This window comes from Microplitis mediator, chromosome 6, assembly GCF_029852145.1.
Source record: "Microplitis mediator isolate UGA2020A chromosome 6, iyMicMedi2.1, whole genome shotgun sequence".
NCBI lineage: Eukaryota > Metazoa > Arthropoda > Insecta > Hymenoptera > Braconidae > Microplitis > Microplitis mediator.
This window is the reverse complement of record NC_079974.1, coordinates 7,318,923-7,391,011: the sequence shown is the minus strand read 5'-3', so window position 1 is coordinate 7,391,011 and position 72,089 is coordinate 7,318,923. Positions and strand designations below refer to the sequence as shown.

Here is a 72,089-nt window from a genome sequence, read left to right as displayed (position 1 = left end):
GAAGAGGAAGTCGAACCTGGTTTGGAACCAGAGGATATTGAGACAGAATCGGATGAGCTGCGTTCTCTGGAGCTCAGCAGCATGGAAAGCCAGCTTCCAGAGTCACCGGTAGGTGATCCCAGTACTATATCACCATCAAGAGAAGTCTTCCTTCCGGGAATACTCCGAAAATATCCTCTGTCTGCAGCAATCAAATCTAGATTAGCAGGAAGAAAAATCTTCGTTCCTGGTCCAGGTCCTCGACCACCAACAGTGACAGCTAGAATACCAGTTTCCTTGTGGATCTTTGGAATTAAATTAAACGGAATCCTAGATACCGGAAGTGAAAGATCATACATCAACGCAAAAGTGTATGAGGATATTCAAGAATATGCGTCGGGTGATCTTTAATCAGATGAAACTAAGAAACGGGGTATTCTACTGGCCAACCACACTATATGTAAAAGTCTAGGTGGCGCTCCGTTCATCATACAAATTGGTTCTGTGGCCGGCGAACAATATTTAAGTGTCTTAGAAGATCTTGGGTACTCAGTGGTCCTCGGCATGGATTTTGTACTACAGTTTGGAGTAATTATCGATAGTAAAAATCGAATATGGAAGTTCAATGACAGCACGGAAGTACATCCTTTCCAAATTATCTCCTGCAAGGAAAATATCACTAACTGTACGACCATTACCGCTGAAGAAGAAACAGATTTCCAGAAATTCTTAGAACTTGAATTATAAAGTTTTGAAAATCTGCCAAACCAAGGACAGATGAATATTATAGAACATGAGATTGTCCTAAAACCAGCAGCAACTCCAGTAAGAATTAAACCGTACAGAAGAAGCCCAGTAATTAATGAAGAACTTAATAGTCAAATTGATGAACTCCTAGAGAAAAAATTCATACGACCGAGTTACAGTGTCTGGTCTTATTCTCCAGTGATGGTTTCAGAGCCAAACAATAAGTGGAGATTTTGTGTGGATTACCGACCGATAAATAAGTGGACTATTCCACCAGTTCATCCGTTACCCAACATGCTCAGAATTTTAAGTGCCTTACACGGGGCAATATGGATCAGTACAATGGATTTAAAAGAAGCATTTCACTAGATTTGTATGTCGGCTGCGTCTGTTCCTCTCACCGCTTTTTCTGTGGAAGGAAGAGGGCATTACGAATGGCTACGAATGCCCTATGGTTTAGTGGGAGCTCCAAGTACGTTCCAGAAAGCAATGGATAAGTTAAAAGACAGACTACACAAGAAACTAGTTGATAAAAATTTGTCTATGAGTTGGTTGGAAAAAGTGTTTGCGTATTTAGACGACTGGATCGTCATCAGCGAGACTCTAGAAGAACACAAACAAATTCTAAAACTGGTATTTGAAATTTTTCGAGGAGCAGGTCTATTAATAAATCCGGCGAAGTGTAAATTCTGTCGCCCGGAAGTGAAATTTTTGGGATTCATTGTTAATGAGACGGGTCTGCATCCTGACCCAGAAAAAAATAACACCAATTGTAAATTACCCACGCCCAACGAACCGGAAACAACTTCGAAGTTTTCTTGGCTTAGTAAATTGGTATTATCGCTATCTGCAAGACGTAGCTAAAGCTCAGGGCCCGTTAAATAAATTAACCTGGGTGAACTTTGAGTAGAAGTGGGAACAGCAAGAAGAAGAATCATTCCAAAAATTAAAACAAGCTCTGATTGATGCGCAGCCACTTGCTATACCTAAAGTGGGGATCCCATATTATTTATACACCGATGCTTGTGACACTGGAGTGGGTGCAGTTCTGGTTCAGAGGGATGTAGAAACTGGCAAGGAATTTCTCATTATCTGTCTTAGTCGTCAACTTCGAGGCGCTGAAACTCGTTACACAACAACAGAAAAAGAGTGCTTGGCAGTGGTCTGGGCTGTTAGAAAATTACGATGTTACGTAGAAGGTGCTCCGTTCACAGTAGTTACTGACCACGCATCCTTAAAATGGCTTCATTCACTTCGAGATCCAAATGGTAGACTGGCGCGCTGGTCAATTGAATTGTTATCTCATCAAATCACCATAGAACACCGCCGGGGTACGGAAAATGAAGGCCCAGACGCTATATCTAGAATGTACAAGGATCAAGGATCTGAAGACTGGTTGGAGGTGAAAGATCAGCTAGACGGGGTGTGCCATCTTCATCTCCAGGTGGCTAGTTGGTATGAAATAAAATACAACAACGTGCGGAAAAATCCAAATAATTTTCCTGAGTGAAGAATAGTCGATGATCATTTGGAAAACTATCGCCGTGACAACTTAAAGGCGATAGTGGGTGACGAGAACGCTTGGAAACTAGTCTTGAGAGATCCAGAAATTCAAGAGGTGTTGAAGAAAAATCACGAAGCTCCAGATGCTGAGCATCTCGGAAGAGAAAGGATGTATGAACGAATAAAGACTAAATTTTATTGGCCAGGAATGTATCAAGACGTTGACAGTTATGTGGGACAATGTGAGATCTGCAAAAAGGCCAAATACAATCATCATCAAAAGGCCCGCTTCAAACAAGACAACCTATCAAGCCTCGGGCAATAGTGGCTGCAGATGTCACAGGACCATTTACGAAATCTCGCAAAGGAAATCAATATATCTTGGTTGTCCAGGACTTGTATACGAGATTCATAGAACTCTACCCACTTCGACGTCATACGGGATCTTCAGTGGTTGAGTCACTCCGTCGTTCTTTCTCATTAAGGTCGTACCCGCTGTTTCTTGTAACAGATAATGGCCGGGAGTTTGTGAATGAGACCTTAAGAGAATATTTGAACACTGTGGGAGTCAAACATACACCGATCGCAGTTGCGCATCCTCAAGCAAATCCGGTGGAGAGAATAAATCGCACAATAAAGCCAATGTTTCGGTCATACATCGAAAAGGATCAGTCAAATTGGGATGAACATCTCGGAGAATTCCAGCTGGCGTATAACAGTTCATACCATGCCTCATTGAAATTGTCACCATACTTTCTGGTACACGGCCAAGAACCACGATTATCTGATAAAATATCTGATCTGGAGTTTGATGACATGATAACTGAAAATGAAGAGTGGAAGTTACGAGTACAACGACTTGACGAACTAAGACATAAAATCGAATCAATTATGCGTAAAGAAAATGAGAGTCAAGAAAAATACCAAGGTGACAATAAATCTATCCCGGAAGTAAGAGTGGAAGATAAAGTCTTTTATCCGAATAGAAAACTGAGTAATAAAAGCCAAAAATACAGCGCGAGTTTGGGTATGAAATATCTGGGTCCAGCTACTATAAGTAAAATTATCAGTCCGCTTGTAGTAGAACTCCGTAATAGCTCGGGTAAATTGTTAGGGAATCATTACACCTCTGATTTAAAATTACCCCGTAGAATTAAACGAAATAAAAGTAAGCCAACTGATTAAAATGAAATATATTAATAAAAATTTTATTTCAGATGTTTCAAAGAGGACGCACATTCCATCGAGGCCGGGGGGGTCCCGCCTCAAGAGGCCGGCAGGAGGCCGCCTCAGCGAACCGAGGAGTGCGTATCTGCAGATACCCAGGAGGCCGCTTGAGTTTTTACCGAGCCGGCAGTTATGAGGAGAGACCAGCAAGTCCACGGCAGTCAATTTTTAATCGACTGGGACCAATAGTGGGAGAGGGCACACCACCAGGCCCTAGCCGCCCGGTCGAAACTCGAGTCAGCAGATTCCAGACTCTGACGACTACCACCGTCGCAAGGGCGACACCAGTCAACACTGTCACTATCATCATCGCACCACCGCACCGTACAGTAGCTGCTCCAGTTATTAGTCCAACCCACCCGCAAGTAACAGCTACGTCAATCTCTCCGGCGCGCCCTACGGTAATAACATCTACAGCAAGTGGCACAAGTAAAGCTGAACGTAGGGCGAAGGCAAACCAGAAGCGAAGAGAACTGCGACAAGCAAAACTGGAGAGATTGTGTTCGGGACAGGAGTAAGTCCAGAACCCGGAGGCGGAACAAAAATTATGGCGTCATATCACCCCACACACGGAATATCAACGTTGGTGCAGCCAGGGACGGCCAACACTACAATTCGATGAGTACGAGCCAATGGAGGTGGCAGCTCCATCCACTACTGACATTACACCCACAACATCTGGGGTAGTTGAAGCTGTCCCTGGCCCATCGTCAGCTTACCAAGTACAACCGAGGGAGTTGATGGAAGAGGCTAGAGCATTAGAGCCAGCAGCTGAGGTACCAGCCAGGCGGTCAGGTAAGCCATTACCTGTCGCCTCGGCAGTCGGTACTCAGGCTTCAGCGTCTGGAGAAAAGAGAAAGAAGAAAAAGAAGAAGAAGGGAAGCAAGAACGGTCCCGACATGAAGGACATGGACTGGGTCGACGATCACGTGGTAGCCGGTGAATGAGAGTGGAAGTCCATTGACTTAGGCATGGAGGACGAAATTCCCGCTTTCGACGATAGGAACGACGGTGGAGAGGTCCTGGTGATTGACTACGACTCCGAAGAAGAGAGACAGTTAGGCCGGGAGGATCCCGCCTAACTACTGTAAAACTACTTACTAATAAAACTTCTTTTCATTTTCATACTACATCATCGGTTAATTTGTTCACATCCAGATAACATCCTCTATCCTTGAGAACGAGGCTCTAAAATCGGAGGGCCCGGGTGACAGTCTGGCAGGGAGGAGTGTAACGGGGTAGAATTTAAATTGGTGGTGAGAATAAAATTTAAATTTGAATAAATTTCCCGCGGTTGGTCAATGACCCAATAACCATGAGCCCCGTGATCTACTTGATCGACTTGTCACCGGGAGCGCCAATTTTGGAGGCTCGTCCTCCAGACCCAATTAGAATGTAATGGGGAGGGGTCAACATACGATTAGAGCCGAAGGGTCACGAGACGGAAAGTGAAAAGTGAGTGCAGGAGGTGAAAAGAGACACAGTCGGACGGACCGACATCGAGACCAGGGTGACCGCTTACATCAATTCAGGTAATTATCAAAGCTCTAGAGAGGTTATCAGTGGAACCTTCTAGAAGCCGTTTAAAATTATAAATTACTTTAATTGTGTATCCGGCAGGTAGCCGATGCACTAAATTACATATATTTACTCGTATTGAATTTGTTCACAGATAATTTGGAGGAAATAAAATATTTGGAAAGAGAACTGGGAGAATATTTTGGAAAGAACGGGAATCGGCAGAGACGACCGAAACAAAGGAAAGCCACGACTTTGAGAACGGCGGAGAAAGAAATAAGGTAAATAAATTGTTAGCAACAGCTACAATTTATTAATTAATTAATTAAGATTCATTAATAAATAAATTCGTGGGCAGTCGCCATTTCCGATTCAATTGTAATAGAAATTCTCGGCAAGAAGGCCAGAATTCTTTATAAATTAACACGCGGTCCGTCTGGAAAATTCTCGGCAGAAAGCCAGAATTTCATCCATTATAATTATCTATTATAAATTAAGAAATAAAATTTCTCGGCAGAAAGCCAGAAATTATAAAATATAAGATTAATTTTAAGAAGTTGTTAACTGATAAATTAGATTAAAAATTAATATACAAAATTTAAGAAACTAAACCCAAAAGGCTGTGAAAGAGCGATAAGACGTTAATGCTATAACAGTGAAATTTGTTAGTAAAATTGAAGTCAGTTTTTGTGGTATAAATTGTTTAGTAACGGGGATACAAAATATAAAAGCATTTAAGAAAGAGAGCGTCAGTCGGCGGCGTCAGTTTTCGAGTATCAATAACTTCTTTATCAATAACTTGAAATTCGAAAAACTGAAAGTATAAAATTATGAAAGAAAATAAATTTTGTCGTGTTGAAAATTTATCGTGTTAAAAATTATAGTTAGAAAATTACGAAATAAATGTACGGATGAATTTAGTCCAGTGGACAAATTAAATAAAATTGAGAATAATTAAAAGAGTGTGTGAAGTAACCGGTAAAATTATAATTTGTAAACGTGCGTATGTGAGTATGAATAAAGTCCTGGACTCGAGAATAAAACGTGTGTGTGTGTGAGAAAATTTAGAATTTCCTGTGGAAATATTTTAATATTAGATCCAGGGGATCTGGCAAGTTGCCGATTAGATTTTGTTTTAATTTTATGATCCTGGGGATCAGGCCGGTGGCCATTATTATAAAGTCCAGGGGACAAAATTTTCGTTTTAATTTTATGATCCAGGGAATCAGGCCAGGGGCCATTCTAATAAAAGTCCAGGGGACTCGTGGTCATAAATAATAAATTGATCCAGGGGATCAGGCCGGTGGCCAGTATTGATAAAGTCCAGGAGACTAAAGTTTCATTAATTAAAAGATCCAGGGGATCAGGCCATGTGCCAAGTAAATCGTATAAAAGTCCAGGGGACTCCGTAGTTATAAGATAGTAAGTCCAGTGGACGGTTTTGTAAAATAGTTATAAGTAAAATAAAAGCCCGGTGGGCAGAATTGTCTTTTGTTGAATAAAAGATAACATTTTATATTGAATAAATCTGTGTTCTAAATAATTTTAATCCCTCAATTTCCTCGCTCTTATATATTTCGACGACCCTGATTTCATATTTTAACATCTCCGGTTCTGGAAGGCCGAGTTTTATCTTCCACTGGCGCCCTTATTAAGATCAATTGAAAAAAGGGCCAAACTTGGCAAGGTTCAGATATACCCTGTTATAAAAGCATCCTCCTCCACCTTAACCTTCCCCCAAATTTTCTTTCACCTACACTCCACACCATCTCCATTGCAAGTTTTGCTTTCCTAACTCTTTTCTTCACGTGTTCCTTAACCTGATTATTCCCTGTAAACCTAAAACCTAAATAACAAAAGCTCTTAACTTCCTCTAACTCATATCCCTCCCACATCCACTTTCTAACCCCTTGCTTTCCTCTTCCCCCTCCTTTGCTAAATTTCATTATTTCCGTCTTCCCTATATTTACCTCCAGTTCGTTACCTGTAAAATATCTTTCACAGCGTTTCATCATCTCCTTCATCTCCTCCACACTACCCGCCATCACCGCGGTGTCATCCGCATACGCCAACGACCATATTTTCCTTCCCCCTACCACCAACCTCCCTGCCTGTCTCCTTCTCAGGAAGTCCTCTAAGTCCGCCACATATATATTAAATAGAGTCGGACTCAGAGGACAGCCCTGACGCACTCCGTTCTCAGTCCAGAAGTTCCCCGATACCTCACCTCCCACTTTTACCCTACACATCGTCTCCGTATATATTCTTCTCACCTGTTCTATCAATCCTCCTTCCACCCTCATTTTCTCCATTGCCGTCAACAAAATTCTTCTATCCAGGTTATCAAACGTCCCCTTTAAGTGACAGCCTCTACCCTTCCTGAACCCCGCCTGATTCTCCTCCCACTTCTTCCTACCTTCCACCGATCTTATTATCCTATCATTCAGGATAGAGGCGTATATCCTGTAAGCAGTGCTAGTGAGCGTTACCTCCCTGTAGTTCTCCATCTTATCTTTGTCTCCCTTCTTGTAGATAGACGTAATAATCCCTTCCCTCCAGTCTTCCGGAAAATATTCCCCTCTTTAGACCTCTCTTAACCTTACTCTTATATTCCCCCTGCCGAATGCCCATGCTTGATTTTTCACTCCATCACCCCCTTCAGCCTTTCCTTTCTTCAGCTTCCCTATTTGTGTATCAATTTCCTCGTCCATCGGCTCCCCTTCCAGCTCCCTTCCCTCTCCCTCGCCTCTACTTCTTCCGGGCTTTCCCTCTGTTCCTCCCAACTCCGTTATAAAGTGTTTCTTCTACTCCTCGCTCCCATATGCTTCCGTCACTCTGGTCCTCTTTCTTAAATCTTTTCCCAAAAACTCCCATGCCTCTCTATCACTTCTTATACGCTTAACCTCCTTTTCTACTACCTTTTCCCACTTCCTTCTCTTTTTCTCCTTCAGTCTCCTGTATTCCTACCTCAGCTTTCTGAGCGTTTCCTTCCCTCTTCTTCTTCATCTTTCTTTGTCTAACCTTTTCTTTCGTTTCCTACATTTCTCATACCACCACTCCTCGTTTCCCCTCCTTTTGTCCTTCACCTCTCTTACCACAACACACTCTTTAACTTTTTCTTTCAGCTCCGTCCACCTTCCTTCCTCACTCTGTACTAACCACTCAATAAGGCTCTCCTTCTCTTCAAACCTGGCCCTCTCCTTCACCCCCCAGCACTGCCGCCATCTCTGTATTTCCTCTCTTCCAATTTTATCATGATCGGTTGATGATCAGACTCTAGCCTGAACCCTACTTCACACCTCTTTACTTTGCTCTACGTCGCTGAGCTTACTACTCCGTTATCAATAACGGAACTCGTTTCCCCTCTGTTGAACGTCCAACTTCCTCCTTCCTTGCCTCTTCTGTTCCCATTCAGTATAATCCAACTTCTCCGTGCTAGTACGTCCAACATGTCTCGTCCTTCTTTGCTAACCTCCAAATCCTCTGACCATCTAGGCTCACCCTCATTTATATCCTCCACACTTCCCTCTCTCCCCGTCCTTGCATTCCGGTCTCCCCCAATTAGCAGTTCCTCCTCTTTCTCTTCCTTGACCCATTCTTCCAAGTCACTCACAAATTTCTTACTGCCTCCCCTATTATATACTGTTAAAATGTTCCATTTCTTCCCTGCCAGCTTCACCTTCCTCCTCAATATCCCCTCTTTCTTCTCCGTACCTTTCCCGTCTTCGAATTCTTTCCTCACTCCAGTAATAATCCTTCCTTTTGCCCTCCCTTTTTTCTGTTTCCTCGTGGCTGGGATAAGTTCCCACCTCCAATCGTTGGGCAGTTTCTCTCTAAATGACATCCTCCCGCTCTTCAACCCACGTCTCTGTCAGACTTATCACATCAAATTCCGTAAGAAACTCTCAAAAATTTTCATTTTTGTTCTTCAATCCTGTCACATTCCAGAAGACTATCCTTAACCCTTCCCTCACTGTTCTCCCTCCATCTTTTGCTGCTCTCACATCTCCCGTCTCGCCTCCACCTCCACCAGTACTTTCCTCTTGCGTCCCACACCCAGCCCGTTCCTCCAATCCATATTTTCCCAAAACCCACCTTTACATTTTTCTCCCCTTGCAATCTTAATATCCTCCTCCCCACTCTCTACACCCAATTCTTTTTCAGAAAATTGGACTTTTTACTTTTTTTTCTGCTTTTTCCTGCCCTTTCCATCCAAATATCACTATGTTTTTTTTCCTCTCCTTCTTCTCCTTCCCTTCCTTCCATTTCTCGATCTCCTCCAAACTCTCTTCCCCCACTCCTGTCCCTGTACGTACCTACTTGTTCCTTTCAACCTTCTCTTCTAACCTTCTCACCTCCTCTCTCGTTTCCCTCCTATCTCGTTTTCCTCAGCACTCTTTCCCTCTCTACCTCGTTCATTTTCTCCTTGGTTTTTCCAACTTCTGCACTTTTCCTACCCGACTCCCATCCCGTCTGTACCTCTATTCTCAGTTTATCCAGCTTAGATTCAAGTTTGCGGCTCTTTTTCTCGAATCTTTCTTCTAACCGTTTACTTTCCCTCCTCATTTCCTCTATTTGTCTATTTCTTTCGATTTTTTCCACATCCAACTTATCCAGTACTTGTTTGAATCCCTATTGGATCATTTTTTCTATATCCCCCAACCCCTTATCTTTTACTGCTCTTAACTTTATCTCTCAATCTTTTTTCCCATCTATAGCCTTCCTTTTCTTCCCTCCCGGCCCAACCCATCCTCTAAGATCCCAAGATCTCCTGAGCTGCTTGCCCTCAAATTCTTCCATGAGTTGGCTTTAGATAGTCTACCTCTACCTCTCTTATCCCCACAATCACTCTTCGAGGTACTGTCGCTTTCGTCATCCCCCACTGACTCTGTCTCCCCGTCCCTCCCGTCTCCCGGCTCACTAAGTGTCGCTTTCAGTACATTCCCATCTCCCTTATCACCCAGCGCTATCTCGTCTTTCGTCTGATCACCCATCCCCCTTCTAACCCCGCCTCACTGGAAACGACCTAATTCCTTTTTCACACTACCCTCACTTTTTGCGAAAATTCAACTTACCCCCTTCTTCACTCTTCGATTCTTATATTTGCCCTTTATTTCCTTCTACTCCCCTATCTTTCTCTCACACTTACTACTCAACCCTCAAACTTAATACCCTGGACTGCACACTTCAGATTCACTGACACATCCGCACGCCAACGTATATCCCAATGGAGTCCCGATTTTGCAAATTGTTGTATGGTGAAGGAGCAGGTGGCTGATAATGGTATGATGTACTGGGCAAATTAGTGTATGGTGGAGGAGCAGGCGGCTGAATACTGTATGATGTAATAGGTAAGTTATTGTATGATGGAGGTGGAGGTGGATAATTGATGTATGATGATATCGGGAAATTATGGTATCATGGAGGAAGAGGCGGATGATTCAGGTATGGTGTTATCGGTATATTATTGTATGGTGAAGGAGGAGGCGGATGATTGCAGTAGGATATTATCGGTAAATTATTGTATGCTGAAGGAGGAGGCGGCTGATTATTGCAGGATGTACTAGATAAATTATTATATGGTGGAGGTGGATGCGGCTGATTATTGCAGGATGTACTAGAGAAATTATTGCACGGTGGAGGTGGCTGCGGCTGATTATTAAAAGATCGACAGTTTGGTCGATTGGATCTCCATGGTCTTTTGTTAAATCTCTTTTTATCATGAGTGCCTTCATTTTTATATTTTTGATGATTATTTTTAATCTTACTGTCAGAATCATTTCCAATTCTCTTTTCATAATTATTTTTTATTTCTTTCTCAGTTTTGTTGCGGTTTTCCGGATTTCCAATTGGATTCCCTTGTGGAAATTTTTCTCTGTTGAAACTAAAAAAAATTTTTAAAAAGTCAGAATAATGATTTTAAAAATTATTATTCTCTCTGAAAAAAGTCTGAACGAGTTATATTAAGTCGGAAAAACTCTTCATCTGACATAAAAAGTCAGAGTATTTGCAAGATTTCAGACTCTTTCAGACGAGTTTTTCATAGTGTAACGAGGTTTATAATACCTCATTATCATACCATGATAATAGACGGTTACCGAGGGTATTTACCACATGTTATCTGGTTTACCCGCTCTAGTATTATTTAATTATTATTATTATTACATAATCCCTCTCCATTCGCATTTTAAATGGAAGGGATGCGCACCACGTCAACGCGTAAGCATCGACGTGAATCTATAAAAAGGCCTGCGCGCCGTTAATTATTCAGCTAGTTTCTCATCTTTACTTCATTATGACTTTATAATAAATACAGTTTATCTTTTAACTCTCTTTTTTAACTTTTAACTTTTAACCACCTGTTTACGACTAAGTATCCAGTATTATTTAAGTATTCTCTTAAATAATAACATAATATCATAATAACATAATCATAGCCTGATATTAAATAATAACATAATAAATAATAACATAATCATAGCCTGATATGATTATTCCTGTGTAAACCTGCCTACACTTCCTAGCCTACAGTACCTGCCTGTAGAAGACGGCAACCCCGTAGAGGTGCATACCTGCTGTATCCTCATCTTAGCCTCTAGTACCTGCCTATAGAAGACGGTAACCCCGTAGGATGTATACCTGCTACATCCTTATCCTACAATACCTGCTTGTGGAAGCGTGTACCTGCCACGATATCATCTCACAATACCTGCTTGTGGAAGCGTGTACCTGCCACGATCCTTTCCTACAATACCTGCTTGTGGAAGCGTGTACCTGCCACGATATCATCTCACAATACCTGCTTGTGGAAGCGTGTACCTGCCACGATCCTTTCCTACAATATCTGCTTGTAGAAGCGCGTACCTGCCGCAATGTCCACCTACAATACCTGCTTGTAGCTGTACCAGACAATTGTGATACAGAGCTCACAATTGTCTTAATTACTTATTGCTCTCATTTATCGATACCAGTGAACCAACAACTCACAGGTAAGTATAATAATACTATTATTATACCTTTTGTAATTTCTTGTCCTTCTCACTAGTTTGGCTTGCTTTGCAAATACCTGTAGTCTACTTTCTTTTTCTCATATATTACTGATATATAACAAAACTTGTTCGTACGATCACGTATGTTGAACACTCCTAAGGAATAGATATTCCATTTTCTCTTGAGAGAAACAAGGACAGGTTCAATTGAGTGATACAGAACGTCATACCAGATTTCTTTCTTCTGTCTTTCATTCCCTTATCCTTTTTGAGTTCCCCACTTACTTCTTACAACAATTATTCCAATGCGTGATAACACCCTCAACTAACATTGATTTAAATTGATTTGCGTCAACGGGACATCCCGTACGGTGCAACTCACTAAAAAAACCCCTCCCCAAACTCGGACCCCACGGTTACAGCATGAAAAATTTTGAAGAGCAAATTACTCTACCGAGCACCGGCTTGCTTCTCGGTTAGCAGTTGAATTAAAGTTCAGCGAAGAGTCTTATATCAGGTACAACGCTATCCTCAATTTCTCATATTTAATAAAACCGATAAAAATCGCTTCTATAATTCAATAAAAAAATATATATACATCTATATATATTGTAACGGGTTTTTTTACCACCGGGGATCTACCGGAGTGAAGTCCGAATACACTTTCGATTTTTGACAAACTTGTTCAAAATTATTAAGTTGGGCGCCAGGTGATTTTATAATCACCAAATTAACAACTATCGAAATGTCGGCTCAGCGTGGCAGATCGGAGAAAGGTCAGGCACTTAAGATTACGATAAATAATTAATCAGAATTACAAAAACAATTAGTCGTATATTAAACACAAAAATAATTGATCAGTATCACAAAAATAATCGGTTACAAACAAAACAATAAATTGCCGTTGTCTGCTTGACTCGATATAAACAAACAAAATTGCTCGTAGTTGATCGGAAAACGAAATCAGTTCATTGCTCAAAAAAATACTGTCGGTTGACGAAATTAAAATAAAATAATTTTATTGTCCGGAGACACTCATACAGCGTTCGTATTAACGAAATACTTGACGAGTGACATCAGAGTATTCTTACACGGCAAGACTCGGCTGGCGCAACGAATGAGAGAGAGATAATCCGCAATTCTCAGAAATACTGGAATATAAAAAAATAAAATATAAAATAATATTGAATTTCGGTAACGCGTTAAATTACACTGGCATACAATTATTACCCTTAATTAATTAATTAATTCTATTATTATTACACTAGACGCAATTCACTTATTTAATACAAAAAAAAAACACATTCGTACATTTGTCAGTTCCCGCCGATGCTTCGGCTTGTTCACAAAAACTCGGAGATTTGTTTACAAAATTATCGTATTATTATTCACGTATTAATTATTACTCGCGATTTAATTGTTCTTTCCGTAATCGAAATCGCTCTTTTTAGTCGCGAATCGAATTGAACAAAAACGTGGCCGTTCAGTTCGAAGTATCCAACGGATCTCTTGTTTCAATCCATCCGTTGGATCGATTGGTCAGTAGTAGTCGAAACTTTTCATCATAGGTGTCACCAGAAATGGCTCGCCGGATAACGATTTATTATATTCAGATAATTTTCAAATAATACTGAACCACGGGTCCATGTCGAATTTCCTCATGTTACAGTATATATAAATCATATAAAAGGAAAAATAACCAAATCAGTAATAAAAATAAATAACAAAAAGAAAACAAAAAAATAAATTATCAGTGCTATAAAATATAGTTAAAACACAGCGTAATATCTCAGTTAAAGCAAATAAAATTTTGTATCTCAAAAGAAATAAAAACGAAAACAAAATAAAAGAAAACCTACATAAATAAAAAGTGTAATTAATTTATTCAAAACCGTAAGATGGACGGAGGAGTTTGAAAGATTCATCTATCAATTCGACAATCCAGGGGTCAACAGCGAAGTAGTATTCCAACAGAGTAATAAAGAAGATTTAGAAGTATCAGCGTAAAAGTAGGAAATTTATAATTGACTTCTTTCTTTCTTGATTCAATAACAAATTTTAAATCAGCCTCAAATTTTTAAGTGGCAATAAGGATGCGATAAATCTGGGAATCGGTTGAATTGATGACCAGTTTCTTTACCTATCGACTAACGGAGACAACTCTGTTTTAAGAAAATAAGATTTATAAGAAAGTCTTTGAATGAAACATTTAAGCTGACAAATGCATTGGTTAGTCCGAACGCCATAATCCACGCAACTAAATATTAATCAAATAATAGTCGGTGTTCGAATCTCCCGCGCTTGCGTTTCTCGTCGCCACTCTGAGGCCGGTTAATTAGAGTTGCGTCGGCGCGTTATCATGCGCAGGCGGCTCCACCGGTCCCATTCTCATCTCAAGCTTCGCCTTCCCATCCAAGTGGGGATGAAGAAGAAAACGAAGCCTCATAATTGAAAACTTACCGACGTTAAGTGCCACGTGTTTTTTTGCTTTATGGTAATCTTTTGTAATCGCGTTGATTATTCTTGCTATTCACCTCAAATTAATTTTCACATCAAAGTGTATATTATTAATATTTAATTTTCGTAATTATTTTTCTAGTATCACTAAATTAATTCATCAAAATAATTACATTCATCTCACCGCGTAGTTTCGTTTTACCGGCGACCGCCATCTTTTCTCACCTCACCGCGTGTTACCACGTATAAACTTATTCATCCCAATTAATACAAAAGTTAACGTGCAGTGTAAATAGTATATATACTAAAAGAAATAATTAATTTATTAATATAATAAAAATAAAATAAAGTGTAAAAAAATATTTATTTTAAATATAAAATCATCTCAACCTCATTCCCGCCAATGAAGCGTCCCAGCATCTCACTTTCCAACTTAAATTTAAGTTTTAATATTTTAAATATTTAAGAGGGATAGCCACTGTGAGGATCGAAAAAATAGGTGATTTTCGGGAATTTTTTTGACTGGAATAATAAAGGAATTTGGGGGTCGGGTTTTTTTTGTTTTCTAAAGTATGCATTGAAGATAATTCTTCTAAATTTTCATTGAAAAATATCATGTTGCTACAAAGTTATAAGCATTTTTGTGGAGCAACAAAAAAATTTCCCCCACCACGGTGTCATCTCTAACTCAAAAACGGATTATCAGAAACAAAAAAAAACAAACGGCGTTGTAATCTGTATGCATGTGGTGATCGTTGCACATAGGGGATTTTGAAAATTTGGATTTGAAAAAAAATGGCGACATATTAAAAATTATTTCGTTATTTTTTTCTCATTTTTTTGGATTCAAACAGCCTTAAAAAATCTTAAAAAATCAAAATTTTCAAAATTCCCTACGTGCAACGTTAGCTACTGAATAGACGAATACGGCAAAAAAAAAGTTACGAATCGGTTCATATTTATGCAAATTACAGATGCCACCAGTTCAAAAAAAGTAGTTTCGAGAAAATAGTATATTACATACCTAGGCCAGTAAAATAAGAAAAGTCTCAGAGCACATGTAATGTGTTGGCCGAGGCGAAGCCGAGGCTGACAAACATGTGCTCTGAGGCTTTCTTTTTTACTGGCCAAGGTGCGTATACTATTTTTCTGCTCGACGAAGCCGGAAAGTTGCAACTTCGTTTAGGGCAGCGGCCCGAAAGTTGCCACTTTCCGGCCGGAGGGCAGAAAACATATTTTTAATTTAAGCAATAACATAGGAAAAAAAATATTAAAAAATTATATAATGAATACATGAATTTTTTTTCACCTACGTTGGTGATTAATTTAAAAATAAATTTTTTCGTATTTTAATGATAACATTTTTGATATATCTAAAATATAAAATTTACTTCTTTTTTTCATCATAACGATATTTTTTTTACATTTTCGCACATGTATGTATTATATATTTTGAGATATATTCTATGATGGGTAGAGGTAAGGAGCACTCTCTCATATGGGGCTTCACTTTCAAAAGTGTCCACGATAAGCTGTTGAATTATAGTTCCAAAACCAACTACAAAGGCGCTGATGAGCACGAATGGTTAGATGTGAACGTGGCGATTATTGATGAAGTGAAGTATGCCAAAGGGAAATAGTAGAGTACAGAAGTAGTTGTACTGAATAGAGTAGTTGATAAAAGTAATGTAAATGAATATTCAATTGATAACATGAGCAAGTGAAAATTTTAGATATTTTTAAGAACAATTTAAATTATTTTTTTATTTAATTTTTTTTGCCTTTGAGGTAGTGCATTACTCTCAACATGTCAATTTAAGTCATAAATTATATATAAACAATAGACTGATTCAAAATAATCAACTATTTTTTTTTATCAAGGACACAGACTCAGAAGTTTCAGTAGGGTAAAAGAAGATGCCAGTTAAAATTTGAGCCCTTGACATTAATATTAAGTACTCGCTGATTGTGATTTTTTATTTCCCATTTAAATAACATGGGAAAAAAATTTTTTAAGTTCGGAATTGTATACCTCGATAATGGCTTATTGCACAAATAAGCCCAGGATATATTTAACTAGAAAATTTAATGTTCTATAAAAAAGGACTCTTATGATTTTTTGATAAATCCATCTGTTTAAAACTTATTTGAGATAGAAGTCAAATTTATAGTAAATATCAAGATCTTTTTACTTTTCCATCGAAACTATCAGACTTATCACAAAAAAGTTAGAAAATCTTTTTTGTAGACAATTTTATTTCCTACAAATTATCTCAGGGAAAATTTTTTAAAATTCCGAATTGTTTTCTAGTTATTATCATTTTAATATCAAGATCTTCCAATTGATCCGAATACTATATTTTTTTTAAGATCTTGATATTATAATGGTAATAACTATAAAACAATGCGGAATTTAAAAAAATTTTGTCAGAGATAATTTGTAGGAAATAAAATTGTCTACAAAAAAGATCTTTTAACATTTTGTGATAAGTCTGATAGTTTCACTGCTCTGTTGAAATGAATCAGTGAAAAGTGCTGCAAATCAGTGCATATTCACTAGGGTGTTTAAAAAAAAACAATTTTTTTTTATGGTATCCAAAAATTGAAAGTATAGCAAAAAATCAAAATTTTGGTACCATTCCGAGCTCTTAATAATGATATTAAGGTTTACCTCAATCTATTTTTCTATTTTCCATTTAAATAAAACGGGAAATAAAATTTTTTTTTTTAGAATTCCAGCTCATAAACCAATCAACGGATTTTAATGCACAACAAATGTTTTTGTAGTAAGTTGACCGCTCTACAAAAGAAATCTTATCATTTTTTGATAAATCCCACTGTTCAAAAGTTATTTAAGCTTCAAGTCAAATTTATAGTAAATTTTTAGATCATTTCAGTATCTGGCGAAACTATCAGTCTTATTACAAAATGTCATAGAAACTTTTTTGTAGATAATTTTATTCATTACAAATTATAAAGAATAAAATTTTTCGAAATTCTGTGTTGTTTTCAAGTTATTTTCATTTTAATGTCAAGCTCTTAAAATTAATCAGAAATCTATTTTTATAAGAGCTTGACATTGAAATGAGAATAACTTGAAAACAACGCAAAATTTCGAAAAACTTTATTCTTAACAATTTGTAATGAATAAAATAATCTACAAAAAAGTTTCTATGACATTTTGTAATAAGTCTGATAGTTTCGCCAGAAAGTGAAAAGATCTCAAAATTTACTATAAATTTAACTTGAAACTTAAATAACGTTTAAACAGTGGGATTTATCAAAAAATGTGAAGAGAATTTTTTTGTAGAGCGTTCAATTTCCTTCACAAAGTTTTACTGCGCATAAAAATCCGTTGAGTGGTCTGTAAGCTAGAAAATTCTGAAAGAAAAAAAATTTTTTTTTCCTATGTTATTTAAAAGAAAAACAGAAAAAATGAATTGAGGCAAACCTTAATATTATTATTAAGAGCTCGGATTGGCACCAAAATTTTTATTTTCAGGTATACTTTCAATTTTTGAATACCAAAAAAAAATTTGTTTTTTCTGAAACTCCCTAATATTCACTGCATAAACAGTCCCAAGTATACCACTTATTCAATTAGTGGTATAATTGGGACTTTTTATGCAGTGAATATTCACTGATTTACAGCACTTTTCACTGATTCATTCTAAGAGAGTGGGAAAGTAAAAAGATCTTGATGTTTACTATAAATTTGACTTCAATCTCAAATAACTTTTAAACAGATGGATTTATCAAAAAATCATAAGAGTCCTTTTTTATAGAACATTAAATTTTCTAGTAAAATATATCCTGGGCTTATTTGTGCAAAAAGCCATTATCGAGGTATACAATTCCGAACTTAAAAAATTTTTTTCCCATGTTATTTAAATGGGAAATAAAAAATCACAATCAGCGAGTACTTAATATTAATGTTAAGGGCTCAAATTTTAACTGGCATCTTCTATTACCCTACTGAAACTTCTGACTCTGTGTCCTTGATAAAAAAAAATAGTCGATTTTTTGTAATCAATCGAATAAACAATGTGGTGAAAGCTTGTGCTGTGAAAGCTTTATCAAGTTCTCGAGCTGAATAGATTTTGGAACCGATCGATTCGAAAGTTTTTGAAATATCCAAAAAAAAAACTTTTTTTTTTCATATTTCTTAAATAGCTCAGTTTTATGGTGGCATTCGAAGCGGTTGATTAATTCCAACAACTTTTGAGAAATTGAGCATAATCGGTTGGGTGCGTCAAGAGATATTCAGAAAATAAATTTTTGCACATAGTTATTTAGATAATACAAAAATAAATTTTTCCCTGCGTATTTTAAATGGAAGGCGGAACCCCCCCATCCTCCTCAGCTTGATTTTTGAGATATTAAGCTGGAATTTTAGGAGGATTTTCATTGTTTGTCAAAGTATCTTCTGAGGTATATTTAATCCAAGAAAACAAAAGATTTTTTTTTTCTAACACAGCCTATAAGTATATAATCTAATTTAAATTAAATATATTTGTTTAGGATTTCATATATCTTTATTAGGGTGTGTCGAAAAACAACATTAATTTTTTTTTTCAACTTCCCTAAGAAAAGACTTACACGATCTACTTCAAAATCTAATCAGCTCTAGAACTTATGAAACGCGTCGATTGCCGCTTTAGCCATCTCAATCGGATAATTCGTTCGAGAGTTATCGCGGGAGAAAGAAATGGTTAAAAACGGTTTTGTGCAAATATCTTTGAAACAACTGAACTAAACAATTCCAAAATCTGATCGGCTTCAGAATTTATTAAAAAACGTTGATTGCCACCTCAACCATCAAAATCGCGTCATTCGTCTATGCATCGTGGAAAAAATAAATGGTGAAAAACGGTTTTTTGCAAATATTTTCGAAACGACTGAATCAATCGATTTCGAATTTCAATCAGCTCTACAATTCAACACAACGCGTCTACAAGATATGCCTCTTATTATTTTTTGATAAATCCATCTGTTCAAAAGTTATTGGAGCTCGAAGTCGAATTATAGTAAATTACGAGATCTTTTTGCTTTTTCGGCGAAACTATAAGACTTACCATAAAATGTCATGAAGTTTTTTTTTAAGACAATTTTATTTCCTACAAATTATTTCTGATAAAGTTTTTTCGAATTCTGCATGATTTTCTAGTTATTTCCATTTTAATATCAAGATCTTAAAAAAAATAGTGTTCTGATCGATTTTAAGATCTTGATACTAAAATAGAAATAACTAGAAAATCATACGGAATCCGAAAAAACGTTATTAGAGATAATTTGTAGGAAATAAAATTTGTCTATAAAAAAGACTTTATGACATTTTATGGTAAGTCTTATAGTTTCGCTGAAAAAGCAAAAAGATTTCGAAGTTCACTATAATTCGACTTCGAGCTCCAATAACTTTTGAACAGATAAATTTATCAAAAAATGATAAGAGACATTTTTTGTAGAACGTTTAATTCCCTACAAATATGTATTCTAGGCTTATCTGTACAATGAGCCATTGCCGCGGTGAAAAATTCCAAACTAAAAAACTTTTTTTCCCATGATATGTAAATGGGAACTCAAAAATCACGATAAGCTACCTCCAAAATTTTAATTCAAGAACTGATCTTCTGGTAAAATTTTTATTTTGTCAAATACCATCGATTTTTGGTGGTACCAAAAAAAAAAGAAATGAATGTTGTTTTTCGACATACCTTAATATTTATACTGATTTTCTATGCACTTCAAAGAACAGAATCATTTAATCAAAAGTAAGCTGTCGTTACGATTCTGTTACTCCTATATTTTAGAAATGTACAAATATTCAGTTACGCAACATTTCTGTGCATTATAAAATAGTCATTTTTCAATAGAGTGTTATTTTTTTATAGATACTTAGATTAACAAATAACTTTTAAGTTAATAGGTTAAAAGCTAGTCATTATTCTTTTAATTAGTACTTTTTATTTAAGTTCATTTAAGCTATATTATTTGTTTCGTTTCATATGCTTCTTATACGTTATATCATTGTTCAAATTTTATAACGATGTTTCGAAATAAATTTATGTACTCGATTGTAATATTAATTATTCCTAACAATCAAACTCTCCGCAAAAAAAATTTTTTTTTCTGATTTATTAGTTCTTATACATTGTATTTGAGTTCTTATGACTGAAAAGAGTATTAAAATTTTAAATATCGTTGTTATATATTGAATCAACGACAGAAATAACATTATTTTCTTGATATTATAATATTTGATATTATAATTTTTTGAAAGTCGCGCGCTTACGAACCGGATTTACATCTTTCTTCGTTTAATTCTGTCCTACTCTAACAGTTTTAGGCGCTTTCTTTCAAATTAAGTCATTCTCTTAAAGCAGCGCCGGACAGGGATAGACAGATGGGACAACGTTGTACCTATCCCTCCCTTTCTCTTTGTCATCTTTTCTCAGTCTAACTATGATGCTTAGAAGTATAATCTTGCATCCACACCTACCTGCGTACTTCTTGCGGCAATACATTTACAATACAATGTGTGTGTGTGTATGTGTAAGCATAGCATCAGATAGATGATCGAAATTATGATGAAATCATCGTCCACTTTACTTGGGACGCTTGCACGTGTGCACTGGGCCTTTGATAAATCCGTGGTAAACAACTTTACGAGCTAAATGATTGACGTTACTTATAACTTAAATTCAATATTTCGAGTCATATTTTGATTTCCAAACCTCAGAAACTATTGCCCAATAGGCTTACTCAGTTGTTTTTGTCACATAAGATGACCTCCAAATCCGGAATATTCACTCATCATATTTTTGTTTATTTTTGAGATATATCTAGACACCCTTTTACCAATATCGGACTTATAACATAGATTGCTCAACATGCTTACGCATTTGTTTTTCACATACAAACCCGGAACACTTACGCATCATGTTTTTGACGCATCTCAATTCCCTAAACCCGGAAATTATAGCTAACACTACGCCTACTGCGTGAATTACTCATTTGTTTCTCACAAAGTAAACTATATATTATTATAAACCTATTAGCTTACATGTATTTCTGAAGTTTTATTATTAATAATGGCATTTTTTTATTATTTAAATTATTCAAAATGATTATGGAGATATTTCTTTAAAAACTCAAACTTTATGTTAAGATTAGTATCTAAATTCAGGTTTTTGTTCAAGAATGTATTTTGTTAGTGACTTGATCATTTTTGTGAAATGATATGATAAGTTTAATTTTGAAACCATTGACTCGCAATGTGAGTCATTAATCTTATACGATAAGATATTTTTTAATAGGATAAGAATGACCCGATTAGACAATAAGTATTTCGAACGACTTACTATAAGTTCAGGTCGATGGTTCGAAAAAAAACTTCACTGCATTATTATTTATTACATTAAAATTAATATATTTATGTTACTAGTATCATTAATATTGTTATAGTATTTAATGTCATTAATATGCCTAATTACTGTGATAAATATTATGTTACATAGAATTAATGGCTGTTATTTAGTACATAATGAAGTTAAACACATAACATAAGTTTATCTTTAAAAAAATATGGTATTTTTGTTTAGTAATGTATTTAAAATGTACACAAGAGATTATTAACAATGACGTAAATATGATTCTAAATAATTAATATTTGTTTTTATTGTCTACATTAAGAAAAAACGTCAAGAGTCATATTATGATTATTAATCTGTCTAAGATAATGTAATTTCTTGAACAAATTGTACTTTTGTATCACCTGATTAGATAATAATTATAACACTTTTGTTGTAACAACAGCATGGATTAATGTTCTAGAAATCAGTAACTTATTTTGTCATTCAATTTCATTATTTATTATGTTCACTAAAATTCTATTTTTCCATTAATAAAGAAATTATTATGTTCTTAATATAATTTTTATTATTGTTGTACATAGAATTACTTTATAAATGTTGACTTTCCTTTACCTTTAAAATAATATTACTGGAAAAATTCTGAAAATTTATTTTTTAAAAATCATAATCATTATCATGGCTGATTATTATGGATTATTTACTATGATTTGATGAAATTTAATTTTATTTTATTTTATCCTTCCTTTTTTAGCAATTTCATTCAAACACTGTAAAAACTATTTCCAATAAAAATATTTCATATAAACTGCCAAAAATACAGTAACGCCACCTATGTTTCATTTTATGAATTGCCATTTTAATGAAACTAAAACATCAAGTTTAAAATTCACAATTGTCGCTGTAAAAACAAAGGAGTTTGAGGTTAATCATAAATTTATCTTCCAATTTATGATAGTACTGCAATCTCAAAGCTAATGAGAAATATATTAATTAATAAAAATATATTCATTATTTTCATTATAAATAATACTGCTATATCATCATAATCATTATTGTGTATTATTAATAATAAATAATACAGTTTTGGTCAATTAAAAAGGTGTTGAAACAAATATAGCGCGTGCAAGTGTGAATGCCGAATTCCCACATTTATCAATATAAAATCGTTTCGAGACCTCCGTAAGTATATGTTAATTTAATGATTCTATTGATTAACTAATATTGAATGGGTCACCTTTAAAATTTCATTCCTCTTTGGCAATTGTTTACGTTTATTGTTAGTTACAATTTTTATCCTTCATAAAAAAAAATGTATATACTTTTTTTTCATTTAAGCTGTTCGTTATCATAATGCACTTGAAATAATTGAATGACCAGAATAAAATCAAAACAGTTTGAAAAATATACATGAATCCTATAATCAAAAAAAAAAAAAAAATGATTCAATTTTACATAAAATTAAAAGTTTGTATAGTATTCGATTTTATAGGTCTATTTTTAAAGAATTTCCATTTCTTTCACATTGTTAGCTTTTCGCTAGATATAATGAAAATGAATAAAACAATGAACGACAGGTATTTCCAAAAATATTTTAACAGGGAATCTGTAAAAATCTGCTTATATATTTTTGTAACTATACCATTAAAAAATTTCGATTTAAACCGCATTTTATTTATAATTTTTGATTTATTTACAATCGATTAAGGTCATTCTTACGCAGTGTCCCCCGCTTTTCAAAAATTTTCAATAACTTTTAACTGTGATAAGCGTATCAAAATTTTATCAATGAACTAAAAAATAATTATAGCATTAATTGAAAAAAAGTCCATTCGGCAGCCGAAATGGAAGGTAGATTTTCCAATTAATCTATATAAAAAGTTTCATACATACATGTCTTGAGATACATGTTAGTGTATAGTCATGATATGAAATTAGGCTCGTTTTCTAAGAGTGAGAGTAAAAAAAGACAACGACTATTTTCGATAGAGAACTTCAGATAGTTGATTTGACAAAAAATTATATAGGTAATGTACTAAACTAACCTTCACGTAAACAAAGTATAGAAATTTTAATTAGTATGAAATCATAATTGTAATTACTATTACGATGGCATATCAGTTATAATTATAGGACGTACAGGTACGATTGAAACAGCATAAATAATAAAAAAAATACTTTTGAAATATAAAATAGCAGTGAAATTTACAGGTTATTATGTTCACACTATAATACAACTGACAATATTGTATTATAATGGGAAATGCATAAGTTATGTGAAATGAAAACCATATTTTCAACATTTTTTGATTCTATTGAAATTTTTAAGGCTATCAAATTATTGGAAGAAATGGTCAAAACATTAAAATTAAGGTCATAAATTAAAGCTTATTCGACAAGCTTTCAAATACTTTTTACGGAAATTATCTATGAGTTTTAGTTTTAAAGATATGTGAACTTGAAAGTGGATAAAATTTTTTTTTTTTGAAAAATCGTGGGAATTTGAAACAGCCATATCTTCTAAACTAATCGAACGATTTAGCCCATCTTCGAGCTTAACCGTGGTAATCGCCCATAGAATAAGTGTAAAAAATTTCATTAGGATCCGATAAGGATTCTAGGCGCAATCGTGTTCTCAAAACTTGGTTCTATTATATATACATATATATATATATATATATATATATATATATATATATATATATATATATATATATATATATATATATATATATATATGTATATAATTACAACACAATTACATAAAATATTTAGTTATCAATAAATTATACATTTTATTTTTATACAACAGTATACTATATTGTAATTTTCTATAACTAAACACTTCCTTATAAGCTACATTTACACAAAAGAAGCTATGACGTATGTATCATTGACCATTGTATCTTTAGACAAAGGGAATAGATTATGATTATGCCAAAGTGGCATACGATAACATTTGGTTTTTATTTCATCATAGTGTACAATAGTCATCATTTCACTTTCCGAACTACATAAATAAACGCCAAAATCAGTAGAAGGGGAATCCAAGACATGATGCAGTGGTTGTATATTATTAAACGTTGTAGTGACAAAAAAATACGTTTTATTATATAGCAAGATATTTTTAATTATGCAAATTTGTCCATCTTTAAGAATACATGTATTATCACTATTGCTTATAGAGCAAAAGAAGTTTGGAGTTGCTAAAGCTGTGTACTGCTCACAACTTGAAAAAAAATCATTAGTTGGACCATTGTTATGTTTTTTAAAGACTTTGAAAAATTTACAGGAATGATCATTATGGCTCTTCAAAAATTTCGACTCTTCTTCACGCCGATTATATAATTGTTGCAGTGATTGATTTGGTTTGCGATTCTGTTAAGTGAACCATGAACTACGTAGTTTTTATTCGATTTGACAGTGTGGAGTAGTCGAAATATCCTGAGACCAGGTCTAGGGCTAACAAACCCAAACATTTCAAGTGTTTCCGGTGAGTCTATTAGACTGTTGATAACTTTGTATACAAATGTCAAATCCACGACTTCCCTTCTGCTTTGCAGGCTGCTTATTTTAAATTTGGAACTAATATCATTGACACTAACTGGTGGTCCATTAGTTTTTGTCCAGTGAGACAGAAATTTAATGAACTTATGTTGTGTCCTTTCGATCGTGTTGATGTGAATATTTGAGTAAGGGGACTAAATAACCGAGCAATACTCCAGAATAGGCTTGACTAAAGCACAGTAAAGCCAAACAAGTGTTTTGGCATCCCTAAAGTCCTTACCAGATCTGATGATAAATCCGAGTGTCCTATAGGCTTGCAAAGATATTTTGCTTAGGTGTTGAGCAAAGGTTAGTTTGCTGTCAACAATGACTCCAAGATCTTTGGTAGATGCGGTTCCCTGCAATTGCTGACCGTTCAAGTAGTGTCCAGTGGTAGGGCGATTAAAGGCGCGTGCGAAGGACATGAAGACACATTTTTTCACATTTAAGCTTAGTTTATTAACTGTACACCAGTCACTTAGCGTATCGATGTCGTGCTGCAGAGAGTGAGAGTCGTCGATTCTGTTTATCCCCCTGAAGATCTTCAAATCGTCGGCGTATAAGAGTAATTCTGAGCTGAAATTATCACCAATGTCGTTTATGAAGATATTGAAGAGAATAGGGCCCAAATGGGACCCTTGTGGGACACCAGGGGACACCTCATACCCATTGGAAATATTACCATTAACACGAACATGCAGCGATCTTCCCTGCAGGTAAGAACGGAGCCAAACAAGTGCCTTGCCATCGACTCCATATTGTTCCAGCTTGCCGATGAGTATTTCGTGGTCAACAGTGTCGAAAGCCTTACTGAAGTCAGTATATATGGCGTGTACATCTACTCCATCATTCAGATATTTTAATATACAATTCGTGTATATGAATAGATTAGTCGTGGTGGATCTTCCTCAAAAAAATCCGTGGTGCTTGGTGGAAATGATATTCTTGAAAGAGTGGGTTAACTGCGGCATAATTATCTTCTCAAACAGTTTGGACATAGATGATTGGGTGCAAACTGGACGGTAGTTGGATACCTCAGACCTGGAGCCAGATTTATGGATGGGACATATGTATGATAACTTCCATGCTGTGGGGAATTGCCCATGAGCAAGAGACTTGTCGAGGACATGGGTTATTGGCTCACACAAGCCCACAGCACAATTTTTAAGAAATAAGTTCGGTATACCGTCCGGACCCGCGCCCTTTCTGGCATCCAGTTTTAGAAGTTCTCTGAAGACATTGTCGAAAGATACAATAAACTTTGATAAATTAGCATCATTATAAGAAGCCTGGGCAGATACCGCGATACTGACATTCGGAGCAGTGACATATACACGCTCAAAAAAAAAATGCGAATAAGTCACTTATATCATCACCGCTGCTTGCTGTAATCCCGTCCCAAGACATTGATAATGGTATGTCGATGTCATTGCGACGCTTGTTTTTAATAAATTTCCAGAACTGGTTGGCATCAGACTTAATCATGTTTTCAACTTTACCTGTATAGTCCTTGTAGCACCTTGAGCTTAACTTTTTACACTCATACCTGAGTAGTCGGAACCTATTATAAGCAGATTTAGAGCGATTTTTCTTATGTGCGGCGTGTGCTCTCTTTTTCAGAGTGATTTTTTTAATTAGCTCACTGGAGAACCAGCAAGGGTAGTCATTAATCTTCTTGGTATAGATAGGAACGAACTGAAAGAGCGCAGCATAAATTTTTTCGTATAGGTAGGAAACCTTCTCATCCACGGAGTTTAGTTTATATAGATTCACCCAATTGGTATTGCAACCATGGAGAGAAAACTCGCCACATAAGAGACTTTCACAATCATCACGAGGATAGCTGCAAGGAAGATTATAGTCTCCAGTCACTAACAACTTACAGTTGGGATACTTATCTTTTAGGAAGGTTATGGTAGCGATATGATCTGCATAGGCATCAAGTGATGAGCGTGGAGGTAAATAGACACATCCTATTATAATGTCGCTATGAGCACCTTTAACTTTAACAAATACTTGTTCAATACCGCTATTAATGACATTTATGGGTTCAACTGGAATGTTTGTCTTAACTGCGACGAAGACTCCCCCTCCTCGTAAAAATTAGCTTGTTTCTGCATCTCTATCTTTCCTGAAAATTACGTATGAATTATCAATGACTTCACCATCCGTTATAGTCGGAATTAGCCAGGATTCACTTATAAAAATAATATCACAGAGGTAACTTGTAGATGAGGTTAAGAAGCAATTTAGCTTAGTTCTCAAACCTCTAGCATTTTGGTAGTAAATATGTAGATTATGTATTTTTAGTATACCCTTCTTTTGACTTGCGAAAGAAAGGGTTATTGCTTACTATTTTTGGGAAACCATTAACATATTTTATAGTCTTGTTAGTATCACCGTTGTTACGAAGTGTTTCGAGTGCAGCACGTAGAGCTTTGAGATGATTCTGTTGTGCAGGTGTAAGATCAGGTTTCATCAGAATGTTAGAACCGTCCTCAGGTTTAGCCTTCAGTAACATTCTGGCCTCAGAGACTGACGAAGTATTAATTAACAGTGGTCGAGTTTTGCCAACAGCAGGTCGACCAAGCCTACGAATTTTAAAATTAGGTAGTGAACCAGACAGCTCCTGTGGTATTATAGTTTCAATCTTAGCACGGTCATCAGCTAGACGTTCAGCGCCAACAGGTTTCGTGGACTCCGATACGTTTAGAACTATGACGTTAGTTTCACGTTTTTTCCTGTCGTTGAACTCCGAGATTATCCCCTCAGGACTTGTAGGAAGATCACTACCAAATAAATTTAGGTTCTCCTCGATGTTGGTAACCCTTTTTTCGAGTTGTTTCACTTGATTACCGACAGATTTATTCTGCTCGGCAATTTTATTAAGATCAGATTTTATTCCAGAAAGGCTTTTCTCTACCCTGTCCTTGAATGGAATGAAATATCGTTTGAATAGATCCTCCATCTTTTCGATCATGCGGTCATCATCATCTGATCCTAGTATGTCATCAGAAACAATGACACTAACCTCACTTATGCATTTGTCACACTTCCATTTGAGCCCATTCTTTTTCACATCAATAGCAGTTTTGTTGAAGTCCCGTGAGGATAAATTAGTGCATTTTGCATAAATCCAGTTATTACATTCGATGCACGAAATACTAGAGGTATTTTCTTTTATAAGCTCCAAGCAAACACCACATTTATGCTTAGGCGCCATTATTTATTTTATTTTATTTTTCTCACTTTAAGCACCTTTTATCAATAATTAATAAAAAAATTTGTATCTCCGTATATAATTTACCCAAATTAATTAACTAAAGGAATTAATAATCACTTTAATAGCAAATAAATTAATTATATTAGCAGGAGAAATTAACGTGACGCACGACTTATAGGCCGACCGCCAATATTCCCGTACAGAATTCAAGCGACTTGATAAAAATTTAGTCAAATGCGTTTTCAGTTTTGTCGGTTTGTAGTCACCAGATATTATTGCCTTCAGTAACTTTTTCATATTTCCTAGGCAAACCAGGTGCATATACTCGAATGGGACTTGTTTAACTAAGTCTATGGGTAAATCATGCAAAGCAGATTTTCCTTTTTTGTGGTGCTCACCATCAGAATATGTTCTGTATTCTAAATTAGTTCTTGGTGGTTGATCTACCCCACTCAAAGATGTAGATTTTTCCACTGATAAGCCTATAAGTTTACATTTCGAACAGCAAAATTTTCCAGCGTGATACATATGATTAAGAGTAAATGCTCGAGCTGGAGCATCAGCAACGAAACATCGAAGTTCAAGAGGTACTAATTTTTTATTAAAATGAATACCACCTTTTTTAATTATTACATTTACTTCTTTGACAAAAAGTTCAAAAAATTGTTCAGCACTATTGGGCTTACTAGGACCTTTATGAATACCAGCAATTTCAGGCTTACTGTCAGCAATATTTACAACATGAATTTGAATTGGCCATATACAACTTACTTTGTTTAATTCCGCACCATCTGTACTAAAATCTACTACCAACGAATTAGGGATTGTATTTTGAGGTGTTTTTAGCAAAATTGCGATGATTCCAGCTTCGAAGCCTGTATGAAGATATTCTCCTGGAGGCATTACAATGACATTAGCTTTGTAACGAGGAGTTTCCAGTATTGTTCGAGCATCCTTTGGTAAAAATTTTAGATTTGGGTGTGTGCGTAAAACTGTAAGAAGAGCATTCGTTTGCCTATGATTCACATTATTTTCGACAAGACATTTAGCTAAATTATTTTTAAAACTATACTTGTTGTAAGGAATTTGTTTTGGTTGAGAAATTTTTAGCAATTGCTTTGAAGTATTAGCATCCCTGCAGTTAGTATCAGTATCACTACTAAAATTGGTATTAATACTTGTGATGGTTGTGTTAATAGTAGGAGCAACAGTCGTAGTAGTAATAGTAATAGTAGTAGGAGCAGTAGTCTCAAGAACAGTAGCACTGCGAATAGTAGTAATAGTAGTAGTAATATTAGCAGTGAATGAGGTAGCAGTTAATACATTATTTATTTCACTGTTATTACTACAAAAAAAATTGTTTGGAGAATTATTGACCGTTAGAACTTCATGGAAATTCGTATTAGTGTCATCACTATCTAGGCATACGTTAGAATCTATTGGTAAGTCCTTCTTTACATTATTATTTTTTAAGCTGTTGATTTCTTTCTCTCTGTGCATTGAAATTGATGTCAAACAAGCTGGGCCTGATAGTACATTGTTCAATCTTTTGTCAAAATTATTAAATCAAAAGGTTTCTTGGCTATTTGCCATATTTTTATTTAAAATCTTTCTTCTAAAATTATTCAATACTTTTTTTTTGAAGTTTTTTGATAAATCATTCCACGGCTTCTGAACAAACGATTGGCGACGAACTTTCTTTACGACATCCATGACGTAATGCCTTCTTTATTTTTATATATATTTGAATATATTTGTATTTTTTCATACGAGTATTCCAAATAACTCTGTAATGAAAGAATGAAAAGTATAAATTTTACTTCCAATAAATGAAAATTTTTAACTATGAGAAAGATAATAGATATTTATCAAAACAAGGGGAAGTTAATTTTTTTTACTGGAAAAAGTAACTTCGTCGATTTCAATTCATTGAGATTTTTGTGATTAAAAGTATTACTTTCTTAGCGAGACATAAATTTTTCGATAAAATCATTTCATATGTTTACTAGGGTGTGTCATTTTAAGGCTATATTTTTTTTTACTGCTATACCAGAAAATCTAGTAGTATATAGAAAACAAAAAAATTAGGCCGCTGGGCTAAAGGATTTAAGTCCAATAGCGGCTTAGCTCATCAAAAAATTCGATTTCCCATTTAAATAACACGGGAATTTTTTTTTGTTAACTTTGAGTATTTTTAACTCGTGAACAAATTAATAGATCGAATTGACTAAAACATATTTTCGTAGGAAATTGAACGCTCTACAAAAAAGGTCTCTTATCATTTTTTGATAAATCCATCTGTTCTAAAGTTATTAGAGCTCGAAGTCAAGTGATAGTAAATTTCGAGATCTTAAGATCTCGAAATTTTTAGGTGCACCCACTTGGGAACCAATTGGGTTGCCCAATCGGGACCCTATTTTGGGATGTAACGCAGAAACGTATTTGGGCCCCGATCGGGCAATCCCAATAGGTTCCCAATTGGGTAAGACCTACGTAATCCCAAACGTGCGATCCCTATTAAAAAAAAATATTAAATTGCAAAAAAAAAAAATTAATTAATTTTAATTAGATCCGAAATGTAATTTATTGTATTAGAAGCGCTACTCAAAGGAATTATATATGATTTTGATTGATGAAAAAATCCCGATGACTGCTGGGCTCGAACCTGCATCCTTCCAATCCAAAGTCTTTGATGCTATCCACTGCGCTGACCCACGTATGCGATTGCGTGAGTGTAAATAATATATTCATCATAATACCAAAGAATAACTTGAAGAAATTAAAAATTATAACAGGGCTATTGCTGTTACTCTGGTCGTCCTTACTAAGGGCGCCACTGGAAGTAATAACGGCCTCCCAGAGCCGGATCTTGGATCGTCAGGGTCGGTGTAATTTTTTGTTTAATTGTAAGAGAAGGATGAGGAAAGAATAATTTATAAATAAATGAGAATGGTTTTAATTTTTGACACTATAAACCTTTTTATTTAATTCAATTTATAATTTAGACCTTATAAACCTTTTTCAATTATAAACCTTTTATAACTTTATAACTTCAATTATAAACCTTGTACCCTTTTATTTATTTTATAACCTTATGACCTTATTATAAACCTTTTAACCTTTTATTTATTTATTAACCTTATGACCTTTTATTTACCTTATAACTAAATCCATTTATTGAACCCGCAGTATTTTATTTAAAACTTATTTTATTTATTTACCCGCAATGTTTTTATTAAACTTATTTCATTTATTTAACCCGCGATAATTTTATTTAAAACTACAGCCACTACCTTGACATAATTTCACACACACTCCTTAAATTTTTTCTTAATTAAATTTATAAAATTATTTCACCCGTAATTATTGACTTTCTTGGTTATCACACACTCATTTACTCAGTTCCCTGGACTATTCCACACTCACACTGACTTTAAAATAAACAGCGTCGTTCCACGACAAAATTTCCTGCCATAATATTTTATTAAAACTAAATAAATTAATCAGTTAAAGTTTAGTTTGAGAAATCGTTTCTCATTAATTAGTATTTATTTCTTATCACCTTAACAATCCTGAGTAATTCTATTTCACTTTTCTCCTACTCACAGTCTTCCTGATCAAGTATCTCACTTATCAATTTTACCCAATTTACAAAATTTAATTTTTACTCCATTATTTTAATTGTTAATTTTCAATTTTCTGATTCTTACTTTAATTATTTAGTATATCTTAATTAATTTTCGGTCTTGGTCTATTATTTTACTAGTGACCTTGACTACGGAATTTTCTCAATTTTCCCGAGACACTCTTTTATTTTATATAATTTAATTTTCTTAATTTTGTTTTATATTTGTATAATTTAATTTAATAATTAATTAATTAATTTCTCGACTAGACTCGATAACTTCCGGTGCGTGGGTTACACGATCCACCTGGAAGCTTCTAGAATGTTCCGGCAACCTGCCTGGGAATATTTTATGACGTGATCGCTCCGGCAACCTGCCTGGAGTTAATTAATTAATTATTTTATCTTATTTTATTCGGAGTTTAATTTGTTAAATTAATTTACGATTAATTTATTTTTTTTGGACAATTAATTTTAGCGCGACGAGACCCGACGTACGACTAAATATTTAATAAATTTTCCGGCTTCCTGCCTGGAATAAATTTGTATAAATATTTTTTCAATTAATTAACTTTCTTCAACCTGTCCTCGTCTCGGTGTTCGTCCTGGTAAAAATTTAATTGGTTCTGTCCTTTGTCTCGTCCTCTCTCAGTAATTTTCCGTCTCGTTCTTTCTCTCGTACTTTCTCCTTCTAACTCTCCGATCTCGTAACCTCCTTCACCTGTTATTCAAACGCAATAAGTAATCTCCCAAAATAATTACCGGCTAGCTGCCTGGTAATTGTTAATACACTTGAAAAATTATCGCTTGGTTCCACACAATGTAACCAAGTCCCCATAATTAATTACCTTTTATAATTAAATTGCGTCTGATAATGGCGTCCGTTGATCGTCGAAAACTTTAACTCTGCGTCTGGATAGTCCGGTCGTTCCGGTACAAGTGTCGTCTCGCTTCCGTCTTCCCGATTATAACATTCTACCCCCCACATGGCTTCGGGAGTCTTCGGACTTCCGACACTCCTACTTAATTCTAATTGGGGACTGACTGACGAGCCTCCAATTTCCACTCCCCGGTCGACTAGTCGCATCCTACCCAGATAACCCTGGGTGGTATTGCAACTATACCGACAGTGCGAACAATAGATTTTATTTAAATTTAAGGCCGTGGGACGATAAGTATACCGAATCGGCCCCAGATAGGGATCGGGCTCATTTTTTCAGGGAATGTTTATACCCATGAGATACTTCGATGCTGCGAGTTTCAGATCTTTATCTATAACCACTTCGGAGTAAATCGAAAAATACTAAAAATTAGAAAAAATTGATGTTCTCAGAGCGTACTTATTCGATTGATCTGAAAATTGGATATGTTTTGGGGGTTAATGGTAGCTATCTGGAAAAAAATAAGAGCTATTTCGGCTCACAAAAACCTAAAAAAAAACGAGTTTATATTTTTAATTTCAATTTTTAAGCATCTTACCATTACGACACAGGTATGAAAATATTTTTTTTGAATTCCTCATCCAATCTCCTATGAATCTATGGCCTTTCGAAATTTTTAAAAATGGTACTACATATTGAAAAAAAATAAAAACCATTTTTTGCTTAAAAATCGGGTTTTTCTAATAATTTTACTCTTGAACTGATAAAATACAAAACTTACTCGTTTACTAAGGTAGAGAAAACCATAAAAAAAATAAAATATCCTTACATTATTAAAATAATTTCATTCAATGTACTTAACTATTTTTAAAAAACCCTATCAGTAACTGTAATGAGTAAATCAGTATTCATTACTATTGTTTATGTAAATCAACGTTGTTTCAGAGAACTTAAGCGTTCCCGCCCAATATTCAATGAATTTAACAACCACAGGATGGCACTGTAATTCGAAATTGGTAACACTGTTTTTTTTTTGTGAAAAGTCACTAGATCGGTAGATAACCTAAAAATTACTGAGTGTTGACATTCCAAAGAATTGGCTGTATTATTATCTATATTTAGTAATTATTTTTAATTGTTTAAATAACTATTTAAGTAAAAATATGTCGACCCCTGAAGCTAATAATCCAAAGTGTTGTATTTTTTCGAAGTACCTGAAAAAAATGCCAGGTACTCCAAAACATATAAAATCTGACGAAGAAGCTGAAGAGTTTTCAACTGTTTTTGCGTATCCGATTGTAGTTGGTGATATTCTTTGTTCGAATTGTCGCGTAAAAAAATATAAAAAAACCAAACTTGAAGATGAGAATCAGGAATTATCGTTGGACGATGAACTACCTTCAGATAGGAGTGATCTTTTAGAAAGAACAGAATCGAGTTTATCAACGATGAGTTTATCTCAATCAAGTACTGATGATCCATCTATTCATTTAGATGTTGCCTGTGATGATGAAATAGAAGAATGTATAGAAGTTCAAATGAAGAGAACTGTTGCGACTCATAGATATTGTTGTGTATGTTCTGTCTCAAATCAAAATCTAGTCGTTGTTCCTCAAGATGTCCGTATGCAATGCTTTATAAAGAAAAGAATTTTTATTCCGAATGGGAATCGATGCTGCAGCGATCATCTCATAAAAAAACGCTTTTATACGGAGAATTTGAACCACTTGAAAGTTTATTCTAATTGGAGTAACTTAAGATCTTCAGAATTGTTTAAAATGATGGAAAGTTTGGCTGTAGAATGTGATTCGACACTTCTCGATAAAATGGATGATTTTCGAATAACTGATGAGCAACTTTTTATATTTACTGGATAACAACGTGAAAACATACTCGAATCGCGAGACTTATTGACAACTATGAGGAGTACAGATTCCCGTTCAGTTCTTCAAGCTCTCATTGTATTCTTATTTAAGTTACGTACCGGTAACTCTAACAGGTTGATATCAGCGACCTTACAATTGGAAAATGAGATGCTGGTTTCAAAATATTGTGACCAAGTGATCCAATCATTTGAGAAAGATATATTACCTCAGTACTTTGGTTTTCAATCTATGTCTCGAAAAAACCTCATTGAAAATCATTTATCACCATTTTTGAAAAGTTTGTTTGCTGATCGTAGTGATAAGCTTTTCTTGATTTGCGATGGAACGTATGCTCGGCATCAAAAAAGCCCTAATAACGCTCATCAGAGAAAGTCTTTTTCTGGACAGAAGAAAGTACCGTTATGTAAGTCATTTACTATTTGTACTACCAATGGATATATAGTAGATATGTTAGGGCCCTACCATGCCAATGTAAATGACGCTAGTATAATGAAAGAAATTATCGATACTGCTGATGGTATTAGCAATTTGTTGGAACCTGGTGATGTTTTTGTTGTTGATAGAGGGTTTCGAGATGTTCAGGCGCACTTAGAAGAAAAAGGTTATGAAGTGTTAATGCCAGCATTGAAAGGCAAAAGAAATCGGTTAACAACTTCTGAATCTAATTCATCAAGATACGTCACAAAGATTCCTTGGGTAGTTGAAGCAGTACACGAAATGCTGAAACAAAAATATCGTCTACTAGACCTAAAATTCGATACTAAAATGTTACCCAGAGTCAGTAATTTTTATAGAATCGCATCATTTCTTCACAATCAGTACAACAAACGTCTTATTTCTGATGAAGAGTACTCAGACGAAATTGTTGAAATGATTAAATCTCGAAATTACACTAATAATACACTTGCTGATGAAGTCGATAAAAATGGTTGGCAGCGAAAAAAACTTCCTTTCGAAACGATTTTGTCCTCTGATTTGATCGACTTTCCAGAAATGACAGAGAAAGACCTGAAACTTTTTTTTACCGGTTTTTATCAATATAAACAAGCAGTATCATATCTATCAGAGACGATTGACGAATCTGATAATATGACTATCCAGTTTGTCAGAGATAAAACCAATATTTTAAAGGCTGAAGTGCAATCTCGTCATATTAATAGAAAAGTGTACAGATGTTTCATTGAATATAAAACTGATACTATTGGATGGAGTGAAATATCAAGATAATGCTATGAATGCGCTAATGGATTGAGGACAATCGGTTGTTATTCGCATGTTGCTGCAATTATTTTCTATTTAGCATACGGGCGATATTTGGCTAAAATCCCCAGACCAGCAGCAATACTCAACACTTTATGTAATAAAGATAATATTACTCCTGTGATTGATGAAAATAGCGACAAAGACTAGTCACAAATTAGGAGAACAATTTTATTTATCATTTGTAGTAGATTAATATATTTAATTGCAGTTTTAATTAGTTATGGATGAAATATCAGCGTTGAAATTGATAAATAAAAAAAATTATTTTAATAATGTAAGGATATTTTATTTTTTTTATGGTTTTCTCTACCTTAGTAAACGAGTAAGTTTTGTATTTTATCAGTTCAAGAGTAAAATTATTAGAAAAACCCGATTTTTGAGCAAAAAATGGTTTTTATTTTTTTTCAATATGTAGTACCATTTTTAAAAATTTCGAAAGGCCATAGATTCATAGGAGATTGGATGAGGAATTCAAAAAAAATATTTTCATACCTGTGTCGTAATGGTAAGATGCTTAAAAATTGAAATTAAAAATATAAACTCGTTTTTTTTTAGGTTTTTGTGAGCCGAAATAGCTCTTATTTTTTTCCAGATAGCTACCATTAACCCCCAAAACATATCCGATTTTCAGATCAATCGAATAAGTACGCTCTGAGAACATCAATTTTTTCTAATTTTTAGTATTTTTCGATTTACTCCGAAGTGGTTATAGATAAAGACCTGAAACTCGCAGCATCGAAGTATCTCATGGGTACAAACATTCCTTGAAAAAATGAGTCCGATCCCTATCTGGGGCCGATTCGGTATACTTATCGTCCCACGGCCTTTCTCCATTCACTGGCTTTCCAACGGTTAAAATCATCAATAATTGATTGTGGAGTTCGTGACACAGACATTATAGGTTTAATTTTTTTTAATCGATCATCAACCACTATTTTTTGATCGTATATTGAAAATTTTTCATGGCGTAGAGACACATCAAACCATAAGAATGCTAATTTTTTAGCAACACCGAGAAATACACGGTGCATAATGTCAATAGCCATTCCGTTAATTGCATCTGGCATTATTTTAAATAATATCGATGGACCCTTTACACCATATACTTTATTTCCTGATCTATCAGCGTCTTCAACATGTTGGTTATGCTCTTCAAGTGTACGCAGCTGCAATTCTCCTTCATGAGGATAAATTTGAGTATTCTCAACATGGTAGCTTGATGAATAACAAAGTGGACATCCATAAAAACCATTATGATGACTGTGATTCAAAAAGTCTGCCTTCGCTGGTGTATCAGATGTACCGATAATCATTATAGCTTTCACTTTTCGTGGTACATTAGATCCGGGAATTTCGAAATTTATTCCTCGTCGCAACTTACACATTTCTGAATGTAACGGTTGCAGAAATAAACTAGGTATTGGGCCTACTGGACCAAACCAAATTCCAGTAACAATGATGTTTTCTTTTAATATTCTCTTATAGTATGGTAACTCATTGATAACTAAATATATAGGCCAGATCTTACACTTTGATGATTTAGATGATGATGCACCATCTACATAAAACATAAAAGACAAATTCTTTCTATCTGCTAATAAACCGTTAGTGCCAGTGTAACTTTTATATATTCTTCTGTCATAAATATCAGATATGTCATTAGGTTCTGTTCTTCTGGTAAATTTAAAATTTAAATTTTCTAAAAATCCAGGCTTTAAAAATAAATTTTGTAATTGGTCAATTATTGGTATTTCAATAAAATATAATATGTTAGCTTGCTCAACACAATCGCATCGATCATTACTATTTTTTAGTTGAGAGTAACATAATGAGCAGTAATGGTGCCTCACCATAGGAGACTTCATGTTTTCAAAAAATTTATGGAATTTGTATGAAGTTTTTTTAAATCTTTCAATTTGCGGAATTAATAAAGCTATTAATTTTAGAAGTTCTGATAAACAAGTTCCACTTAAATTAAATTTTAAGACAAATGTCAGAATAGCTAACATAACCTCTCCAATAGTGATGTCAGCTTCAGCATATAGTGGTTCATCCACATCTTCTTCCCTCTGTTCTCTATCATCTTCAACTGATACATTCCCATCAATACCATTGTCTTTGCTGCAGTCACTATCTTGAGTTGATTCATCGTTACTACTGATATCATTTAAATAACCATAGTCATTTCTTTCTTCATCGTCATCATCATTATCATAAAAAAAAATGCGATTGTCATTATTATCAGTATTATTATTATTATTATTATAAAAGTCATGATGATCAAATGATTCAGTGCTGCTATTTGTACTGTCGAAATAATCATAAATACTTCCGCCATTATCATCATCTGCATCAACATTATTTTCTAAGTAGTTGTAATTATTTTCGTCTAAAATAAAGTAGTTTCATTATTATCTTTATAAATTGAAGCAAAGTTATTCTGATTATTTTTTATCTTTGATCATCAATGATGTACGTACCTCTGTAGTCTCCTTGATTATTAAATAAATTATTGTTTGTATTGATGTTACCATTATTTTCCGCGTGACCAATCCTATAATTAAATAGCGGTTTAATCATATGTATATATATTATATATATGCATTTATAGATAATGTGATAATGTGTCAATTTATATTTTAATGATGTTACATTTTATACATCAGGATACTATAAAAAAAATATGAGCACATACACACCTGTCATTCAAAATTGATGCGTATTGTTTTCTTCATTGCCATTGTCTAGTTCGACCGTAGTCATTTAATTTTTTCGAATTATTAACTCGTGGCATTATTTATTAATACTACATAAAATATTTATTTTGAAATAATGAAAGAATTAATATTTTAATAAATTTTTAATATATTTTTGAGTTCGTGCGTGTCGTTGTCAACGTCAAGTTGCGTCAAGTGGAACGTAGAGATGTACCATCTGACATTCAAGATCGATTCTTTGCTGTAAAATCAATTCGATTATGAAAGATCGATTTTTTTTCGATATCGTACATCCAGTGCTGCCAGATCGTGTGACATTAATACTCCTTCACGTGGTGAAATAGCATGGAGTGTGACAGGAGGGGGTAAAAATATCGCACGTTCTGGCAGCACTGCATACATCCCTAATGTTGATCGAATAACCGAAACAATTTGGATGGTAAAGTAATCGAGTGTTTCATTTCCATGTGTTTAGTTTCTTACTACGTTTCTGTGATGTGTAGACGCCGTAAAATAAAAACGAAGTGGGTACTCGTATTTTGGACTGAAAGCGCAGAAATATCAGTTATTAAATTCTCGGACATCTGTCAAGCTGTCAAACCATCGTTAATAAAACGTAATTGGGTTGGTGATTTGCCATGGATCGAAAATGAAAGTACAGTTTTATATGAAGTAAAAATATTAAAAGTTTTAAGTAAGTGATGAGCAAATTATGAATATATAACATAACCTATAATACATGATACTGAATTTGGCCGACGTCTGTTAATTTTAAAATTCTTAAAAAACGATAAATTATAAAAAAAATAAAATATTTCAAATAATTGCACTTATAAATGTTTTAATTTTCTACATGTGCATATTTTTAGGTTTTTTTTTTGTAATTGATTAGTAGAAAAAAAAATTCAAAAATTTTTAATTGTCTGCCAACTTCAGGATCATTAAAATACAGTGATTCTAAACCGTAATTTTAAAATAACGACTTTTCTATTCATGCATTCCCTTCTTTACCTTTTTATTACAGACAATAAAAAGTATGTAGATTCCATACTAGTTGATGCAAGTGGAAAAATAAAAAAGAAATTATATTGACCGCCCATTTGTACTGCGTTAAAATTATTAAAATCCGAAAAACAAAGGATGAAAATAGCTAAAGCGAATACCAAAAATAAATTTGTTCAAACTACATTTAAAATGTCTAATATTGATGAAATTACAGACAGTGATAATGATTGTGATTTAGATAATAAGCTTATTAATAATGTCAATCCAAAAGTAATAGAACCAATATTACCAAGTACTTCAAAAAGTAATACCGGAAAACAAATTACTGCTTGTGATAATTGTGAAAGATGTATTTGTCGCGATCGGAATAATTTACGTAAGGAAATTGGAAATCATATTTTTACTTTTTAAATTGGATGCTTCATTAACATATATAAGTAGTATAGCAAGGGAGGTTCACCCCCCCCCCCCCGATAAAACAGATTTTGGGTTCTAGTCCGTGCTAAGTTACCGACGGAGGGTAACCTACCAGCGGTCGGTGTACTGGCAGTCGGTATGGATTAGGGTGATTTTTTTTTTTTAACTTTTTTTTTTTTTCGGTCCCATCATGAAATTTTGTTGGAAACACCCAAAAAAAAATTCCCTGAAAGTTTGAGCCCTTAATATTAATTTTAAGTACTCGACCAAGGCGTGTGAAGATTTCCCATTGAAAATACACGCAAACTTTGATTTTTTATTTTTAAATTTCTATAGCTCAGAGGAATTTCATGGGATCACTTCGACCAAAGATGGGTTTTTCTCAAAATTAGACGCTCTACAAAAGTGCCTATTGTGGCAAAGTCGTAACTTCTACCGGCGAGGTAGTACGGGCCACTAAACCTGATTTTTTAATAAAATTCGCTTTTTTTCGCATTTATCTCGTAAATAACGAGAGCTACGAAAAAAATGTAAATGACAAACTTGTAGGTTATTCAATTTTCTACAAAAAAGGTCCTATAAACCAAATCGCTCAGATCAATATTGAGCGAGATATTGAGTTTTGAATTGATTTTTTCGTGAAATTTTCGCCGATCATTGATTTAAACTCATTAAAATCTTGTTTTCTTTCTCTGTAAAATTTTATTTTTTGTTTTATGTATTTTTTTAAGGCTAGAAAACTATAGCAAAATCAATAATCTACAATATTTAACCTTCAATAATAATAAACATTAAATTAAACTCTTTTCTCTTTGTTTTTCTCGGTCAGTTGGTACTTAATAATCTAATGGCAATGTTGCGATGTAGCTAACGTCGCGCTAATTCCCCCACCACCTGATCAATGACATTTAACACGAAGTACGCGACCAGCGAAAGCTCAATCATTGTCCAGAATCGAAACCCTCTCTCCTCTTCAAACATCCCCTATTTTACGTAACCTTGAATTAGTTTAATAAATCATCCGCCTAACTGCAGTGCTCTCTTTGTTCTCTATTATGTGATGCTAATGCCGCAAGTATCAAGAACAAAGCTCTGCGAACACTGACCGTTTTCGCGTCGCATTCGTATACTTACGTGTTACATTTTTCTATCATTTTTATTATTATTGTCAAAGATGTCTGAACAAATTGGAAATAGAGTTTATAATTATTTAGTTGAGTTTGAAATTCGTAATATTATTAATAATAAGTTACCTTCGTGTAGGGATGTATTGAATATCTTTTTGTACAAACATCAATCTGTAAAACTAAGTATACGAGCAAGTGCTAGTAGTGTGATCAGTGATACGAATGCTGTTTGGGCCAATCTTTTGATTACAACTTCTCGACTTCAGCACAGTATTAAAAAATTGGAAAAAATCCACAGTGACTACATGAAACTAAAGAAACATCGAAGTCGTGCAAAAAAATCAAAAAGACAACGAGAAAATGTGGAACAGTTCAGTAAACGTCTTGATAAATTATTTGACATTGCGAACAGTGCTGCAGTAAAAAATTTGCCAAAAAATCTACAGCAATTTTTGACAGATTGTCGTAAAGGAAATAAAATTAGCACTATTCATTCACCAGCAATTGACGTCTTACCAGAAGAAACTTTTGAAAATCAGTCGGCGATGGAAGAAGAAATTCCCAATAATGTAGAAATTGGTTAGTTCTAATATTATAATATTTTTGTTTAATTATATCTGTCTTGTTTAAAATTCAGCTATGATGTTTACTCATTCACCGTTAACATTTTTCATTTCAGGTATGAAATTATCCCAACAGTCGTCCTTCAATAGTTTCTGTAGTACCATATCAAATTCTAGTGAATTGAAGCGAATTTCTTCAGACTCTGAAGATACAATACCGGCGCCTAAGAAAAATAAAATTGATATTTTGACTGCGGAATTAGTATTAGCACTAGATAGAACTAAAACTAGTAACAGAAATGCGATGTACATTATTTCTGCCGTTATTAAAAGTTTAGGACTTGACATTGACAAATATAACTTGAGTTACTCCACTATTCGCAACGCGCGTATTTCAAAAAGAGAAGAAATTGTCGATACGATTAAAGAAGAAGATAATTTTGACGACTCTCTCGTAGTGCACTGGGACGGAAAGGTGCTTCCTGCGGGAAACGGCCAACCAAAAGCAGAACGATTATCAATTCACGTCACCGGAATAAATACTGACAAAAATTTAAAAACTCCGATTCTCTCTGATGGCACAGGAGAAAGCCAAGCTTTAGCTATTTTTGAAACTCTGACAGAGTGGGATCTTTGCGATAATGTTAAAGCAATGTGCTTTAATACAACTAGTTCAAATACTGGTAAGTTAATGTTGTGGTTGATTGAATTTTTATCACAGTATCTGTTTTTTGACTTGAGAAAAAGTTTTCAAATAAAAATTTGATTTATTGCTTTAATTATTTTCACGAATGTTGAATTGAAAAATAAGCTGAGTCAAAAATTTGAATAACTTATAATCAAATAACAGTTTATTAATAAATAATTCTTTGTTTTAGGTCGTTTTAATGGCGCATGTACATTATTAGAAGATAAAATTGGCCGCGACTTGTTATATCTTGCTTGTCGCCATCATACTTCTGAATTGATGTTACGAAATGTTGCAGAAGTTGCTTGGCCAGTGACAAATAGTCCGAATGTACCAATTTTTAAAAGATTCAGAGATAATTGGGAAAAAATTGATAAATCTGCGTATGAAATCGGCACAGAGGATGAAGATATTGCACTTATCTTAAGTCAAAGAAAAGACGATATTCTGGACTTCATAGAAAATCAACTGAAGGTATTACTAAATTCATAAATAGTTTTACCATTGAAATAATTATTATTGATAGTTAGTTTTCTTTAAGGTCATTAGATATTTCTAATAGTTATTTTGCATACTTCGATATAACTCAAACTTTTAAGTGATTCAGTTTTATAGATTTTTCCTTTTTGAATAATATTTTTTACTTTAAAATTCTGAAAATATCTTCTTTTCTTTCCGCAATTATTAAATTTTTCTTATTTTTTGTTAGAATCATCATCCAAGAAATGATTACAAGGAGTTTTTGGAGCTGAGCTGTATCTTTTTGGGCGGTATCAATCGTCAAAAAGCCGAATTCAAAGCCCCTGGTGCTTTTCATCATGCACGGTGGTTATCAAAGGCTCTCTATTGTTTGAAAATATATATGTTCAGAAACCAGTTTAAAATTGCAGCAAGAGGAAAAAAAAATTTTGCAGAAGATATGTGTTTTCATTGTAATATTTTATGTGAAAATATGGTTTACTGCTCCTAATGCAATAAATGCTCCAAACTCGGATTTGCAATTAGTAAAAGATCTTATTGACTACAGAAAAATACATCCTGAAATTGCAAATGCAGCACTCGATAAATTGTCTCAGCATTTGTGGTATTTACATGAACAACTTGCTTGTTTGGCTCTTTTTGATGAAAATGTGTCAGTAGAAGAAAAAGTAAAGATTATACAAAAAATTAATTCCCAGGTAGCGGTCAAAAAGCCAAGTAAACGTTTTGAAGTTGCTTATGAGGAAATAACGTCGTTATCCGAGAAAAACATAAGCGATTTTGTTAATCCAAACTCATTGTTTATTTTTAAGCGATTTGAGCTCTCCCATGAATTTTTATGTACAGATCCAAGTTTGTGGGAATCAAATCTTGAGTATAAACGATGTTATGATACATTTAAAACGATAAAAATAGTAAATGATACTGCGGAAAGAGGAGTAGCACTGGCCGAAAGTTTTAATGAAGCATTGACTCATAACGAAGATGAGAGACAAAGAATTTTTCAAACCGTTCAACATCATCGATCTCAATACACATCGTGTAAAAAATCACAATATTATTGACAATGAATCAATCTAACGATTAATTGTTCTACGTTCAATAATAATTTATTGGTATTGTTGTTTCTATGTTTATAAAAAATTTATTGTTGTTAATATGATTCAAACTATTATAATTTAATAAATTATTAATAATATATAAATTTGAGTGTAATTGTATTCTTAAGTTTTCTGCAGAAACTCATAAATCTGTTATTTTTTAAAGATTCTTTGAATATAAGCTTTTATAATGTAAGATATTTATCATATTCTACTTTCATAGCCTTAAAAAAATATATAGAACAAAAAACATAATTTTACAGAGAAAGAAAACAAGATTTTAATAAGTTTAAATCAATTATCGGTAACAATTTCATGGAAAAATCAATTAAAGGCTTAATATCTCGCTCAATATTGATCTGAGCAATTTAGTTTATGGGACCTTTTTTGTAGGAAATTGAATAACCTACAAGTTTGTCATTTACATTTTTTTCGTAGCTCTCGTTATTTACGAGATAAATGCGAAAAAAAGCGAATTTTATTAAAAAATCAGGTTTAATGGCCCGTACTACCTCGCCGGTGGAAGTTACGACTTTGCCACAATAGGCACTTTTGTAGAGCGTCTAATTTTGAGAAAAACCCATCTTTGGTCAAAGTGATCCCATGAAATTCCTCTGAGCTATAGAAATTTAAAAATAAAAAATCAAAGTTTGCGTGTATTTTCAATGGGAAATCTTCACACGCCTTGGTCGAGTACTTAAAATTAATATTAAGGGCTCAAACTTTCAGGGAATTTTTTTTTGGGTGTTTCCAACTAATTTTATGATGGGACCGAAAAAAAAAAAAAGTAAAAAAAAAAATCACCCTAGTATGGATATTGGCAGTCGGTAAGTTTTGTTTTATCATCTGTATGGATATTGGGGTGAGGCTCATTCTGCCGAAGACCAAAATCCCGAATGCAACTTTTACCATCTGTAAGAAATGGTAAAGAAGTTTCGAGTATAGGTAATAGATGGCATTGTAGTGGCGATTTAAAAAAAATAATTTAACTTGCCGAAATAAACCCAAAGTAGACTGCTTCTTAGATTTTTCTCTTGTAATGACATCAGGATGACCTGGGAGGGATTTTGGGAGGGAACTTGAAATAAATTAATTATTTCTTCAAGTTCTACTTTGTAGAATTGCATGACATTGAAAATAAAACGTCCGTGGGTTGAAAATTTTTGACTAACGTTGAGAAATAATGCAAAAGGTGTAATCTAGATGATTTTTAAGACTTCTTCGAGGACAAAATGATCGAATGAACTGAGTCATCGTAGACAATTGATGAAATGCATAATTCGTTGTCCCAGGTATATGCTGAGCGAATCTACAGGAATTAATTGATTATGTCGAATTAAGAATGACCCCAGAACTTGGAATTATTAACTCGCCATAAAATATAGGTGTAAACTGTGCGAAAGGACCCCTAATGTTCTAAAATATAATTCCTCAAAAATTTACAGTGTAATAATGCTTGATATAGTTATATATATATATATATATATATATATATATATATATATATATATATATATATATATATATATATATATATATATATATATATATATATTAGGGTGCTTCGTTTAAGACGACTATTTTTTTTTTTTCAAGTCCCGTGTCAAAATATCATTGTACACATTGAAAAAAAAATTCTCACAAAATTTTAGCTCTTAATTTTAATTTTAAGAACTCGCTATTTATATTTGAAATTTTCCCATTGATTTAACATGTAAATCTAAGATTTTTGTATTTAATTATCTATAACTTGCTTACATTTTGTGTTAGTCCATTGTCCATAGGCAGTAATTATAAAAGATTCCTTGCTCTTTAAAAGTTCCTACAGTGGCATTTGTGTGACTTGACTGATTCCCCCGATAAAAAATCCTTAAATCAATTTTTATTGATTTTTTATGGTTTTCTTCGTTTTTCCAGTAAACAGTTAGACTTACAGCAAAAATTTAAATGAAGATTTTATAGGAAATTTGATTCTCTACAAAAAAGGTCCTTTAAGTCAAACTCGTACTATTAATAGTTTAGGAGATATAAAGAATTTAATGTGTTAAAACTTAAAAAATCTTTATATTATCAAGCTTATTGTTTCGAAAATTTGATTTTTTAATGTTCAATAATTATCGTTTATATACTTTACTTCTTTGTGATTAATGGGTAACTTCAAGAAAAAGTCAATGAGGAATTAACGCTACAACATCAAATATAAAAACAAAACTAATAAGAAAAATATGTATTTAGTGTGTTAAAAAAATTTATGACTTATCTATATTTTAGCTCGTACAAGATTCCGAGAATTTTTCCGATCTACTTTAATATTTTTTGAGACAGGATGTGCTTAGGTAGTAATTGACCTTGAAAATAATTACAAAAAGATATAAATAGGGTCGGATAGCTCAACTGGTATAGCACTCGGCGCGATACCGAATTGGTCTGGGTTCGATTCGCAGTTCGGGCTATCTATATTTTTCTCATTTTATCTATAAATTGTCTTATTGGAAGGTTATTTGCGTGTTTGCATGTTTAGGTTTCCACTATGTTTAAATGGATAATTAAAATGGATAAATAAAAATATAAAAAGATAATTAGAATAAACTAAATCATATTTGACAAAAAAAAGTTTTGTTATAAATTCCTCAATATATATTCATAAAAAATACAACAAATTGTATGTTTTAAATAATTACCTACGTAGACGAATAATACAAATCATTTAATAAATTTTATATTTGATGTTGTAGCGTTAATCCCTCATTGATTTTTTTTTTGAAGTTACCCATTAATCACAAATAAGTAAAGTATATAAACGATAATTATTAAACATTAAAAAATCAAATTTTCGAAACAATAAGCTTGATAATATAAAGATTTTTTAAGTTTTAACACATTAAATTCTTTATATCTCCTAAACTATTAATAATACGAGTTTGACTTGGAACACCTTTTTTGTAGAGAATCAAATTTCCTATAAAATCTTCATTTAAATTTTTGCTGTAAGTCTAACTGCTTACTGGAAAAACGAAGAAAACCATAAAAAATCAATAAAAATTGATTTAAAGATTTTTTATCGGGGCAATCAGTCAAGTCACACAAATGCCACTGTAGGAACTTTTAAAGAGCAAGGAATCTTTTATAATTACTGCCTATGAACAATGGACTAACACAAAATGTAAGCAAGTTATAGATAATTAAATACAAAAATCTTAGATTTACATGTTAAATCAATGGGAAAATTTCTAATATAAATAGCGAGTTCTTAAAATTAAAATTAAGAGCTAAAATTTTGTGAGAATTTTTTTTTCAATGTGTACAATGATATTTTGACACGGGACTTGAAAAAAAAAAAATAGTCGTCTCAAACGAAGCACCCTAATATATAATATATATTATATATATATATATATATGTATATGGAGTAAACTTCTATTGCCCGTTTAGCGAAAAACGGGTACTTACATATAATAATGCAATCAATTAGTCTATGGTAAATTTCTATGTGGGATTTTTTTTCCGTCCGACAGCACAGTCTGCGAGGACGTGTAAGTCTCACTAAAGACTGCGAGCTATGTATGTATGTATATAGGGGCCAAATATTAATTGCCCGTTTAGCTTGAATCGGGTAATGACGTAAAAACATGCAATCGACGAGTCTATGGTAAATTTCTGTGTGGGATTTTTTTTCAGTCCTACAGCACAGTCTGCGAGGACGTGTGAGTCTCAGTCAAGACCGCGAGCTATGTATATATATATAGATAGGGGTCAAATTTTTATTACCCCTTTAGCTTGAAACGGGTTATGACGTATAAATAAGCAATCGACTAGTCTATGGTAAATTTCGCTGTGGGATTTTTTTTCAGTCCCATAGCATAGTCTACAAGGACGTGTGAGTCTCAGTCAAGACCGCAAGCACTGTATATATGAATATAGGGGCCAAATTTTGATTGCCCGTTTAGCTTGAAACGGGTAATGGCGTAGAAACATGCAATCGACTAGTCTATGGTAAATTTCTGTGTGGGATTTTTTTTCAGTCCTACAGCACAGTCTGCGAGGACGTGTAAGTCTCAGTCAAGACCGCGAGCTATGTATATATATGTACATAGGGGCCAAATTTTAATTGCCCCTTTAGCTTGAAACGGGTAATGACGTATAAAAAAGCAATCGACTAGTCTATGGTAAATTTCGCTGTGGGATTTTTTTTTAGTCCCATAGCATAGTCTACAAGGACGTGTGAGCCTCAGTCCAGACCCCAAGCACTGTATATATGCATATAGGGGCCAAATTTTGATTGCCCGTTTAAATTGAAACGGGTACTGACACATAAAATTACATTCGATTAGTCTATGGTAAATTTCTGTGTGGGATTTTTTTTCAGTCCCAAAGCACAGTCTACGAGGACGTGTGTCTCACTAAAGACCCAAGCTCTGTATGTATGTATATAGGGGCCAAATTTCAATTGCCCGTTTAGCTTGAAACGGGTAATGGCGTAAAAAAATGCAATCGACTAGTCTATGGTAAATTTCTGTGTGGGATTTTTTTTTTAGTCCCAGAGCACAGTCTACGAGGACGTGTAAGTCTCACTAAAGACCCCAAGCTCTGTATATATATAGATAGGGGTCAAATTTTTATTGCCCCTTGAGCTTGAAACGGGTAATGACGTATAAAAAAGCAATCGACTAGTCTATGGTAAATTTCTGTGTGGGATTTTTTTTCAGTCCTACAGCACAGTCTGCGAGGACGTGTGAGTCTCAGTCAAGACCGCGAGCTATGTATATAGATATAGATAGGGGTCAAATTTTTATTGCCCCTTTAGCTTGGAACGGGTAATGACGTATAAAAAAGCAATCGACTTGTCTATGGTAAATTTCTGTGGAGGATTTTTTTTCAGTCCTAGAGCACAGTCTACAACGACGTCTAAGTCTCAGTCAAGACCGCAAGCTCTGTATGTATGTATATAGGGGCCAAATTTTAATTGCCCGTTTAGCTTGAAACGGGTAATGGCGTAAAAACATGCAATCGACTAGTCTATGGTTAATTTCTGTGTGGGATTTTTTTTCAGTTCTACAGCACAGTCTGCGAGGACGTGTGAGTCTCAGTCAAGATCGCGAGCTATGTATATATATATAGATAGGGGTCAAATTTTTATTGCCCCTTTAGCTTGAAACGGGTAATGACGTATAAAAAAGCAATCGACTAGTCTATAATATATTTCGCTGTGGGATTTTTTTTTTAGTCCCAGAGCACACTCTACGAGGACGTGTAAGTCTCACTAAAGACCGCGAGCTATGTATATATATATATATAGATAGGGGTCAAATTTTTGATGCCCCTTTAGCTTGAAACGGGTAATGACATATAAAAAAGCAATCGACTAGTCTATGGTAAATTTCGCTGTGGGATTTTTTTCCAGTCCCATGGCATAGTCTACAAGGACGTGTGAGTCTCAATCAAGACCGCAAGCACTGTCTATATGTATATAGGCGCCAAATTTTGATTGCCCCTTTAGCTTGAAACGAGTAATGACGTATAAAAAAGCAATCGACTAGTCTATGGTAAATTTCGCTGTGGGATTTTTTTTCAGTCCCATAGCATAGTCTACAAGGACGTGTGAGTCTCAGTCAAGACCGCAAGCTCTGTATGTATGTATATAGGGGCCAAATTTTAATTGCCCGTTTAGCTTGAAACTGGTAACGGCGTAAAAACATGCAATCGACTAGTCTATAGTAAATTTCTGTGTGGGATTTTTTTTCAGTCCTACAGCACAGTCTGCGAGGACGTGTGAGTCTCAGTCAAGACCGCGAGCTATGTATATATATATAGATAGGGGTTAAATTTTTATTGCCCCTTTAGCTTGAAACGGGTAATGACGTTATAAAAGCAATCGACTAGTCTATCGTAAATTTCGCTGTGGGAGTTTTTTTCAGTCCCATAGCATAGTCTACAAGGACGTGTGAGTCTCAGTCAAGACCGCAAGCACTGTATATATGTACATAGGGGCAAAATTATAAGTGCCCGTTTAGCTTGAATCGGATAATGACGTATAAAAAAGCAATCGACTAGTCTATGGTAAATTTCTGTGTGGGATTTTTTTTCAGTCCTAGAGCACAGTCTACAACGACGTCTAAGTCTCAGTCAAGACCGCAAGCTCTGTATGTATGTATATAGGGGCCAAATTTTAATTGCCCGTTTAGCTTGAAACGGGTAATGGCGTAAAAACATGCAATCGACTAGTCTATAGTAAATTTCTGTGTGGGATTTTTTTTCAGTCCTACAGCATAGTCTACAAAGACGTGTGAGTCTCAGTCAAGACCGCAAGCACTGTATATATGTATATGGGGGCCAAATTTTAATAGCCCGTTTAGCTTGAATCGGGTAATGACATATAAAAAAGCAATCGACTAATCTATGGTAAATTTCTGTGTGGGATTATTTTTCAGTCCTAGAGCACAGTCTACAACGACGTCTAAGTCTCAGTCAAGACCGCAAGCTCTGTATGTATGTATATGGGGGCTAAATTTCCATTACCCGTTTAGCGGGTATGACGGGTCTTGACATATAAAATTATAATCAACTAGTCTATGGTAAATTTCTGTGAGGGATTTTTTTTCAGTCCTAGAGCACAGTCTACAACGAAGTGTGGGTCTAAATCAAGACGGCAAGTTCGTTATATATGTATGTAGGGTCTAAATTTTTATTACCCGTTTAACGTGAAACGGGTAATGACATATAAAATTACAATCGACTAGTCTATGGTAAATTTCTATGTGGGATTTTTTTTCAGTCCCATAGTATAGTCTACAACGACGTCTGAGTCTCAGTCAAGACCGCAAGCTCTGTATGTATGTATATGGGGGCTAAATTTCCATTACCCGTTCAGCGTAGACGGGTAGTTACACATAATAATACAATAGACTAGTCTATGATAGAATTCTGGATTGGATTTTTATTTAGTCCTAGAGCACAGTTTACAAGGACGTGTGAGTCTCAGTCAAGACCGCAAGCTCTGTATTAATGTATATAGTGGTCAAATTTTAATTGCCCGTTTATCGTGAAACGGGTAATGACCGTTAAAAACGCAATCAATTAGTCTATGGTAAATTTCTGTGTGGGGTTTTTTTTTCCAGTCCCAGAGCACAGTCTACTACGACGTCTGGGTCCTAGTCAAGACCGCAAGCTCGGTATATTTGTATATGGGGCTAAATTTTTATTACCCGTTCAGCTTGAAACGGGTAATGACACAAAAAATTACATTTGACTAGTCTATGGTAAATTTCGGTGTGGGATTTTTTTTCAGTCTCAGAGTACAGTCTACGAGGACGTGTGAGTCTCAGTCAAGACCACAAGCTCTGTATGTATGTATATAGGGGCCAAATTTTAATTGCCCGTTTAGCTTGAAACGGGTAATGGCGTAAAAACATGCAATCGACTAGTCTATAGTAAATTTCTGTGTGGGATTTTTTTTCAGTCCTACAGCATAGTCTACAAAGACGTGTGAGTCTCAGTCAAGACCGCAAGCACTGTATAGATGTATATGGGGGCCAAATTTTAATAGCCCGTTTAGCTTGAATCGGGTAATGACATATAAAAAAGCAATCGACTAATCTATGGTAAATTTCTGTGTGGGATTATTTTTCAGTCCTAGAGCACAGTCTACAACGACGTCTAAGTCTCAGCCAAGACCGCAAGCTCTGTATGTATGTATATGGGGGCTAAATTTCCATTACCCGTTTAGCGGGTATGACGGGTCTTGACATATAAAATTATAATCAACTAGTCTATGGTAAATTTCTGTGAGGGATTTTTTTTCAGTCCTAGAGCACAGTCTACAACGAAGTGTGGGTCTAAATCAAGACGGCAAGTTCGTTATATATGTATGTAGGGTCTAAATTTTTATTACCCGTTTAACGTGAAACGGGTAATGACATATAAAATTACAATCGACTAGTCTATGGTAAATTTCTATGTGGGATTTTTTTTCAGTCCCATAGTATAGTCTACAACGACGTCTGAGTCTCAGTCAAGACCGCAAGCTCTGTATGTATGTATATGGGGGCTAAATTTCCATTACCCGTTCAGCGTAGACGGGTAGTTACACATAAGAATACAATAGACTAGTCTATGATAGAATTCTGGATTGGATTTTTATTTAGTCCTAGAGCACAGTTTACAAGGACGTGTGAGTCTCAGTCAAGACCGCAAGCTCTGTATTAATGTATATAGTGGTCAAATTTTAATTGCCCGTTTATCGTGAAACGGGTAATGACCGTTAAAAACGCAATCAATTAGTCTATGGTAAATTTCTGTGTGGGGTTTTTTTTTCCAGTCCCAGAGCACAGTCTACTACGACGTCTGGGTCCTAGTCAAGACCGCAAGCTCGGTATATTTGTATATGGGGCTAAATTTTTATTACCCGTTCAGCTTGAAACGGGTAATGACACAAAAAATTACATTTGACTAGTCTATGGTAAATTTCGGTGTGGGATTTTTTTTCAGTCTCAGAGTACAGTCTACGAGGACGTGTGAGTCTTAGTCAAGACCACAAGTTCTGTATATATGTATATAGGGGACAAATTCTAATTGCCCGTTTAGCGTGAGACGGGTAATGAAATATGAAAATGCAATTGACTAGTCTATGATAAATTTCTGTGAGGGATTCTTTTTAGTCCTAGAGCACAGTCTAGGATGACGTATGGTGCTGAGTCAAGACCGCAAACTCATTATATATGTATACATAGATTTTCAATCTCTTCATCAGTTATTCTTTGGTGTCCCAAAAATTATACTATTAACACTTACGCGACCATATTGGCTCCGTGCGCTTACGTATACTACTATTGAAGTAAATGTGTATTGTGTATACGTATTGGCCTCCAGAAGTTCCGATCCTCCTCTTTGGTTGCGCTGTCATTATGGATGTAGACGTCTGACACTGATGATTTAATAGGATAAGTATTTCAGCGCATGGAGCCAATACATGGGTCAGCGCAGTGGATAGCATCAAAGACTTTACATTGAAAGGATGCAGGTCTGAGTCCAGCAGTACCCGGAATTTTTGTCTTTCTTAAATTTATGTACACTTGCTCTAAGTAACTTTTCTCATCTTATCGTTTGAATCAAATTGAAATTTTTTATTTTTTTTTCCGCAATTTAATATGTTTTTTTCCAATAGGGAGGTCGTTGTGGGAACTCTTGGGGATTTTTCTATCAGGACATAGCTGACACTGCCTAGTAAAAACCCATAGGTCTCACATATAAATTTTTAGTCGGGTTAAGCAGCCAATTCCAACACCGACAGGAAGGAGTAGAAGTCTACTAGATGGCCGTTCAACTGTCATCTACCCAGCCGTTGTCGGAGCATCTGGTCATGAGTGTGTAGAACTCATGATTTCGCATTTTTGGGTGCCAGTCCGTAGTTATCTATGTGTAAGAATGGACGAATGAATTTGATACAAACCGTGTGTTTTCTCAGGAAGGCAGGGGAAGAAACCATGTCCCCTCTCGATCAACTGCGATATGTCGACTACCCTTGTAGGAAAAAAAATATCGACAACGGGGCCAGTCTTGGCACAATACTGGGCTACCGAGGCTCGGTCTCCCAAGGTTGGTCCGAGATCCGACCAACGTTGAAGTGACGAGTCTTGGTTTGCCAGTCTTGGGACAAGGTTCAGCCAATCCTCAAGTGACAAGCCTTGGTTTGCCAGTCTTGGGACAAGGTTCAGCCAATGCTCAAGTGACAAGTCTTAGTTTGCCAGTCTTGGGACAAGGTTCAGCCAATGCTCAAGTGACAAGCCTTCGTTTGCCAGTCTTGGGCCAAGATTTAGCCATTATACAAGTGACAAGCCTTGGTTTACCAGTCTATATAACAAATGGTACCTGAAAACCCCTGGCTTCTGTGAATAGCGTAACAGCCTAGTGGATAAGACGCTTGCCTAGCAGTCATGAAGGACCAGGTTCGAGACCCAGCAAATGCAAAAAAAAAAATCTGGGCGTCGGTTGGCCCTGCGGGCCAGCCCCAGAACTTCCCGCTGTTCTTAAGCTCAAGGAGCTTGAAAAGATCACTGTGAATATATTTTCGAACTCTTCGAGCTCGAAAATGCTGTTACATGCAATCATTTTATTATGAGCCTTTTAAGCTCTAACAAGTTACGTTTCATGCTAGAGTTTGAAATGTTAAAAATCGAAAATCACTAATGAAGAAGCGGCTTTTAAATTTTTATCATCGATTATGTTCTCGGAAATAAATGTATTAAGGCAGAAATCAATGTCAGTGATCAAAATCGTGATTTGAATAAGTTTTGACTTAGGTCAGAGCAATAATAGATAGAATATCCGAGAAAAACATTAACGACTGGGTTTTTTCAATTTTTTGCTGACGATATCTTTAAAACTAAGGAACAAGTTTTATGACATTATCTGATAATCGAAAGAGACTATAAAGAGAAAGATTTGGTATGATTTTAGACAGATTTTAGCACATTATGTTTTGATTTATCCGGAAAAAATAACATTTCATGTTATTTTTTTAACTTTTCAGTGCCGATATCTTTTGAACTAATCAACCGATTTTGACGTTTGAGGTGGCAATCGGCGCGTTTTCTTGAACTCTACAGCCGACCAAATTTTGAAATTGATCGGATGAGTCACTTCAAAGATAATCGAAAAAAAACGGTTTTTACCTTTTCTTCCGCCATCGATATCTCTCGAACAAATTAACCGATTGAGGTGGCATTCGACGCGGCTTATAAAGTTCTAGAGCTGATTAGATTTTGAAATCAATCGTTCAAGTAGTTTCTTAGAAATCACTAAAAAACTAAAAAAAAAAATTTCTTTTTTTCATTAATTCGCCAATATCTTCGAGTCTACTTAATCAAATGATCTGAAATTTTCAGGAAAGTTGCGGGCCAACAAGCTCTTTCGATTGCCACCTCAACCATCCAAATCGATTTATTAGTTAAAAAGTTACAAAGAGTTTACACACACACACACACACACACACATACATACATACACTCGGACATCATTCTGAAAATAGTCAGAATAGCTTCCTAGGACCTCAAAACGTCGAGATCTGATGAAAACTCGACTTTCGAAAATCGGGGTGAAAACAATAACTTCCCAATTTTTCGAAAATCGTCGATTATCTTAGCGGGAAGTTAAAAATTAGTTTCATCGATCCACCTGATTTCTCTGTGTACAAATTTATTTCCATATGTTACCATCACGCACATGTCTACTAATATTTTTTTTTTTTTTAATTTATTTGATAAGCATAGGTGCTTATTTAGCAACAATCTTGGCACAATACTGGCTCTCGATATTGGGCCAATACTTAGATGCAGTCTTGGCACAACACTGTCACTCAAGCTTGGCTGGGTGTTATCATTTCGATGCATCAAAATCATATGCTTAGACAGACTTGGGCCAAGTTTGGATTTCAAGCTTTCCCCAGAGTTAATAAGTCTTGCGCCAAGCCTCGGCCAAGCTTGGGCCTATTGTTTCTTCCTATATGGGTAATACATAAAATTAGTATTATGGGCAAATCTATCCAAGCTGGCATATGGGAAACCGAATTCTAAGGATTTGTATGAGATTTTGTATGAGAAGTGTTATAGTTAAGTATAGGCCTCATACATACCGCTATAAGAACCTACCCGATTTTTTGAGTAGGGTATTTTTATAGACAAATTCATATTAAATGAAATTGCTCAAAAGTAAAAATGTTAATTTATTTTTTTTTTCGAATTGGGTTTTTTTTTGTTATTTTCATGCAATCACTACATTTTTATAAATTTCATTCACTACATATCTGTAAACATCTTCTTCTAAATTATCTTTTATTTTTTCTAAATCCATAACGTAGTTTACTAAATCATCCTTGAACTCTGCATTTTCATTAACATCTTCTAGCTTGACTTTATAATTTTCTTCTTTTACCAATTTTATAATTTGAGCAGGGACTAATTTCTCCAGTATTTCCATCGCCGCAATTTCTCTGTTTTCAGTAGCCATATTACTTGTAATTTTTTCCACTGTACAGTCTACGTCTTTGCTTTGAACCATTACTTGTTCATCTTCTGAATCATCATCTTCTGATTCAATAGCTGTAAACGACTTGCTTGATAAATCAGAAGATTGATGTTCATTCAATTTTATGAGTTTCTTAGAAAATTTACGGAGTAATACGAGTTTACGTTTAGTAGACTCAGGATTACTCAGTAAATTTTTCTTCAGCTCATCAAGTAACTGGTCCATCGCAAGTTCATGTAACGTCAAGTTCGTTCTGTCAGTCCGTCTTTTCTTTCTGTCTCCTTCATATTTCTCAACCCAAGTTTTTTTAGTATCCGTATTCTACAAAAAATAAAATTTATGAATTAATGAAACGTCCAAACTTTTTTTAACTTCCCTCTAAAAAAATTGAAAATTTTTTTATGCTGATGTAAGCACAGACACACTCAGACGCACGCACACACACACACACACACACACACACACACACACACACACACACACACACACACACACACACACACGCACACACACACACACACACACACACACACACACACACACTCACACACTCACACACTCACACACACACATACTCGCACGCGTGCATGCACTGTTGACATAACCTGTTTAAAAAATCTTGTAAAATCTGATAGATTCTCATAGAGGTTTCATGAGAATAGATGAGTTCTATGAGAAAGTCCTATTGGCAAATACAAGCCTTATACATACAGCTATGAGAATCTATCATTGTTTTTAAGCAGAGTACGCTTAGAATCCAACTTGTGAATCTTACCTTTATCGGTTTGTGATTGTGTTGATGAATCCAATCTTTGATAAAAAATGTTTTTGATCCAGGGTCCAATCGGCCTGTAAGTTTTACAGGGCAGCTTGTTCTGTTCGACACATATAGTATATTATATACCGAAGGACAATAGTACATACACACCTAGAGAGAAAAGTAGAACACCCCAACTCTGGTGTATAATTGCCTATCCAAGCCGAAGGCGACGGTGGCAAACACGCGCATTTGAATGATCTACCTTCCTCGGTGGTGTGTATACAATTTGTCACCAGATCTGCATCTGAAAATTTAAATTTCGGCCTCTGTTTAAGGGAAGAATGATGAATGCGCTCATTTTTATTATTTGTTTCTTCATGAAAGAAGAGAACGATTTTCTTTCCGTAAATCAGGGCAAAAATTTGAACTTTTGGTGCAGGTATGGTGAAAATATTTTGTTTGGCAAGAGATGAAATAAGACGATTTCTGATTTCGGGTGATTTTAGTCCTCGCTTTCACCCTCAACTGGAATCATCTTGTTTCATACTCTCAAATGCAATATACTGTTAGTTTACTTTGAACTACCGGACTCAACAAAACTGCAGCGAAGATATATTTCATACAGTTTAATATTTTGAAATAAATTTTCTTTGTGACGTTTGTTACAATATGATTCAATAGTTCTTGAACCATATGACACAAATAAAAATCCAGTTTTTTCTTCGTAATTATCAACATCTTGAAAAAAATCATTTGTACTTTTGTACGTTTTTCTATTGGTAAAAATATGGCTCATTCTCGAATGCTGAAATTCGTTAATAAAAATTTGAGCCGTTACAATTCACCAGTTAAATCGTTTCAAAGATATTTGAGAAAAATCGCGTTTTGTAGTTACCCTGTTCAGAAAATCTCATACACGGAGAAAAATGTCACTCAAAATTAAATATTAATTACAACCATAACCAAAAATTTGCTATCTTAAATAAAAAATTACAATTCATAAAAAAAAGTACGATGACCAGTAGAAAATTAATTTTTTATTTTAATTATTACTATCTAGATTGTAATTTTTATTTATCATAATAATTACAATCCTACGTAGAAATAATGACTTCGAAAATTTAAAAATCGCTCACAACTTTAATAATTTTCATTTTAAAATTGTAATTTTTATTTTATTTGAAACTAAAACAGTATTCTCATACTTAATCAAAAGTACAATTTTATCAACTAAAATTTCATTTTAAATTTTATAATAATTACCATTAGATATTAAAAAATGTTATCTAAATTGAAAAATTACAATACACATTTAAAATTACTATCACTTGTAAAAAATTAAAGTTAACTGTAAAAATTATATTGAAGCTTTGTTAAATTTTCGCTTGGAAAAAATCAATATTTACTTATTCATATAACAATAGTTTAATCATACAAAAAGTTGAAATCGTTATTATAATTATTAAAAGTTAGTACATTAGTTTTAATTTTTGTTTCGTAGTTGATAAATATTACATCTCTCATGTAATTCTACCTACCCGATGAAAAAAGATTTTTTCTAATCATATATAATTATATATGACCCCATACATAATTAGATCTGATCATACTTGGCTGTTATAAGCCCATATATAAGTCTATATATGATCAGCTGTGATGATATATAAGTCTATATATAATTAAATCTGATCAGATCTGATTATATATGAGTCTATGTATAATTATAGATATGATCGTACCTGGCTGTTATAAGCCCATATATAATCATACATAAAGCTATATATGATCAGATCTATTTATATATAAGTCTATATATAGTTAGATCTAATGATACCTGGCTGTTATCACCCTATATATAATCATATACAAGTCTATATATATGATCAGTTTTGATTATATATGAGTCTATATATAATTAGATATGATCATACCTGGCTGTTTTAACCATATATAATCATATATAAGTCTATGTATGATCAGGTCTGATCATATATGAATCTATATATTAGAGTGATTCAAAAAAATCGACTAATTTTTTTTTTCTTCATTATATCGAAAATGTTGTTGGAAATGACGAAAAAAAAATACTGTGAAAGTTTGAGCTCTTAATATTAATATTAACAACTGCCGCATCGCGATTTTCTATTTCCCGTTTAAATAACATGGAAAAATTTATTTTTTAAGCATTGGAATTTTGTAGCTCTCGGTGGGACCAATATTATGAAATTTTCAAAACATATTCTAATGGGAAATTTGAAGCTCTACAAAAAACGTTTCTTATCATTTTTCGATATTTTTATTTCTTTAAAAGTAATTCGAAGTTAAAATTATATTGATGATAAATTTTTACATTTTTTTAATTTTTTGACACAACCATCAACTTTATCCGAAAATTTTAGAGGACATTTTTTGTAGAGCATTTTATTCCCTACAACTTATCTCGGAGAAAATTTTCAATATTTCTCATAAGTCGTAAGTTATTCGCAATTAACTGAAAATTTAATATAATTAATTTGAAGCAACAAAATTTAGATTATTCAAGAAAATTTTCAGGTAATTGCAAATAACATACGACCTAAGGGAAATATCGAACATTTTCTCTGAGATAAGTTGTAGGAAATAAAATGCTCTACAAAAAATGTCTTCTAAAATTTTCGGATAAATTTGATGGTTGCGTCAAGAAATTTAAAAAATGTGAAAATTTATAGTCAATCTAATTAAAACTTCGAATTACTTTGGAAGAAATAAAAATATCGAAAAATTATAAGAGACCTTTTTTGTAGAGCGTCAAATTTCCCATAAGAATATGTCTTGAACATTTAATAGTATTGGTCCCACCGAGAGCTACAAAATTCCAAAGCTTAAAAAATAAATTTTCTCATCTTATTTAAACGAAAAATAGAAAATTGCGATGCGGCAGTTGTTAATATTAATATTAAGAGCTCAAACTTTCACAGTATTTTTTTTTCGTCATTTCCAACAATATTTTCGATATAATGAAGAAAAAAAAAATTAGTCGATTTTTTTGAATTAGTCTACTATATATAATTAGAAATGATCATACTTGGCTGTTATAACTCCATTTATAACCATATATTAGTCTATACATGATTAGATCTGATCAGACATGGCTAATATAAATGCAGGTATAGTCGTGCATAAGTTTATATATGATTGGATCTGATCAGACATAACTGATATAAACTTATTTGCAGTTATATATGTCTATGTATGATTAAATCTGATCAGACTTTATTGATATGAAACCTGTAAATATTTAATTATGTATATAGTTCCAATAAATATATATGGGTCATTCCACCAAATAAAATTATTTTTACGGGGCGACCCTCGTCGATTTGGTTCAAACTTTGTGGAGTCGTTCTATATATTAAAAAAAAAATTCTCGGAAAATTTGAGCCTTTTCTTTGCAGCTGTTTCAAAGTTATGATTTTTTGGATTTTTTAAAAAGTTTTGTTTTCAACTTTTTCATTAATTTTTTTGAAGGAAAATTTTTTTTTTTTTAAATGAGCACATAACAGTTTTTCGTAGGAAAAATTCTCAGCTTTCCAATAAGAATATCCATTTTTTATTTTATGTTACAGAAGACCTTTTAAAATTCGATTAAAGACGAAAAAACGATTTTTATGACTGTGCGGCGCTTGATACATCTAATTTGATATTTTTTTCTGAAAGCTGAGATTTTTTCCCACAAAATATGTAATTTTCACGATGTGCATATTTTTTGTTTGAACAAAATTAAATAAAATATAAACTCTCTATGATTAAAAAACGTTAATTCTTATTTGTTTTGAGGATGTTGATACATTTTTAACACATATATATCTTAAGTTATCAAGAAGAGGTGAGATAGTGCACTGCTTGTGTTTCTTTCACCGTTTTTGACTCCAAGTATCGTACGTCTAAAACATTTATTTTCTATAAAAAGTCATCATTCCCTGATTAAACAAAACGATTCGAAACGATTTGTAATGTTAAATGCCCATAAAAAGGGTGATTCAAAAGTATTCAAAAGCATTAAAAAGTATTTAAAATTTTTTTTCCAATCGTTTTGAGTCGTTTCTTTTAATAAGGGTTGATTATAACAGTGAAATCAACGCTGGTAGAATTTTGAATATCCGAATGTATAAATTTTGTGGTGTGAGGATATGTTTTCAGGTATGTATCTGCAGTAAAGCTCTAAAAACAAAAATTATAAAACTATTTTTCATGATACCAGCATCAATGGTTCAAGTCTAGGAATCAGTAATTTGAACTTTGATTCTTGAGTTTTGTTCAATAGTGATTTCAAACTATTGATGTCATCTGCGTTAATGACAGTTCTGACTTTGTAATCAAGTTTTATAAAAATTTGTGTACATAATAAATAGTATTTATGGTTTCTGTTTAGTTATAAATTGCAAATCATAAGTTAGGCGTACACTAATGGTTGATCACACCATTGGTCTTAATATAACTTGATTCTAACTAGCTGCTGACACTGATAATAATTTTCAATGCAGGTAATCATGAAAAAAATAGTGTGTAACACTAAATGAAACACGACTTCAGATTGCAATTACTGTCAGCTTTTGCCTACGGCTCGCGCAGCCTACTTTACTTTCGTCTGACATCGTTTTGTTTCATCTCTTGCCACACAATGAACTATTACAGTTTGTTAAAACTATAAAATTAATGACTTGCATTTAAATAATTATTGATTTTGTTCAAACAAAAAATATGCACATCGTGAAAATTACATATTTTGTGGGAAAAAATCTCAGCTTTCAGAAAAAAATATCAAATTAGATGTATCAAGCGCCGCACAGTCATAAAAATCGTTTTTTCGTCTTTAATCGAATTTTAAAAGGTCTTCTGTAACATAAAATAAAAAATGGATATTCTTATTGGAAAGCTGAGAATTTTTCCTACGAAAAACTGTTATGTGCTCATTTAAAAAAAAAAAAATTTTCCTTCAAAAAAATTAATGAAAAAGTTGAAAACAAAACTTTTTAAAAAATCCAAAAAATCATAACTTTGAAACAGCTGCAAATAAAAGGCTCAAATTTTCCGAGAATTTTTTTTTTAATATATAGAACGACTCCACAAAGTTTGAACCAAATCGACGAGGGTCGCCCCGTAAAAATAATTTTATTTGGTGGAATGACCCATATATATTAAATAATATGACAATTTTTTAATATCAAAGTTATTAAATTTTTATTCTCTCAACTATCAATCAAACTTAAATCCCGAATATTTAGAAAATGTTCATAGGTTTTGGCAGCAATTTAAAAGTATTAAGTATCAATTTGATTATTTGAGTTAAGTAATGCCGTAAACTTTTCTTAATTATAAGTGTAAAACATACTAGAGGATCAGACTATGATCCATCGATAACCAAAGTTAAGCAGTATCGGCGAGGGACATTAATTGGACGGGTGACCTCGTAGTAAAATAGTAGTCAACGGATGAGAATTTTTTTTTTTTTATTATTTAATTTTTACCGACATTTATATTGATGAAGACTATAAATCCTAATTAATTTACTTAATTAATAATTTACAGATATTCTAAATGAGATTCTAAAAATGACTGTATTCGTTCATGCATGGTTATATATAACCATATCTGTTCACATATAAACAGATCAAGTTATGTACGATCAGATCTGGCCAATTTTTGGATCTGATCATATATAGACAATTATGCATGATCATATATGATTAGACAAAATCTTTTTTCATCGGGTAGGTAGTGAACATTTTAGAATGTCGGTAAGACAAATTGCTACTCCGGGAGATAAAATTACTATTTGAGATTGTAATTTTTAGTTCCGGGTATATGATGCCATTGATGTTTTATCCTACCCATATATTTGCAATAAATTTAGAATTTTCAACTGTCATTGGCTGAGCTGAATACGCGGCTCCCGACGCATATGATTATTATTTTAGGAGTGGGGACGAAATTACTATCTGGATTGTAAAAATTACCATCAAGATTGTAAAAATTACTCGCCAGAATACATCTTTCATAAAGCGCGTTGAATAATATTTACTAAGTACAATAGTAAAAATGATTGGTGCATTATAGTTTTCATTTTGTCGTTAGTAAATTTTATCTTGAATGCAGTAATTTTTATAATGAACAGATATTATTATTTTAAAAAATATGCTGTAATTTTTATTTTGAGTTATGTAAAAGTTTTCATTTTTTTTTTATATTTGGAGATTTCTTTCTCGGATTGTAATTTTTTTTTTAATTTAGTAAAAATTCTTCAATTTTTTTCTCCGTGTAGAATCCAATAGATTCTCATAAATTCCCATATAAATTTTATAAGAATGAATGAGTTCTATGAGAAGTGGTATAGTTAAGTATAGGGTCTTATAAATACAGCTATAAGAATCTATCGGATTTTTTAAGCAGGGTACTTTCTCCGACAATAACTCTCAAATTAATTAATTCATTGAGATGGTTGGGATAGTAATCAATGGGTTTTATCACATTCTAAAGAAGTTTAGATTTTACAATCGATCGATCGAGTTATTTTTTAACAATTAAAATAATTTTTTTTTTTTCCGTAAACCTTAATTATCTCAATGTGTATGAAATCGAATAAATTAGAATTAACACGAAAGTTAACGACTGATACGCTCTTTCGATTGCTGCAAGAACCATCTAGATCAGTGGATTCATTTAAAAGATATGGAGGATTTACATCCATACTCATGCACGCACGCACACACACACACGCGAGCGTGCTCAAATACAAAGCTCTGAAAATGTCAGAATAAGTTTTCAGGACCTCAAAACGTTGCACCAAATTTATTTGTATTTATTGAACGTTAATTATGCAAATTTTACACAATGTAAGTAAAAATTGTTGTCAAAATCAATCATTTTATTCCTAATAGATAATAAAAGAAAATATAAACTAAACGACGCATTAAGTAATCTTTCCAATTTCAGATTTAATGTTTAAATGATGTATTTTCATTAATTATGATTTTTTTTTTTTTTTTTAAGTAACTAGTGTATTGTCGGTTTGGTTATAGACTTATTTCTAACACTATAAATATGAATCCTTGTCTACTAATGGGTTAATAAACATTAATATCTGTACGATATTTTGTTAAAAAAATATTTTACTTACAATTTTTATTGACAATTTTAGAACTTGTTTTAAATGATTATAAACAACTACTATTCAGAGTTATAAAATTTATGGACGTTATTGGTAAATGAATGATACACACTAAATTTTAGGTGACAACTGACAGCTAATGTTATTACAGACGTGAAGCTTGGTCTCTCTAGCGCTGAGAGGGCAATTGTTACTGTCGTTTGTTATTAAATGTATACTTTTTTTTTTATACATTTTCTCATAATTTCAAAGTGTAAGCCTTAAAACTACTAACAATATATATATATATATATATATATATATATATATATATATATATATATATTAGGGTGATTCAAAAAACAAACAAATTTTTTTTTTTTCTTCTAAACAGGTTCAAAAGTTTCGTTTAGATAAAAAATGACGCATGTGAAAATTAGAGCTCTTAATATTAATATTAACATTGTCCGCATTGCACTTTTCTATTTCCCATAAGAATAACATGGGAAAAATTTTTTTTATGTCTTCTGATTTTTATAAGTAGCTAACGATGCGTCATAGGAATAATTGGCAGGCATAATTTTGTAGGGAATTAAATGCTCTACAAAAAAAGATTCTTATCATTTTTCGCGGAATCTATTTATTCAAAAGTTATTTGAGGTTGAAGTCGAATTCATATTGAATTTTGAGTTTTTCTTACTTTTCCGGCGAAACTATCAGACCTATTACAAAATATCATGGGACCTTTTTTGTGGACAATTTAATTCCCTAGAAGTTATACCGAATAAATTTTTTTCAAATTCCGCATTGTTTTTTAGTTATTTTTATTTTAATGTCAAGCTCCTAAAATCGATCAGAAGACTATTTTTAACTTCCCGCTAAGAAAATTGTAAATTTTCAAAAATTCGGGAAGTTATTGGTTTTGGTCCGATTTACGAAAATCGAATTTTCATCAGATGTCGACGTTTCGAGGTCCTAGGAAGCTATCCTGACTAATTTCACGATGATGTCCGAGTGTATGTATGTATGTATGTACGTACGTATGTAAATACCTGTATCTTTTGAACGGATGAACCGATTTTGAACTTTAAGGTGTCATTCGACGCGGATTGTCAATATCTTGAAGCCGAGAGAAAATTGAGCTTGATCGGTAGGGCTCGTTCAGAGATATTTCAAAAATAAAGTTTTTTCAAAAATGTTTTTTTTTGATAACTTTTAATGTGCTCGATGGATTAATTCCAAAATGGACTGGGCTCTAGAGCTTTATAAGCCGCATCGAATGCCACCTCAACCATCAAAATCGGTTCATTCGTTCAAGAGAAACCGTTGTCGAAAGAATTAAAAAAAAAAATTTTTTTTATTTTTCCTGAAATATCTCAAAAACGACTCGATAAATCGAATCCAAAATTTGATCAGCTTTAGAACTTGACAAAACGCGTCGATTGCCGCCTCAACCATCAAAATCGGTTAATTCGTTCGCGAGATATCGTGGGAGAAAGAAATGCTAAAAAATGGTTTTTTACAAAACAATGGCATACAAAAGTATTTGCGAGCTCGAAGAGCTCGAAAATGTATTCACAATAGTGTTTTCGAGCTCAACGAGCTCGAAAACAGCGGAAAGTTTTGGGGCTGGCCCGCAGGGTCAACTGACAGACCGATTTTTTTTTATGAGCATGACATTAAAATGAAAATAACTAGAAAACAATGCGGAATTCGAAAAAACTTTATTTGGTATAACTTCTAGGGAATTAAAGTGTCTACAAAAAAGGTCCCACGATATTTTGTAATAGGTCTGATAGTTTCGCCGAAAAAGTAAGAAAAACTCAAATTTCAATATGAATTCGACTTCAACCTCAAATAACTTTTGAACAAATAGATTCCGCGAAAAATGATAAGAATCTTTTTCTGTAGAGCATTTAATTCCCTACAAAATTATGCCTGCCAATTATTCCTATGACGCATCGTTAGCTACTTATAAAAATCAGAAGACATAAAAAAAATTTTTCCCATGTTATTCTTATGGGAAATAGAAAAGTGCAATGCGGACAATGTTAATATTAATATTAAGAGCTCTAATTTTTACAGGCGTCTATTTTTATCTAAACGAAACTTTTGAACCTGTTTGGAAGAAAAAAAAAAAATTTGTTTGTTTTTTGAATCACCCTAATATATATATATATATATATATATATATATATATATATATATATATATATATATATATATATATATTAGGGTGGGCCAAAAAAAGTGACTACTTTTTTTTTCTTTAGTTACAGTGAAAATATTGTTTGAGATGATGAAAAAAAAATTCTATTAAAATTTGAGCTCTTAATATTAATATTAAGAGGTGCCTATTTGCGATTCTCCATTTCCCGTTTAAATAACATGGGAAAAAAAATTTTTTATTTTTTTAATTTTCTAGCTCGGCATTCGCACGTCATATAAATTAGTCCATAGTATGTTCTTGTAGAGAATTTAACGCTCTACAAAAAAGGTCTCTCATCATTTTTCGATAAATCCATCCATTCCAAAGTTATCGGAGCTGGAAGTCAAATCTATAATAAATTTCCAGATCTTTTTACTTTTCCAGCAAAACTATCAGACTTATCAAAAAATGTCACGGGATCTTTTTTATAGACAATTTTATTTACTACAAATTTGTTCAAATAAAGTTCATTCAAATTCCGCATTATTTTTTAGTTATTTTCATTTTAATCTTAAGTTCTCAGAATAGAGTAGAAGACTATTATTTTTACGAGCTTGACATTAAAATGAAAATAACTAGAAAACAATGCGGTATTTCAAAGAACTTCATTAGAAATAATTTGTAGGGAATAAAATTGTCTATAAAAAAGATCTTATGAAATTTTTTGATCAGTCTGATAGTTTTGCTGAAAAATTAAAAAGATCTGGAAATTTATTATAGATTTGACTTCCAGCTCCGATAACTTTCGAATGGATGGATTTATCAAAAAATGATAAGAGACCTTTTTTGTAGAGCGTTAAATTCTCTACAAGAATATGCTACGGACTGATTTATATGAGGTGCGAATGCCGAGCTAGAAAAATAAAAAAATAAAAAATTTTTTTTCCCATGTTATTTAAATGGGAAATGGAGAATTGCAAATAGGCACCTCTTAATATTAATGTTAAGAGCTCAAATTTTAATAGAATTTTTTTTTCATCATCTCAAACAATATTTTCACTGTAACTAAAGAAAAAAAAAATAGTCACTTTTTTTGGCCCACCCTAATATATATATATTAGACCGGTTCAAAAAAATCGACTATTTTTTTTTTTCAAAACCCGCAGTGAAATATCTTCCTAGTCATGAAAAAGGAAGCCTGTGAAAACGGGAGCTCTTAATATCAATTTTGAAAGGTCGCTCATCGTATATTTCTATTTTACGTTTAAATAACATGGAAAAAAAAACTTTTTTAGTTTGGAATTTTGTACCTCGGCAATGGCTCATTATACAGATAAGCTTGAGATATAATTTTGTAGGGAATTTAACGGTCTACAAAAAAAGTCTCATATCATTTTTCGACAAATCCATTTGTTCAAAAGTTATTGAAGCTCGAAGTCAAGTAAGAGTAAATTTTGATATCTTTTTACTTTTCCGGCAAAACTATCATACTTATCATAAAATGTCATCAAATCATTTTTGTAGACAATTTTATTTTCTACAAATTATCATTGATAAATTTTTTTCAAATTCTGCATTGTTTTCTAGTTACTTCCATTTTAATGCCAAGCTCCTAAAAAAATAGTGTTCTGATCGATTTTAAGGTTTTAAGGATTTAAGGATTTAAATATATATTAGGGTGATTCAAAAAACAAACAAAATTTTTTTTTTCTTCCAAACAGGTTCAAAAGTTTCGTTTAGATGAAAAAAGACGCCTGTGAAAATTAGAGCTCTTAATATTAATACTAACTTTGTTTGCATTGCACTTTTCTATTTTCCATAAGAATAACATGGAAAAAATTTTTTTTACGTCTTCTGATTTCTATAAGTAGCTAATGATGCGTCATAGGAATAATTGGCAGGCCTATTTTTGTAGGGAATTGAATGCTCTTGTGACGTCACGACGTCGTATTCTTGCTGTCAATCAATTTATTAAAAATCGTACCTGCTATGCCATCTGGCTATGTATAAATTAATTAATTAGCAAATGACTTCCAGCCATTATTACGGCTGATGATTTTTAAATTTGAATTTAAATTCAAATTATTTTTATGAAATATTGTTGTTTAATAAATATAAATAAATATGATAATGAAATATTAAATGATAAAAAATAAATGATTATAAAATTTGAATATAAATTCAAATTTATATATTTTATAATTAATAATAAAAATTGAAATTTATTGGTAAATAAATAAGTAAAGAAATAATGAAATAATGAAATGATAAAAATTTATGAATGTGAAATATGAAATAATGATATGAAAATGAAATTATATGAATGAATAAATAATGAAAATAATGTAATAAATATGAAATGAAAATTTTGAAATTATTATTATAAAAAAAATAATATGAAATGAATTTTGAAATATCTTTAAGAGATAAAGATATTTATTGTTAAAAGAAAAAGAAATAAAATTAATTATTAATGATATGTTTATTAATAAAGAAATGAAATAAGAAATGAATAAGAAATGAAAATTATGAAATGTTATAATAAAATATAATTAAATAATAATTATTAATAAACAAGTTATTAATAATTAAAAATGAAATGAATTATAAAATGCAATAAAGAGAAAAATAAGAATCAATAAATATTGATTTATGAATTCGACTCCAATGCTTTATGCGTGTTGCTAACTGCATTGGAAGTCATGAAAAATATATATATATAAATAATAATTATAAAAAAATATTGATTCAATTATGACCAATGAAATAATTGGTATAATTAAATAATTATTGGAAGGGATGTTACTACCTGGTAACAGCTCTTCTGGAAATCGAAAAAGATTTCAGATTCCTAAGTGAGCTCATTCGTCATTGACGAAATTTTAATTATTTAAAGGCAAAGTCCTTAACTTTATTAAATCATTAATAAAGGTGATTTAATTGTTTATAAACAGAATTATTAAAATATAATTCAGAAGTTTTTTTAAAATAATTGTTGAATTATTCAAAAGTAGTAATTCAATTAATTAATAAATAATTTTGATAAACATTCCATCGATTATCAAATCTAATTTGAATTATTTAAATATAATTCATTTAATAAATAAAATTCAATATTGATAAAATCACATCAATTATCAAGGGTTGAGTAGGAAGAATAATAAATAATAAATCAAATAAATAATTGTTGATAATAATAATAATCATCAAATAAATCAAGGTAACAATTTAATTAAATAAATAATTAATAATAAATTTAAATAATAAATTGATTGTTTAAATAAATTGTATAACAAGTGAAATCGAGAGCTAAATCTTTTTATAAAGCGTTAAAAATTGTAAACCGCATTTAATTGTCTAATTCAAATTTAATTTTGTTTTGTAATAATTTTTAAATAATTGTTTTGATTTAAATAAATTTGGAAGTTGTTTTAATTTTGCTTTTATTATTTTACTAAATTAATTAAATTTTATTTTACTTAATTTTTAATAATTTTAATTATCTCTTAGACAATGAACCGTAAGTGAATTTATTTTTTTAAATTTTATATTTAATAAACAGTCATCCTTATAGCTCCGTCCCAGTTATTTCGCTCGGCGAAGGCTAAACAGGAGCACAACTCTTAATATGTGTTATTTTGACGTAACACTCTACAAAAAAATATTCTTATCATTTTTTGAGGAATCTATTTGTTCAAAAGTTATTTGAGGTTGAAGTCGAATTCATATTAAATTTTGAGATTTTCTTACTTTTCCGGCGAAACTATCGGACCTATTACAAAATATCGCGAGACCTTTTTTGTAGACAATTTTATTCCCTAGAAGTTTTTTTCATAAAGTTTTTTCGAATTTCGCATTGTTTTCTAGTTATTTTTATTTTAATGTCAAGCTATTAAAATCGATCAGAAGACTATTTTTTTTATGAGCATGGCATTAAGATAAAAATAACTAGAAAACAATGCGAAATTCGAAAAAACTTTATAAGAAAAACTTCTAGGGAATAAAATTGTCTACAAAAAAGGTCCAATGATATTTTGTAATAGGTCTGATTGTTTCGCCGTAAAAGTAAGAAAATCTCAAAATTTAATAAGAATTCGACTTCAACTTAAATAACTTTTGAACAAATAGATTCCTCAAAAAATGATAAGAATCTTTTTTTGTAGAGCATTCAATTCTCTACAAAAATATGCCTGCCAATTATTCCTATGACACATCGTTAGCTACTTATAAAAATCAGAAGACGTTATTCTTATGGGAAATAGACAAGTGCAATGCAAACAATGTTAGTATTAATATTAAGAGCTCTAATTTTCACAAGCGTCTTTTTTTATCTAAACGAAACTTTTGAACCTGTTTGGAAGAAAAGAAAAAATTTGGTTGTTTTTTGAATCACCCTCATATATATATATATATATATATATATATATATATATATATATATATTAGGGTGTTTCAGAAAAAACAAATTTTTTTTTGGTATTCAAAAATTGAAAGTATACCTGAAAATAAAATTTTGGTGCCAATCCGAGCTCTTAATAATAATATTAAGGTTTGCCTCAATCCACTTTTCTATTTTCCATTTAAATAACATAGGAAAAAAATTTTTTTTTTTTAGAATTTTCTAGCTTACAGACCACTCAACGGATTTATATGCGCAATGAAACTTTGTGTAGGAAATTGAACGCTCTACAAAAAAAGTCTCTTATCATTTTTTGATAAGTCCCACTGTTCAAAAGTTATTTAAGCTTCAAGTCAAATTTATAATGAATTTTGCGATCTTTTCACTTTCTGGCGAAACTATCAGTCTTATTACAAAATGTCATAGGAACTTTTTTGTAGGTAATTTTATTCCTTACAAATTATTACGAATAAAATTTTGCGAAATTCCGCATTGGTTTCAATTTATTTTCATTTCAATGTCAAGCTCTTAAAATGAATCAGAAATCTATTTTTTTAAGAGCTTGACATTGAAATGGAAATAACTTGAAAACAACGCAGAATTTTGAAAAACTTGATCTGTAATAATTTGTAAGGAATAGAAGTATCTACAAAAAAGTTTCTGTGATATTTTTTGATAAGACTGATAGTTTCGCCGGAAAAGTAAAAAAATCTCAAAATTTACTATAAATTTGACTTGAAGCTTAAATAACTTTTGAACAGTGGGATTTATCAAAAAATTATAAGTGACTTTTATTGTAGAGCGTTCAATTCCCTACAAAAAAATTTGTTGTGCATAAAAATCCGTAGATTGGTTTATGAGCTGGAAAATTCTAAAAAAATTAAATTTTTTTTCCCGTGTTATTTAAATGGAAAATATAAAAATGGATTGAGGCAAACCTTAATATTATTATTAAGAGCTCGGATTGGTACCAAAATTTTTATTTTTAGTTATACTTTCAATTTTTGGATACCATAAAAAAAAAAAAAATTTTTTTTTTTTTTTGAAACACCCTAATATATATATATATATATACTGGTCACAGAAATTAAGGGATAGAAAAAAAATCTGAAATTTTTAGGTGATTTTCAACATGCTGTAACTCGGTGAAAAATGGTGGTATAAAAAAACTAAAAAAAACAAATTGTAACCTCAAGTTTCTAGTTTTCAGATCTGGACCTCAAAATTTTTTATCATGTACGGTTCTGGAGTAATCATAAGAAAACCAACGAAAAAAAAATTTTCAAAATTTTTGCTGGTCTTTCAATACCTCTATAAGCGACAATA

General features: G+C 32.9%; 2 protein-coding genes across 2 annotated transcripts; one reads left to right on the top strand and one right to left on the bottom strand.

The window, feature by feature from the left end:
• Positions 1 to 10,392: 10,392 nt before the first annotated feature.
• On the bottom strand, positions 10,393 to 11,045 carry LOC130670452 (uncharacterized). The gene is made up of 2 exons (XM_057473858.1): positions 11,041 to 11,045; positions 10,393 to 10,858 (listed from the first exon to the last, which is right to left on the bottom strand). Exons 1-2 carry the CDS (start codon positions 11,043 to 11,045, stop codon positions 10,393 to 10,395), a joined length of 471 nt encoding a protein of 156 aa, XP_057329841.1.
• A 30,482-nt stretch (positions 11,046 to 41,527) lies between these two features.
• On the top strand, positions 41,528 to 44,172 carry LOC130670451 (uncharacterized). The gene is made up of 4 exons (XM_057473857.1): positions 41,528 to 42,059; positions 42,160 to 42,726; positions 42,922 to 43,205; positions 43,441 to 44,172. Exons 1-4 carry the CDS (start codon positions 41,528 to 41,530, stop codon positions 43,699 to 43,701), a joined length of 1,644 nt encoding a protein of 547 aa, XP_057329840.1. The 3' UTR covers positions 43,702 to 44,172.
• Positions 44,173 to 72,089: the final 27,917 nt, after the last annotated feature.

Coding starts and splice junctions, on each gene's coding strand:
- LOC130670451 (XM_057473857.1), top strand. CDS start 41,528: ATGTCTGAACAAATTGGAAATAGAGTTTATAATTATTTAGTTGAGTTT. Junction 42,060..42,159: donor TCCCAATAATGTAGAAATTG/GTTAGTTCTAAT, acceptor TTTTCATTTCAG/GTATGAAATTATCCCAACAG. Junction 43,206..43,440: donor TCATAGAAAATCAACTGAAG/GTATTACTAAAT, acceptor ATTTTTTGTTAG/AATCATCATCCAAGAAATGA.